Source organism: Plectropomus leopardus, chromosome 17 (assembly GCF_008729295.1).
Source record: "Plectropomus leopardus isolate mb chromosome 17, YSFRI_Pleo_2.0, whole genome shotgun sequence".
NCBI classification, from domain to species: Eukaryota; Metazoa; Chordata; class Actinopteri; order Perciformes; family Serranidae; genus Plectropomus; species Plectropomus leopardus.
In genome coordinates, this window is record NC_056479.1 from 16,680,385 (window position 1) to 16,751,160 (window position 70,776).

The 70,776-nt window shown below is 40.0% G+C and overlaps 6 protein-coding genes across 7 annotated transcripts; 4 read left to right on the forward strand and 2 right to left on the reverse strand.

Moving 5' to 3' along the window:
- The first annotated feature begins 1,193 nt into the window (after positions 1-1,193).
- On the forward strand, positions 1,194-11,566 carry ush1ga (Usher syndrome 1Ga (autosomal recessive)). Its single transcript, XM_042504653.1, has 3 exons — positions 1,194-1,455; positions 6,990-7,443; positions 9,317-11,566. Exons 1-3 carry the CDS (start codon positions 1,292-1,294, stop codon positions 10,115-10,117), a joined length of 1,419 nt encoding a protein of 472 aa, XP_042360587.1. The 5' UTR covers positions 1,194-1,291; the 3' UTR covers positions 10,118-11,566.
- A 492-nt stretch (positions 11,567-12,058) lies between these two features.
- LOC121956442 (tripartite motif-containing protein 16-like) lies at positions 12,059-15,264 on the forward strand. Its single transcript, XM_042504652.1, has 6 exons — positions 12,059-13,178; positions 13,331-13,426; positions 13,521-13,754; positions 14,018-14,189; positions 14,485-14,556; positions 14,645-15,264. The coding sequence occupies exons 1-6, from the start codon at positions 12,771-12,773 to the stop codon at positions 15,181-15,183; spliced, it is 1,521 nt and encodes a 506-aa protein (XP_042360586.1). The 5' UTR covers positions 12,059-12,770; the 3' UTR covers positions 15,184-15,264.
- Positions 15,265-15,569: 305 nt separating this feature from the next.
- Positions 15,570-17,331, reverse strand: amn (amnion associated transmembrane protein). Its single transcript, XM_042504654.1, has one exon. It carries the CDS (start codon positions 16,980-16,982, stop codon positions 15,570-15,572), a length of 1,413 nt encoding a protein of 470 aa, XP_042360588.1. The 5' UTR covers positions 16,983-17,331.
- Positions 17,332-18,533: 1,202 nt separating this feature from the next.
- Positions 18,534-22,178, forward strand: LOC121956441 (proton channel OTOP2-like). 2 transcript variants are annotated; one of them, XM_042504650.1, is made up of 7 exons: positions 18,534-18,739; positions 19,428-19,822; positions 19,904-20,040; positions 20,127-20,185; positions 20,260-20,384; positions 21,000-21,805; positions 21,907-22,178. In XM_042504650.1, exons 1-7 carry the CDS (start codon positions 18,684-18,686, stop codon positions 22,075-22,077), a joined length of 1,749 nt encoding a protein of 582 aa, XP_042360584.1. In that variant the 5' UTR covers positions 18,534-18,683; the 3' UTR covers positions 22,078-22,178. The 2 variants fall into 2 exon arrangements, with proteins under 2 accessions (XP_042360584.1, XP_042360585.1); XM_042504651.1 differs by having other exon boundaries at positions 18,675-18,735.
- Positions 22,179-23,861: 1,683 nt separating this feature from the next.
- Positions 23,862-34,757, reverse strand: hid1a (HID1 domain containing a). Its single transcript, XM_042505125.1, has 19 exons — positions 34,605-34,757; positions 33,806-33,955; positions 32,366-32,536; positions 31,809-31,925; positions 30,673-30,779; positions 30,426-30,542; positions 29,326-29,533; positions 29,181-29,237; positions 28,958-29,098; positions 28,782-28,872; positions 28,087-28,238; positions 27,918-27,996; positions 27,104-27,268; positions 26,745-26,972; positions 25,710-25,861; positions 25,069-25,155; positions 24,885-24,976; positions 24,632-24,790; positions 23,862-24,557 (listed from the first exon to the last, which is right to left on the reverse strand). Exons 1-19 carry the CDS (start codon positions 34,668-34,670, stop codon positions 24,494-24,496), a joined length of 2,403 nt encoding a protein of 800 aa, XP_042361059.1. The 5' UTR covers positions 34,671-34,757; the 3' UTR covers positions 23,862-24,493.
- A 1,655-nt stretch (positions 34,758-36,412) lies between these two features.
- On the forward strand, positions 36,413-41,762 carry LOC121957294 (protein FAM104A). Its single transcript, XM_042505855.1, has 3 exons — positions 36,413-36,955; positions 37,767-37,884; positions 39,242-41,762. Exons 1-3 carry the CDS (start codon positions 36,939-36,941, stop codon positions 39,461-39,463), a joined length of 357 nt encoding a protein of 118 aa, XP_042361789.1. The 5' UTR covers positions 36,413-36,938; the 3' UTR covers positions 39,464-41,762.
- The last annotated feature ends 29,014 nt before the right edge of the window (positions 41,763-70,776 follow it).

Here is a 70,776-nt window from a genome sequence, read left to right on the forward strand (position 1 = left end):
CAACAGCACCACAAACTACCTCCTCCAAAATGACCATACAGTTGAGTCGGTTCCTAGCTAAACAGTTAAAATTATAACCTTTGTGATGGTAGGACTTATTACAGGACTCTTCCATTGGATTACTCTAGCTTTAGTTATGTGCAGTGGCAGTGTTAGCCTTGGGCGTCCGAGGCTTCAGCCTCAAATGTTTTATAAGTAGCCCCAGATCTAAACATTTAGGCAATAATGATAATAATAATAATAATAAAGAAAGAATAAATAGATAATAACAGATAGGTAATTTGTCATTCCGTTCAAACTTGTCCTTCATTAATATACTTCGTTACATTTCCCCACTTGTAACATAAATTCATACATTGATTTAACTATTTTCCAACTCTAGCCAATTCATTTTTACAATGGTAAAATGATAGATAGATAGATAGATAGATAGATAGATAGATAGATAGATAGAAACTGAATTCATACCAAAGGGATAACTCCAAACAAAAAATAAAAGAGGTATAAAACATAAAAATGATGTAAAAGAATATATATAAAACCCCATGAATAAAATAGCCTTTGAATGGGTACTTAAGGATAAAAATCATGTTTGTGGTAAAATAAATTAATGATGAATACATATTACTGTTTAAAATACACAGTGCACACAGAGACCCTGTACTGGTTTAATAAATAAATAATAGTCTGTGTCCTGTCTACTCAATATTAATTACTAACTCATATTTTCAGTCTGGGAAGTTAAAAAGGGGGGTAAAAAACAAGGTGCTATGGTGTTTGAAAAAGCATCAAAGTAGAGCTTGATCAATGTCCTCAAATCCTAGAAACGTCCCTGGTTTAATGTACCTGATAAACTAGTAACTGTGTATATAAAAAATACCAGAGGATATAATGCAATTTGAAGTAGTAATTGCTAAGAGCCACAAATGCGCACAGGCTTGAGATCTTTGAGGCCAACATTAAATAATTTTACCGACATCTATTTCTCGAAGATAAACTTGCAATTTAGGAACTTGGTGTATTTTTAGGGGGGCTGTTGTTTGTCTGTTTTGGACCACCTCGGCCACCGGGAGCACTGTTCCCCGCACGGTGTTCATGTCAGCGTCCCTGGATACCACCGACGCGCTCCTCCGCTGATCTGGAGCCTCTGGCTGGCTGCGGGGTGACTGCGGGCAAAGTGGCACAGTATCCGGTCTGCTCCCACTCCATCGCCGCACAATGATGATGGTGGTGGCGGTGCAGGTGTTGATAAAACGGAATGGAGTCGAGCAGGGTGGATTAATTCTGCACCATGAATGACAGGTACCACAAGGCAGCCCGGGACGGCTACCTGGACTTATTGAAGGAGGCGACTCGGAAGGACCTGAACGCGCCTGATGAGGATGGAATGACGCCGACGCTATGGGCTGCTTATCACGGCAACCTGGAGGCTCTACGGCTGATTGTGGGGAGGGGGTGAGTCCTGAAGCTGTACTGGTGCTTTGACGATGTATGGGCGTGTGCGCACTACTGTGTCCATCTCATTCATTCCTAAAAACACGTTAGATCAATAGTTCAATAGTGAAGTTTTTCATAATTTTCCTTTCTTACAAACAATTTGCATTGTCAGATTGTGCAGAAAAAGGCAAATAATTATCAGAAATGACCTAATTTATTAGAAATAATCAGATAAAATACTACTTAACCCTCTGAAACCTGGATTAACATCATTTTTCTTGTTCTCCATTCAGGCACCTTTCATAACCTATTTGACTCTTTTAAACTTGAGAAAAATGGTTTTGAAACATGGAAGAAAAAGGCAATGACCAACTTAGTCAAGAATGTCCCACAAATTGCAAAAATATTAATAAGAGGTGGAAATTACCTTTTTTTTTTTTTTTTGAAAAGGAGAAGTATTAGAAAATAATAATCAAACAAGGGAAAATGTCCAGAAAACTTTATTTATAGTTTTAATAATTTTATGTTTTAAATTGTATTAAGGAAAAATGAAATATGAAAATACACTTTCTTTCATCTTCCTCATTTTTTAATTTCTTGTTTGTTTTTGACTTTTTTTATACTTTAAATACTTTTATACTTTTTTGTAAGTTTTTAACTTTTTTTCTTTTGCTACTTTTTGGGTCATGTCTTGTTAAGATGTTTGTTACCTACCCCCCATGTTTTTGAAAGAACTCAAAGTAACTTCCTCAGGTTTAAGGAAGGTTTAAAGGACGGTATTTTGCAGTTGAACCAGACAAAGTCCAGATACTAAAGTAACAATACACTGCTAAAAATGTAGGTCACCGTTGGTCCAGCAATTATCTGACTTGGACATACCAGAGGCCTTGACATACTAACACCACAGAAGCCTCGGACTTTGCTCCTGGCCAAGAGGAGCATTTTTTACCCTTAGGTAATGTTAGGGTCAGGCTTGACCCATCTTGACATTTGACAGTAAAACACCCTAAATGCCATTTTTTCAGCCTGAAATTTGCTGACTTTTCCCCTAAAGTGACCACACAAAAATGAAAATATTTAAAAAATGTCAGCTTATAATAAATGTTATACTATAGGCCTCCTTGTTCACTGACGCTGTTCTGAGTTAAATTCTAAACCGTATCTACTGAAATTAGCTTTAGTACCATCAGTGTGAGTCAAATCAGAGAAAATGTTGGTATGGGGGAAAATGTTTGAGTATATTTTTTATGGCGCAGTAGTAACAGACTTCAAGGGGGATGTTGACACTGGCACAAGAAGCATCTTTAGACTATAAACAATTGCAGTAGGCGGGTTTCCATTAACCCTCAAATTGCACAAATTGAAATTGCAAATATAAAATATGCCTGATAGAAACGTTTTAAAAATGCAAAAAAGTTTTTACACTCCCATGAGGTGGTATTTCAGGCGATTCGAAAAAGCCCTTGTCAGTAGGAAATGGTGATGCAGCAGGCGCTACAGGAGGTTTTATTGCATCCCATAACTCTCCAATTGTAAGCGGATCAGCTGGGAGTTTTAAATCCACAATTCTTGTGTTAAATTGTGGACTATCATCTCCCAGCAATTATGACCACTCCCACATATAAGGGGGGCTTGCCTCTCCATTATCGCTCGCTTACCACCGCTATGTTGCCTTTGGTTGGAAATAATGACGGCTAGTGCAATGGCTGCAATAATGTAATGGGAATCTGCCTAGTGACTGAAGTTATGGTGTCAAAACTTACTGTCTACGAGGTCATCAACTGGTGTTTTGGCTTAACCAACCCAGCGAGGACTGTGTTTGATGATTACAATGGCTATAAATGGTTTTATGATAAACCCCACAGTTCCTGAATGTTCTTGCCATTCTTAGTTTAAATATGGCTGTCATGTTTTCATGTCTTAGGTAAAAGAAAACATGATAGTGTGCAAAAGTAGATATTTTTCCACCATAAACATGTTGTGTAAAACCTAAAAAAAATACCATCTCCCTGCTCTATGAAACATTAATTTAGGATTAATCACCCATTTATTAATGTCAGATTGACTATTGATACATTCTAAATAGATATGTGGTTCAATATGGGTTTAGAAATTAGTCCATACTGTGAAGGTATGGATTATGAACAGTAAGGGTTAACCAAACAATCTGTTTGTTAACAATTTAGCTCAGCTGTTTTGCCATGTCTAAAAAAATCTCCATGTTGGGCAAGACACTACAGACTATATTTCATAGATAAAAATATTCCTGCACATGATGTTTGCAGACCTAAATCTACCATTTCGGGGACAGGGTGTTATTTGTATCATACTTTCCACAGTTGAGAGTGACATCAAGCTTTGTAAGTGTTATAGTTAAAGCTCTTAAAATGATTAATTGGACATTCACGAGATATTTTCAGAATTTTGTAACTGTGATCATCTGACAGATCATTAGCAATATGTCATAGCAGGAGACATTTTCAAAGCCACATATGACCACTGACTGTGTAAAAATTTCACACCTCTGTGCCATTTAACAGGATGACAGCTCAAGGTCAACTGATAGCAGAGGCGCCTTTCATGAAGAAAGGGCCTACACATAAGATGAGTCATAAAGATATTATTTTACTGAAAATACAGTCCATCAAAGGCTCTGCTGTCAGTGAAAAGTATGACAACTACAGCAATAATGTTGGCTCATAAAACAAATAATAACTCATTCATCATGAACTGTTATGTAAAAGGAAGCCTTTCAGTGCTTTGTTTTAATAGTAGCATGATAACATATCATTACATAACTGCTAATTTCATGTCATCATAGGCAAAAGAAAATGCTTCATCAAATTAACAGCAGATATGATAATTTTAGGAGACTGTGTCACGGTATAAATGCAGGCCCTGCTTCACCAAAGTGTGCAAATGTGATTGGTCATCATGAACAGCCCATTCCTCATCATTTCTGGCTGACCTGGTTTGCTTGTCAGCCAGAAAAATGGATCCATTATGAATCTGCTTAATTGAGTAAAGTTGGTGAGAGACTTCCTGTAAAAGTGAGTTGACATCATTCATCAGTGTTTATTGCATTGAATGCAAAATATCACACTTGAGGACTTTTTTTTTTTTTTTTTTTTTTACAATTTTCTTAAAATACACAGGCAACAAAGCAAGGAAGGCCCTCCCGCTACATGATAATGCTGAATTCACTATTTCCCACGGAATAAGTATAAGCAAGACTCTGGGGGCATTCAGCTGCCAAGGACATACTGTGCCTCTATTGACAGCAGAACACATAAACTCCTGATTGACATGCGGCACTAAAATTAAACATTAATAGCCACCATAATGTTTCACAGAAGCACCAAACGTGTGAGACCCAGGGAAATAATGAAGATAAGTTTAATACTGCTTGACAAGTTCATGGGAAAGTTGCCATGTGGTGCTATATTTGGCAAGTATATTGCACTGGGCGGCCTGCAGTAACATCAAGCTGTCATAGGAAGTGAAGACGCACACAGCCCGTAATGTGATAAAGGACAGAGGAGAGATATGTAGGCAGACCTATCACTGCTGCGGTCAGCATTTTATCAGGACTGACATAAATTATGAGACATAAAGCTGTCATGTGAGGTCGTCTCTAACTATAAAAAGCATATTGTATAATCTGAGGGTGATAAATATTACTTCTCAAAATAAAAATTGACTAATTGCTGTTTATCTCATGACAGCAGTTTATAGCATTTTATGCTCCTTTATGTATTTCAGCACAGGGTTATCAGTGTAACTCCTTTGTTTGATCATTGTTTAACTGTCTCTTTCTGGGCTGTTTGCCACATACTGTCCATCTTGCACACCCAAGACAAATTTCTCTAAGTTTGTTAACTCGGATGCTGATCCTAAAATTGCTTTTTCTTTCTGAGTGTTTAAATCCAATCCTGTCCAGATTCAATAAAAAAGAGCAAGGGGGCTGAAATCAGAGTGGGACTTTGCTAATCGCTGTCCAGGTCGGGTCCGGCAGATCTGACACACATTCCCTGTGAAAACCTTACAACGCAATCCATCAATAATACATTTGCACTTCGAAGGTAGCATCACAGCCATCGTATCAAATATTCAGCAGCCTGTACGTGGTTGCATGGGAAGACGGGGACAAGACAAGACAGCTCAGTAAACATGTAATTTCAGGGGGTGGGATACAACCAGATGGCTCCAAACTGAAAAAGAAAATGCAAAATTCAAATCATTTTACGAATATTTAGTTGTAGTGGTCACAGACAAGCTTGAGAACATGAATATATCATTTGAATGTTATTATCCGAAAGATGTTTAATGAGATTCTAGTTTGAACAAATATTTCAATAAGAGCAATGGATGGATTTTTGAACGGGCCTGCTTTGGACCTCCTGGCCCTCACGGGCAAAATGTTACTTAAATGAAAATGTAGAAATCAGAAAGAGACTCAAAATGGCTCCAAAGGCACATTAAAATACCAAAAAGACATGCAAGGGAACTAATGAGAGACATAAATTGACTACAAAAGGACCAAAACAGGCACAAAGATACACAAAATGACTACAAAAAGGGAAGAAAATACTAAAAAAAAAAAGATTACAAAACATGCAAAATGACTAAAAAAGATGCAAGTGACCCCATCGATCTCAAAGCAACACAAAATAGACAAAAAGGGCACAAAATGACCCCAAAGAGACATAAAATGACCACAAATAAACACAAAATGACCTCAAAGAGACACAAAATGAACAAAAGAGACAGAAAACAACCACTAGAAGACAAAATGACAACTAAGAGACACAAAAAGACCTCACACAAATTAACATAAACTGGAGATGCAAAACAAAAAGAGCGAGAGAGAGACACAAAGAGAGAGAAAGTCTATGTATCTTGCTCCTATTTATCCGAATCCTCCAATCAGTTGCAACTCTGTATGTTCTGACTCGAGGAAATCAGCATGACATCACCATGCACAGTTGTGCTTTTTGAGTCAGGCGCAACCTATTCGGCCTCCCCTGAAACTGGATACAGGTAGTGTAGCAGTGGTGCTGGCAAGCCTGTGGTCATATTACAGACAAGGCAGCAACAGTGCAGCACACACAGAGGTAACCCTAAGGTCGTGAACAATCAGCCAAGGGTAAATGTTTATAATTTCACTTATGGCCCCTGCATTTCATATTAAGTCCCTTTTAACTGATCATTTAAACCAAACCATCCCATTTTCAAATTGTTCAGAGTGTTTAAAATATAATTAGCTGCATATAGAAGATCTATGGTTGGTGTTCAGAGAGCGCAATGTGGTGTTTAGACTATAAATTATTAAATAAGGCCTTATTAACAACACACGGATGGCAGGTCAGTGCTGAAAACATAATCAAAAAATCAAATGCTTACTCATGAGTGAGTCATCTAGACAGAAGACCAAAGAGGCAACCGGTATCCATAACCTTACAAACAGTCTAAACAAGAAATGAAAATATTTATTTAGTAAATCTGAAATAATGTCAAAATGCTGCATCTAACATCTTTCTTATGACCCACAGAGGAAACCCTGACAAGTGTGACATATGGGGGAACACGCCGCTCCACCTGGCAGCTGCCAATGGTCACCTCAATTGCCTTTTCTTCCTGGTGTCTTTCGGTGCCAACATATGGTGCCTGGACAACGACTACCACACGCCGTTGGACATGGCCGCTACAAAAAATCACATGGATTGCGTCCGCTACCTGGATGCCATCGCTACAAAGCAGACAGGCCTCAACACAAAGCTGGTCACAAAGATGAAGGATCGGGCATTTCGTGACGCTGAGCGGCGAATCAAAGAGTGCTTAAAGATGCAGAAGAAACATCACAAACGCATGGAGCGGAGGTTTCAAAAGGAGACTTCTGAGGCGTCTGCGTCAGATGTCATGAGCTTTTCCAGTTACACCAGCAGCTCTGTTAGCCACAAGCTGCACAACTTCAATGCAGCCACTGTCAGTGTGCCATATTCTCAGGTCAGGAGCTTTAATTTGTCTATGTTTAAAAGGACAGAGTTTGCTTGTTTTGCATTTTTGTGGGGTTCAGGTTGCCACCCATGGACTGTAGGCTTTATAAAGATGGACGACATTTTTCCCCTTCCTCCAACTGAATAGAAATGAAGCCAATATATCCCAGATACGCGCACAACAATTTTGAGCTGGTGACGTCATTTGTAAACATTCTGCGCAGTTGTGTTTAGGGAGTGGAGCCGTGGTATTGAGTTCCCGCCCATATACCCACCTGAGTCAATCGTGACATCATGCTCGCTTTATATAGCGTCAAATAGCTAATTACGGCCGAACTCAACAGAAAAATAAACATTTGAACATATGTCAGCTTGATAAGAACCACCTAAAATGACAGAAACCATAATATTTATTCTTTGTGCTTTGTACCATGTCCCATTCAATAACATTGAGAAGGCGGGCTTTAAAACTTATGCTGCAGGGGGCAATCAATCAAGGTGTTTTGGCTTCACTTTTTGTGAGCTGTCATGTCATCTATTTTTATATAAAGTCTTTGTTGCCAACTAAGAGTTTTCAAATCCATCTAGACTAAGCTAAACGCTAACATGGTCATAGTGACGAATGCAAAAAAAAAAATTATGTTTAACAAGTATATAATACTTAATATAATATAATACTGTAATTTCACTATACTATACTATACTATAATTTTTATGATGTTAACCATCTCAATTTAGCATGTTCCCATGCTAACATTTGATGCTTAGCACCGAAAACAAATGATAATAGAGGCTGGAACGTTTGTTGAAATGTTTAGTCATGAAGCAAATTATTTGACAAATGGGAATTTTAGCCTGATGATGTCAGGACTCTGACACACCAAGCCAACAGATGGCCGTCAGTCAATGTTGGGCTGTTGGTAAGTGTCTGTCATCATAGTTTTGAGGTGTGTCCTGCATTGTTGGCACTAGTCGGCCCTCGTTGGCATTGGACCTGGTGCAGCCGCTGCGTACTAAATCACTCTGACTGGCAGCTCAGCTCAGTGCTCAAAAAGAGAAATGGAAGTGAGAAAAGTAAACATGCAACTAAAGTCAAGAGGGCATGAGACTGAAACAAACTTGCTATATAAGGAAACATTTCTTTTTTTAGCCATTGAGCCCTTTACTAGGAATGGTTTGTATATGTTTTTGTTATTGTTTACTAGCGCACAGTAAATATGCTTTGTTCTTTCAACACTGGGTTGTGTTAATGTGACAACCGACTAACTAACGTCGTGATTCCATCCTGTTGGTCTCGGGGTTGCCTTTTTTAAGTGAGGAAGAAAGACTACTGCTATCTCCTGGTATGAAGTTATTTCCTCTTGCGCAGGACCATATTTGCTAGCTGACCACTGGCTAGAGTCTTTGCAGTGGGTTCAACTGTAAATTTTTGGCTAAGACACAGGCAATGTGAGGTAACACAACCGTTCACCTTGGCTGCCACTAGTTCTCTGATGTTAGTTTAGTGTCTTGGGGCCTTAAGTGATGGGATTACCGGATTATTACAATTCATCATTTTGGAATCATGAACGACAAGAGTGAATGAAGGCAGTCGAGTTAATAGTTGTGCAACAGTTGAAGCATAATCAAAAATAGAGAAAAAGTCATTGATCACCAAAGTCCGAAGGATTCATCCTTTGCTATACATGTGCAGGTCCATATACCATGAACGTCTGTAGAAAATTTAATGAAGATCCATCCTGTAGGTGTTGAGATATTTCAATGTTGGGCCTAATTAATTGATCTATCTCAAAGGGTTTAAAAATGGTCATAGTAATGTTTTGAAAATTGAACCCTGTCACTGTGATTGTGCTTAATTGCTGTATTCATTCATGTCCTGTTAGGCTACTCTCCATGCCACAAACCGAGGGAAGACCAAGATCCAGAGGAAACTGGAGAAGAGGAAACAAGGAGATGGGACCTTTAAAATCTACGAGGACGGGAGAAAGAGTGTTCGCTCCCTCTCTGGACTTCAGCTGGGTAATGATGTCATGTTTGTCAAACAAGGGACGTACGTCAACCCAAAGGATCGTGGCCGCCGCAACGTCCGTGACATGTTCCCCAGAGACAATTTCGATGCCATTTCACGTGCCATAAGCGAGCCGGACCTCCACGGGCCCGATGTGGACTACTCTGAGATCAGCACTGACTCAGGACATGACTCCCTGTTCAACAGGCCTGGTCTTGGGACCATGGTCTTCAGGAGGAACTATGTGAGTGGGGGGATGTTTGACCTTGGTGGTCGGGATGAGGGCAGTGTGGACAGGTCGGGTAATAATGTGCGTTTACGCAGTCGGCTGCAGCAGTACCCGAGTGCAGACGAAGACAGCATCGGCAGTGCACGCAGTTTGCAGGAGAGGAACATTGAGGAGCTGCCCTGGGATGAAGTCGAATTAGGGCTGGACGATGATGATGAGGCAGACACAAGCCCTCTGGAGGTCTTCCTTGCTACGCAGAGCATGAGTGACTTTTTTTCCATCTTCAAAAGGGAGAAGATTGACCTTGAAGCTCTGTTGCTGTGCTCTGACCATGACCTTAAGAGTATCCACATCCCCTTAGGACCGAGGAAAAAGATCTTAGATGCTTGTAAGAGACGACTAGAGACCATAGAGGACCCAGACTGCATCGAGGACACAGAGCTGTGAGTGATAGGATTTTCAGTTATACAATGCCGTCTTTGTACTCCAGCCTTCTTCAGTCACAAACACAGTTCTTCTCTTGCCTTCATTTCATCCTGCAGATAATACAAGTTGTTGTAGATGGTCCCTCCTGCTGTTTGCTCATCCATGCTTAAAGGTCAGCGGAGCATTGTGGAGTGAATGTCATGTATGGACAGACAGGACATAGTGATTTACCTCTCCTGGTAGCTCAGTGGTAAAGACAAAGAAAAGAATACTGTCAAGATGAAAATGTCAAGCGAGAATAGATGAGTGTGAGACAAGTTCTTTACAGGATTCTTTTAGTATGTCTTGTTAGCCGCAGGAGGATCACTGTAAATATCTCTGTATGTCGGTTCAGTTGGAGTTCCCTGCAATGCATGGTTTAACAAACTGAAAGGCAATTACCAGAGTGCAGAGCCCTGTTCATTGTATGTATCAACAGAGAGTTGATTGTGGGGTCTGTGTCCCCTAAACGTATTTGCCCCTATGGGGTGAATCCTACCGCCTTATGTGCCTGCATTGCTCGTGCCTGTGCATTTGCTTAAAAGTGTCTTTAGTTATGAATAATTTTGCCCTTAGAGGGAGAGTTCATCCCAAAATCAAAAAGACATATTTTTCCTCTTAGCTGTAGTGCTATTTATCAGTCTAGATTGTTTTGGTGTCTGTTGCAGAGTGGAGATATCGGCAGTAGAGACACTTCCTTCTGCATGGTGATATGGATGCTGGGTGTAGTTAGGTAAGAAAGAAAGTGAGTCATACATGAAACTCCTCAAAACAAGGTCTGTGGATTATTTTGAGTAACTGGATCATGATTTATAGAAAGAGACATCGCTGTTGAGCTTTACAAATGTATTTTTTGGCACTTTTAGCACTGCTAGTCAAGTGCCATCCAGTTCCATTATATTCAAAAGAAGGCAGGCGTATCTACAGCGAGTATCTCTTACATTCAGCAACTCACAGCAAAACAATCTAGACTAATAAATAGCACTACAGGTAAAACAACAAATTATGTACTTTTGATTTGGGGGTGAACTGCCCCTTTAACTTCATTGTAATATTATTATTTGTATAAATCAAAAAATTTCAACCAACATTTTCACCACTCATCTTTTTCCTTACTCATATTTCATCTCTGAGCATGTTTACATACAGCAAGCCATGTCAGTCCAAGTGTGGCTCACTCGTAATGAAGGCCAATTGTGCATTGAGATTCCTGTAGTATTGTAAACTAATTGAAAACACAGTATCTTTTGATAATTTTATGATACACAATATAACATGTTGCAGTTCTATATTTTACATGTTTTGTTCAAACACTAGCAAATTTGTAAGCCTTTATATATGACTCACATCAGTCTTGACAGTATAGTAGTCTTCCATTTATTTGTATCTTGAGTCACTTTTTTTATTATCATTATTATTGTAATCTGCACAGGAGCACATGTTAATGTCTAATATGTCAACTTTTTAACATTTAGGTGGATTTTGAATAAAAAGAAACAGTTTTAAATCCTGTAACTTACTTAACTGACTCCATACATTTTACTATTCTTATTCTTTTACTGTACTTGCTATAGATTGGAGATATACAGAATATTCAATAAGATGTGCCCTTATAAAGCAGAACCATGGCTAACATTGAGGACTCTGCCGCTAAGATATGAATGAAAATGTTTTGTTTCTATTTTAGAATTTTTAAATACTCAATGTTTCCAAACCCCTGATATAAGTGAATGATGAATGCTCACTCATCAGTGTACAGCACACATAAATAAATCAAGTTCATACTTATGCATAGTGTAACTAATATGCTCTGTTTGCAGTCATAGTTTTTTCAGGTCAATGAACATCCTGTCTCCGTTGCTACCTGTTTACAAAGACATCATTTTACGCGTCTGCTAAGACTTTGGTGTGCGTGTGTCTGTGTGTGTGAGACGGAGACAAATGTGAGCAGAAAAATACTTATTTTGGCATCTTCAGCCTCAGTTATAATCCTCACATGCTGCTCACACACAGAAGACAGGCATCATTGTTGCCTCAGTACACCATGACACAAAGTCAGGAAGTAGATAAATGCTGTTGTCTGGAAGCTCCCTGCCTCTTACATAACATTGTTATCAGAAGGAAACACTGTCAGACTCTCCCACATAGAAGAACTAAAATATTCATGTTCTATACTCATGATACTATACTGATGTTTTCATTAATTAATTTGACTTATTGGAGACACAACAGGAAGTTTTTCTTCGCACTATTATTGTTGAAATAAACCCAACTTTGCCAGAGAATTTCGAATGGGTAAACAAGCCCGATCATTAACTGAAAAAGAGGATGTTAATTTCCCCTCCTGGCTTGGTCATAATACACTCATCATTTCCTCCACTCATCTGAGGAATCTGCTGTGTCTTAAGCTTAGCGTAAATGACAAAGAGTTAAACAAGGGAGGGGTTAAGAATGAGAAAGCTTCAGCTGGCTGAGTATGAAATACCCAGGGCGTGGTTTTTAAATTCTTTCCTCATGCACTCTGAGGGTCTTTGGATCTAAGAAAAGGCAGAAAAAAACAGTTGTATGTGCAGAGTAGGCCTTGTGACTAAAGCGAAACAAATCAGGTTTAAGGCGACTAAAGAAAGTCTTAAGAATGGCAACACTCAGCAATGAGGACAATTTGAAGAAGAGTCCAGACAACTCAGATGAAAAGGAGGAACTGAAAGATCCTGCCATCGAGACGCCTGGCACGCTGCTCCCACAGGATGTGTTATGTGACTCCTGCATGGACAGCCCCAGCAGGGCCCTAAAATCCTGCCTGACCTGTCTGGTTTCGTATTGCGAGGCCCATCTCAGACCCCATCTGGAAAACACCAAATTTCAAAACCACCGTCTGGTGGATCCCCTCCATGACATCGACTGTCGGACCTGTGAGGTTCATCAGCTTCCTCTGGAACGCTTCTGCCTGATGGATGGCTGCTGCGTGTGTCTGGACTGTGAGACACAGGAGCACGAGGGGCACATGACTGCATCTGTGGGGGAGGCACGCACACAGATTGAGGTCTTCACAACACAACAGAACACACAGAGCTTTTGTCCAGATTTGCTTTGGTTGTTTCAAACTGTTAAACATTAATTTAGGATATGTCAATAATGGTTGCATGTTTGCAGCATGTGTTGCAGTTGTGTTTTTGATGATTGTTTGTGCTGTAGACTGAGCTGCAGAGGAAACAAGAAGAGATCAGCCAGGGTGCTTCAGCAGCTAAGAAAGCAATTGAAAAGTTACAGAGCAACAATGACTTGATTAAGGTTTGTTACATAAGCAAATATTACACCATGTATATTAATTTAAAACAAAACGGTCTGATTTACATGTTTTTCTCTTTTCTCTCTCACCCTTTAGTCTTCAGTGCAGGAGGTTTGTGGTATCCTTGAACAACAGTTTGCCAGGCTGCAGACAACTGTCGAGGAGGCCAGAAAAGGGGCGATGAAGGTGCTGGAGGGAGAGCAGAAACAGGCGCTCAGACAGGCAGAGGGCATCCAGGCACATCTGGAGCAGAGGAGAACAGAGCTGATGAAAACTTTGGCTCAAATAAACAAACTGTCCAGGTGCAAGTCTGATGTTGACTTCCTGCAGGTACAAAAATCTGAAATATTTAAGGTAACAATAAATAAAGACTCATGTCTCATATAATCTGGGATTAGCACAGGATGTTCTCTGAGGCTAAGAGTTTATTTTGGAAGCTGGTGTGTTGACAGTGTACACAGAGCAGGCATTTCATCACTTCAGTTATATCACGGAGAAAAGTTCTGGATCAGAGAAAATAGGAGTTGCATGCTACCTAACACCCTTGTTTCGTCATCATCATGATATGTGTTACTTTTGTTTTGCTATTCCAGGAGTATTCAGAGTGGAAGAAAGGAGTGGCAGATGTGTGTCCACCTAGTCCGTACGTCAATCGCATGGATCATCTAGCCTCTTATGTCCAGGTAGTGACTGACGCTACACAGGAGCTGTGTGACCTGATCCTCTCCTCCTACGGGGAAAAACTGACCTTGATTTGTAAAAGTGGTGAGTATATGTCATATCAAATACTTTGATTTACCTCTTCTAGCTCCTTGTGGAGAAAAGACATGCTTTCTTCTGTATATGTACTTTGTTATGTGCTCTTTTTTAGCCATGCTAGCAACATGGCTGAAAAGTACAGCCTTGCAAAGCCACTAGCATAGCTGTATACTCTTATCATTGAGTTTTTCTTTGCCCACGCATTTTTTTGAAGCTCTCTATTCATCGAATATTCAGGACTGTAGAAATCTTTATGTCTTACAAAAACACTGAATAATCTCTCTGCAAAATGATTAACTAGGGAAATCCAAGATGCCAGAACCTCAACTCTCATCTCAGCCTGATCCTGAGACGCGAGAGGACTTCTTGAAATGTAAATACACTTTTCATATATTATTATATATATTATTCAATATATTATGTGTGAATTATTCACAAATGACATTCACCCTGCATTGTAGACACAAGGAGTTTGACCTTTGACCCCAACACCACCCATCATTTCCTACGTGTTAAAGACGACAACAGAAAGCTGACCAACACCAGCCCCTGGCAGCACAGCTACCCAGACCACCCCGATCGCTTTGAATATTGGCGTCAAGCGATGACTTCAGACAGCCTTTACCAGGGGAGACACTACATCGAAGCAGAGCTGAGTGGTGAAGGTGCGCATGTAGGAGTCACGTACAGGAGCATCGATCGTAAGGGAGAGCAAAGCACCAGCTGCATCACTGGGAACGACTTTTCCTGGTGCATGGGAAGAAACAGCCGGGGTTTCTTTGCCTGGCACGCTGGCGTAGAGACGCCCTTGGATGTCACTGACATTACAAGAGTTGGCTTATATGTGGACTTTTACAGAGGCTCTATGTCTTTCTATGATGTAACTGGTCCTTTGAGGCTGCTCCATAAGTACAAAGCTGATTTCATAGAGCCGTTATATGTAACTGCCTGGCTGTCAAAGAAAGACAATGTAGTTTCTCTGGTTAATCCAAAATTATGACCACTGTGAGATTACAGAGGAAAAATAAATGTTTATTTAGGTTACACAACAAAGTTGTGTAACATATGCAGGATTTTTTCACATACATGTCACTGAAGGTTAAATTTACCACCATCTCATATTGTGCAACATGAGCACAAGACCTGTGCAGCTGTAAGGTGTGTTAGGAATTTATTGCAACTTTATTGCAACTTTATTGCTCTTGAATGTGATATGAATGAGGGAAAAAGTACACAGTTGTATGCCAACAATTATTTTATTTGTCCTCCAAGTCCATTATAAAGCTATAAGGAGATTTATTGAGTATGAAGGGTCTCTAAATCATCAAGTTAATGCAAAAGTGCTTTGGAAATCATTAACATCCTGAAAGTTCAATGCAGTCAACTTCAGGCATTAAAATCTGTTTCATTCTCGTCATAAGCTGGATTTACAAAGTGCATTCCAGTTTGGGTCATGGAGATCGAAAGATTTGTTTCAGTCGCATTAGCCCCGGGAATATCAGGCAACATGTTGGGCTTATCAAAAATGGGATTATCAAAGCCATGGTCAAGAGGTCCACCAAGTTCTCCAACATCGCTTCTTCTCCTGCTGATCAGAGACTGCAGCGATAATGGCATGTGCAAAACTCCCCTTTGAACCAGGACGACCATGACGACAACGAGTGTGATCATGAGCAAAACTCCAAACACAACTCCGACCACCATCCCAACATTGTCTCCAGGCTGACCACTGCTGCCCCCAGAGGAGCTTTGAAATTCAGCCTCAGTGATTCCCAAGTTGGAGCTGTGAGAGTTTGCGTCTTTCACTATGTCCTTGGCCAGATCTTCTGCCTTTGTTCCCTTCTCTCCCTCCACGATAGCCACCTGGATCTCTGGTGAGGTACCAAAAGGGACAATCCCCATCAATCGTTGTGACTTGAAGACTTTAGACATGCCCAGCTGAATGGATGCATATTGTGGCAGCGTGAGAAACAGGTGATGGATTCTTTGCCTGTAAGTTTGCAGGTTGAAACCAGCGGCATAGCGGATGGTGACAATGGCACCACAAATATCACAGCAGTGTCCGACAGGGAGGATAGGCTTCTTACAGCTCACAGAGGCACATTTTACAGTGCTACAGATCTGCTGGTGGACTGCAGAATTCCCACAGTCGCAGCCGGTAGGATCCCCACACTCTTGGTTTCCAACAGTGACAGCGGAGGATCCATGAAACTGCAGCTGGCCTGAGCGTGAGCCGAGATATTGGGAGAACTCAGACTGGCTCACAAACTTCTTCCCCAGCACAGACACAGACTTGACAGCAATGCTAGACTGACTGGAGCTGGTGTCCACCCTGAAAGATGAATGCTGTTTAAAAACCACATCGTCATGCTGGCAAGGGACGCTCTCCTCGTGGACTGAGAACAGGAAGTTTCCACTCTGCAGATCATCCAAAGTTGCGGCAGCTTGCCACAAAGCGGGGTTAAACCACTGAAGAGACTCTGAATCCTTGAAATGGGTCACGACACCTTCTCCGCAGCCTGGATCTTGTCCATTCATGACATAAAATCCAGCTCCTGAATTCAGGATGAATTCTCCATCAACTGGCAGCCTCATCTCCCGCACAGCATGCGAGGTCTCCACAAACACTGACACTTTCCTCTGGGCTTTAAACTGAACCATGTCATTGCCACAAGGAACAGTATCTTTGTCCCAGTTAGTCTCGTTCTCATAGTTAGTGTCAGGAATCCACTGTTTGTGCAGGGCATTCGCTGCCCCGACGAGACAGAAGAGAAGAAGCATGTCTGGTGTTTTCAGCATCCTGAATGTTTGTGACCGACTAAGAGAACATTAGGTGACCTTTGTTTCCAACCTTGTGACTAACACATGAGAGCACACAGCTTAGCATTAATGCTGATGAGCTCTGAACCACATCCACCTGCTCGAGTAGGTGATCTGTAAAAGATTTACATTTTCTGCAACAACAGACCGGCCTCATGATCTTTTTCTTCCTTTTTTTCAGTTTGTCTACCATCAGAATATCTCAAACCAGCTGTTTTGCACCTCCGTGTTGAAATTCTGTGTCTCCTTGGGACCATTTTGTGTCTCTTTGAAATAATTTTGTGTCTTCTTTGTAGTTGTTTAGGCTGCATTTGTAGTAGTTTGTTGTTTTTGTCAGATCCCTTTCATTTTTTTAAAAATTTCTTTTGGCCCCTTTTATAGTACATTTGTGTCTCTTCATACTTTATTTTCATCTCTTTGTGGTCCTCTTGTATCACTTTAAGGTTATTTTGTGTCTTTTGAGGGTCATTTGGTGTGGTTGTGGGCTTTTTTGTAGTAAAGCACTTGGCAGTTTCCTTGCATCTCATTGCATCTTTTTGTTTCTCTGTCTTTCATGTCTTTTTGTGGTTGTTTTGGGCCTTTTTGTGGTGAATTTGTCTCTTGGAAGTTTCTTTGCATGTCTTTGTGTTTCTCTGTGGTCATTTGGAGCCTCTTCCTGGTTGGTACATCTCTTTTGGAGAAACTGCAGGATACTAAAAAGTACATACATAAATCATCATACATTCAGCAATTCTTGGGACTTGCAAGGACAAAACTTTCTAAAAGGACAACTTTTGAGCAGCCCTCTGAGCTTTTTTTTGCCACTCATTTACTTGTGAGTCATGCTTGGAAACTTTGCTGAAGTTTTACACTATAAACCATCAGGAATGCTATTAAACTAGTGATTAAACTCAAACTATTAACCTACTTAAGTTGTGTACGGGGCATGCAGAAGCCTTTAAAAAGCACATGTAATAATTTATCTCTAAACTTTAAAATGAATATGAAATCAAATGAAGTTACAGATACGAAAAATAAAAAATATTAATTTTTAAGAACCAAAATTTCTTATAGGGCCAATCTTATGCTGGCATTTTAGGAAACGTTTTGCTGTTATTGCTTTTGCAACAGCTTCTCAGAACTAAGGAGCATGCTGCTCTGCTGCATTTGTAGGTCATGTATTGGATTTTCAGATACGCAGTAATCCTGCTTTCTGATACAGGTACCAGGATTATGCATGACAAAATCAAAACAAACACCCTCATTGAACCTGACTGTGCCCTGGGGCTGTGTCTCACCTGTGCCACAGTTGCATGTTATTGGAGGATAAGTAAGTTGTTTCCCTTACCTGGAATAACAATAAAATACATAGTATGACTTGAATTGACATGGAAGTGACGATCGGAACTGCGCCTGAAGGTGTCGGAGGAGGAGCGCTGAGGATGCGGGGCCAGACATGGGAATAATTAATCAGCTGAAACTAATTACACCTGTTTTACTTCAATTACTGCACCATGCACGGTGCGCGAGCTTTCTGTGTCATCCAACCCGAGATAGAGGAACTCTGGTCCACGTTATGTTTTCCAGCTCTCAGTCTTTAATTTCCGTATGAATTTCATCTGAAGACAGGGCAAAGACAGGTCCAAGTGTCCTGAGACCCGTCTCTGAATTGTTTATGACGTGCAGTCTCCGTTTGGTCAGATGGACACCATGAAAACTGTAGCTCAACAGATGTTTTGGAAGAAACTTTTCTGTAGGTAAATATCTGGTACACTTTTTTACTCAACTTTCGAGAGCTAGAATTTACTGATAGAGTTTCATTACTTAAAATACACTGATAAAGAAGCAGGTATACCCAAAATCAAAAATATTTTTTTTCTTCTTTTCTGTGCTGTTTATCAATTTAGATTGTTTTGGTGTGAGTTGTAGAGTGCTGGAGATATCAGTATTAGAGATGCCTGCCTTCTCTCCAATATAATGGAGCTAGATGGCACTCGGCTTGTGGAGTTCAAAGTCCCAGAAAAATGCATTTGGAAGAAAATCAACAACGCCCATTTCCTGAAATCATGGCCCATTTACTCATGAATGAGTGGCGTGTGTAGCGTGACATGTACGCATCAATGACAACCATCTTGGCTGAGCTGTAATGTTAGTTAGCTCAGTGGTTCTAGATGTGCCAGCAGCTGATGTACGCTTCCTTTTGCACAGTGTTATGGTGGGCAGCTGTAGGTCAGTAGAAGGAAAATAGTTTCTACATAGAAACTGCTCAAAACAAAATCTGTGGATTATCTTGAGAGACCGTGTCATGATTTCTAGAAAGACAAACTGCTGTTGAGTTTTTAAATGTGTTCTTTAGGTGTCATCTCTAAGGCCAATATCTCAAGCACACCAAAACAACCAGTGATGTTACTCTGAGACAAACTTTATGATTTGCATCCTCTGTAGAAAAAAGCCAAATGATGCTGTGGAGGTACATCTGTCCAATATTGAGACAGCAGCTCAGATGGACAACATCCAGCATTTGTCCAGCCCTTTCTCCAATGTGGAGTCTGTCAGAGCGAGCGGTCACCACATGGAGGCAGTGATAGAAAGGGCCCACCATGGTGGTGGATGGCTCCTGTCTGGCATCATTTGCATCAACATCCTGATCCTGGGCTGTGCTCTGGTCAGCGGCAGTGCCTTCAACAGCGTAGCCATTACTGCTGTGCACAGGCAAATCTTCCTCATCATTCTCCTCCTCCTCACAATGCTGTGGATGCTGTTTTACACAGTCGACACCTCTCGAAGGGATCAAGCAGTTTTGTTCAAAGATAGCCATGCAAGGCCTGTGTGGTTGGCAGGTGAGTATGCTTGACTCACTAGGTGTCTGTTTCAGGTCATTGTAATTTCAAAGTTTAATGAGTTAAATGTTTATATTTCAGCTGGACTTTTGCTGTTTGGGATTCTCAGTCTCCTCATGGACATCTTTAAGATTGCTACTTATGTGGGATACCTTCACTGCGACTCTGCTGTTAAAGTTGCCTTCCCTGTCGTGCAAGCTGTTTTTCTGTTTGTCCAGGTTGTTGCAGTTAAGAACAAGAACATAAGCTTTCTCCTACTTTGTATATGAATGTGAAAAATTGATCAAAACCTGTCTGTTTTTAGACATACTTCCTGTGGGTTCATGCAAAAGACTGTGTGCAGCTACACACAAATTTTACACGGTAAATTATTTTCTTTACCCACTAGAAAATCAGTCTTTTGATCTTGCAAGACACTCACATTTTCTCTCTTCCAGGTGTGGGCTTACTCTTACACTTTCAACTAATCTTGTGGTTTGGATGGCTGCTGTCACTGAAGAATCTATTCACCAAACGGAGATTCCTGAACTGAATGTCAATGTCTCGCACAAGATGTACAGAGGTATTTGGGCATGTTTCTTTTCTTTTTTTCTTCTTCCTTTTTTTTTAAACTCCAATCCATGGGCAGACTATAAGGAAGTGGGCCTTTGGGTACAAATACCCAGAAGACCCTGTCAACTCCTAAATAGGAACAATACACGCTGATTCGAGATCATTTAGCATCTCTTTGTGGTTGTTTTTCTACTTGTGTTCATTTCATGTCTCTTGTCATCATTTTGTGACTCTTTGAGTCATTTTGTGGGTTTTTTTCGGTCCTTTTGTGTCTTTTTTGGTTATATTTTGTCTTGTGATGGTCTTTGGTTTTTATGTAGTCATTTTTTTTGCCTTGTAGTTGTTGTTTGTCTCCATGTAGTTGTTTTGTGTCTCTTTGTGGTCATTTTGTGTATACATTTTGTCCTATGTAGTTGTTTTGTGTATTTTTGTGGTTGTTTTGGTCCTTTTGTAGTAAATTTGTGTCTATTGGCAGTTCCTGGCATCTCCTTAGGGTCATTTTGAGTATCGTGATCATTATGTATGAATGTAAATGACATTCTGTAGGTGAATCAGGTCAATAATCCATTCATGCGCCACCCCGATTCATTGATGGATTCATAAAATTCAAGACTTTCCCTTTCAGCCAGCTACAGTGAAAAGAAGTGTCAATGCAGTCATTCAGCATGCGACACCTTCAAAGAGGCCTTCTACTACCTGTACCCCTTCAACATTGAATACAGCCTCTTTGCTTCAGCTATGGCCTACATCATGTGGAAGAATGTTGGTCGACTTGTGGAGGATCCCAAGCACCACAGCGTTAAGTTAAGTCCAAAGGATGTGTGTTTGGGCCCCGCAATGGGAATACTTCTGGTGGTTGGAGGACTTGTAACATTCATATTGTATGAGGTGGACATACTAAAAGAGGACGAGAATAATAGAAACAAGGCCCTGCTGATTCATTTCATCACGAATATAGTGATTGTGAGCCTAATGTGCCTCTCTACCGTGATCGGCTGCATCGTCTACAGGCTGGACCACAGGGAGCATGTCTCTGAGAAAAACCCCTCTCGCAGTCTAGATGTGGGGCTGCTGGTGGGAGCATCCATGGGACAGTTCATCATCAGCTATTTCACCATTGTGGCCGTTGTGGCGACGGGAGCCAGAGGGTACCTGAATACCCTTAATTTGTCGTGGGCTGTGCTGACAGTACTCCAGCTTGGCCTGCAGAACTATTTCATCATAGAAGGCCTGAACAGGGAGCCCTTCCATGTGATGCAGGAGGCGGCTTTGCACACAAACGCTCACGCCTTCCAGGAACATACAGAGATGAGCGCTGTTGTAGAGTGCAACAAGTCCAGCTACTCTCTGACTTCTAGCCTTGATAAGCCTAGTTGGAAAAGACGAGTGCTGAAGGAAGTCTGTGCCTTTCTTCTGTTTGCTAACATCATAGTAAGTTGTATTTACACTTAATTTCTTAACTAACTTCAACAAATCAATAATCAGTGGGTTTTCCTGTTGAAATGCTCATTCTTTCACCCTGTATTTGACAGCTGTGGATCATGCCTGCTTTTGGTGCTCGTCCCCAGTTTGATCATCCCATCGAGATTAAATTCTACAAATTCACAATGTGGGCGGCCATCGTGAATATTGGACTTCCTTTTGGAATCTTCTACCGCATGCACTCCGTCGCCAGTCTGTTTGAGGTGTATTTGATGTCTTAGATGGACTTGTTTTTTAACGTGGAGAGTAACTTTATAATGGTCTGTTTTATTATGTTTAAATTTAACTTGCTATAAATAATAAATTTTAATTTAAAAGAAAACAAAATGCCATGTATTACTTTGAATTCCCATATATGAATTTATATTTACTGAGGAGAGTTGTGTGTTATGATATGCTGCACATTACAAGTAATTGCATTTACTTGTGTGGTTATTTATGGGTATGAAATTACAATGGCCATAAAACTACTTGATCAAGTAAGAAACAGATTTTAAGATATAATTTTTTAAAACGGTATGAAGGAAAATGGCAGGTGTTTGAACATCACAAATATTGCCAAGCTTTTTGGCTTGCTGCTTGTAAACCCTTATTGCATATTGCACATTAATTCAGGTATGTTTTAATTGATTTATTATTCCTTACATTGTGAAACTTTTGTAGAGGCCTCAAGGGGTACCCAGTACTCTACCAACAAAAGCAAAAATTTTAACCAAGAAAAACCAAGAAAAACTTGGTTTGATTCAGCGGTTTATTTGATTGTATCATTTGCTGTTTATCGTCTTATGACTCTTTGGGGTTTGTCTTGCAAGCCATTCAGGCATTTTACATTGTTCAACCAACACATAAAATAATTATAATCAAAAAATAATGAAATAAGCTATTTAGATGCTCAGGAAAACACTCCAAATATAGGTTATATGATGGAGTTGACAGATTTCTGGGGGGAAAAGGACCGTCTGCTGCTTTTAACAGTCAGTATAACTGCTGAAACATGTAACAGATTGTTTGCTGGAGAGGGACGCAGTGCCATCTAGTGATCATGATGTAAAGGGACACTTCTGATTTTACACGTTCTGACCAAGCTACATACAAAGGGGTGTAGAAAGTAAAATACTTTACAAGAAAATGTGCAGTTGATATGGATGATAAGTGTTGATTTATCTTAACTTGACTTATAGTTTTAGTGAAGATCTAGTTTCGTTTCAGTTAGTATCCAGAGTGAGTTTGCTCCTTTTTTGTTTGTGTTAATATAGTTTTGTTTCAGTAATTCTTTTGTTTTATCAATAATATGTGGGGCCCAGTATTTGTCAAGGACAAGATTAAAGAAGCTCAGAACAAGTACTGCAATACAAATACAACACTTGTAAAGGTAACTGATTCACAGTCATGTAGATGTCCCAGTCTCAAACATCTGCACTAATGCCTCATCATGCTTGATGAGTTGACAGATTTGACCACATTAAAGACTAAAACTAAAGACGTGTCCTGTAGATTTTAGTATTTAGATATAGTTTTGTAAACACATGATATCCTTTCAGTTCTTTTTTTCTAAAGTCTAGTTTTTATTTTTATTTCAATTAGTTTTTTATTCACACCTAGTTTAAATTTTTAGTTTAGTTGTAGTTACCCTGAACAAGAAATTAAACATGACATTTGGTTTGGCCCTTGATATTAAAGATAAAACTGCATATGATAGATAGGCTTTTTATTGTGATCATCCCAAGGCACACCTGTGTAAAAGATGCTGGATTATCAGCTTCTTGTTATGCCACACCTGTCAGGGGGATGGATTGTCTTAGAAAATTGAGAAATGCTCACTAACATGCATATCAACAAATTTGTGGCCAACATTTAGGAGGAAAACAACTATCATACCATAAACAAAAGTTTGCATTTTTTTTCCAGTGTATAATAAATTAGTCCACATGGTGCACAAAGAGTAAATGGTGGCTCTTTGAGATTCTCCTTTAAAGCATAGAGTTCAGTGAGGCAACCCACACAATATTCACAGATGCATATCAATATATATTTTCAGGATAATTTACGTAAAATACAATTTTCAACATCAAGCATTGTAAGCATAGCCAGCCAGATCCAAACTTTAACCTGGTCATGTACATAAAAACATACAATCTGTAGTATTGTCTCCAAATTCCCGTAGAGTTACACTGTCACGAAAACTACAACCATAATAACAGACAACTCATAAAGAGTGCACTTTAAAGCATCGGCAAGTACAACAAATAACGTGAAACACCAATGTTGTGCCGTCCAGGATATTTTACAAGCCTCTGTTGGAGAGCACCACATCTTCTAGAACAAATCTTGCTGCAAAGTTTAATAATATTTCCTCTTTTACTTCTAAGGAAAGAGCCTCGGAAACTTCTCCAGGAAACGCTCCAGACATTCTCTGGTCTTGAGGTCTTAAGAAATGTAGAAACACAATATTGATAATTCAGCCATCTCCCAGCTTTATCTGAGAGTTATGTATCTACCTTGCTCGTCTGAGTGACTCTCCTACATGAGTCGGTGGTGTACGTATTGTGATGATTACAGGGGCAAGTAAAACACAGTGAGGTTTACCGGGAAACCAGTGGATACTGAAAGGAAGGTAGAACAGTTCCATTTTCCTGCCTACATCCTCTGAATCTCAAAAAGGCGAACATCAGTGTCGTACCAGATGGGAGGGTCCACATTGCTAGAAAAAAGAGTAAGATGTTAGTGCGGAAAGGCGACTGTTTACGTAATACCATGCGCTTGTGTCTGACTTACCGCAAATAGACGACACCCCACATGTAGGTGCGAAACCACATGGCGGTGCCTGCGTTGGCCTGATACTTTCGGATGAGGATGGGATGAGGAACTGGCAACAGGCCCACTAATGTGCCGTGCTGGAGAAACTTCAGGATTTCTGATTCATCTGTCAGACCCCTGCAGTGAAACAATTATTAATATTTCACAGGAATCTCAGCCAGTGTTGGACTTTAACATGCTGAAAAACAGGGAAGAGAAGCGTTTGTTGTACTTGTCGATGCAGATCTTCTCCACCTGAGGAACTAGAACTTGTAGAAGTCGCATGATAGTCTGAAGGGGTAGTTTACACTTCCAGGAGAGGACCTGGGACAAAAATAGCAAAATCCTCATTAAATCAATTACAAACTGCAAGATATCCAACATAAAAGAGGCTGGGTGCAAAAGAAGTTACTGACCCATTCTGGTGTGGGAGCCCAAAACGATGTTGAAGACGCACTTGACAAACGTCTTCTCTCCATCTCTGCTTCGGTGTAGAAAACATCCTGATAATGTCAAGAAATAGATTAAATAACATGCATGCATTTTTAAACACACACTTTTTGATTCTAAAAAGTAGAAATATAATTGCTGCAACTAGCAAAAAGTTATACAATATTCTTAATTTTGCTGCAAGAACAGGTAAACTACTACAGTGGAGTAGTGATAAGGACCACTCTGTTAAGGGTTCGTGTAAAGTTATATTTAAGCTGTTTCCTTTGGAAAATCTTCCAAATGCTCTACATACCAAAGCAGATCAGATCTACAAAGTCTGGCAGCCTTTTCCAAATTATCTTGGATCTGATTCTTCTGCCATTATTATATAACAAGTTTCCTGAACGTGAACTGTTGTAATCTGTGATTTACCTGCAACGTGGACTACTCCCTGCAACCCTCTGTATGTTTGTTGATCTGAACTGTTTTGGGTTTTTTTTAAATACTAATTGTTATATGTTTGTCTTATATTGTTTTTGTGGAAAAAAAGGTAATTAAATAAATGTATTAGTTAAAAACACACACACACACACACACACACACACACACACACACATACACTTACTTCATTGTCTCGGCCTGAGTTTGATTCTGTGTCGCTCGTCCCGGCAACTGTGCTTTGGTCTGACATGGCTGCATGTGAGGGGTCTGTCTTTGGAACCGAAACCATGGTGCCGTCCTCTGACACCTGGGACTTCTCAGTCAGTTTATCAATGCCTGCAGGACACCGTGAATCACAGGAAACCAATCATGACTTGAAGGTCAAGTCTGGTTATAGTTTACATTTTCGTGTTTTCCCATAAACAAATCAAAAACATGAATAAAATGTAGATTAAAATAAAGTGTAATTATCTGAGCCATAGAGCTCTAACTATTTAAAGCACATCACTGTTGCACTAGATGATATGTTTCTTCTTCACCATGAACATGGGTTCTGTAGTTTATTTTGTTAATTTTACATTAGGGCTGGCCAATATATTGATGTAATATCTAGACTAAATAATCTCTTAGAATTTGGATGTAATTTTCTAATTGTTAACTTTTTTCCTGGTTTCAAAGGCTGTGCTACAGTTAATTATGTGATTTTCCGAGCTTAGTAACATTTACTAAAAATGAAGTTATTATTTTTGTTTTTACATCCTGGACGTATTTGTGAACTGTTTTTAAAAGATGCCTTTGATAGAAAACAATAGGTTTGGGGTCAAGAGCTCTGGGCAACATAGAGAGTCAGTCAGAGAGTCAGTAATTTAATGGAGTAATACACTGTTAGTTTTGCTTTGAAATGTAAAATATTACAAGCTTTATCTTTTAAAATTGCTTTTTACAAATTGGCATTTTTATCAGACATTTTTGAGAAACTGCGCCCATGGTTCACTTCACCCTTGTCAACTAATCCTTTACTCCAAAATTATTTATAAAAGACTTCTGCTCACTCTGAATAATTTAAGTCGTTCCTCTTGTGATTCTCTTCAGATGCTCAATGAGCTGTATGCTAACATGTAGGCTTGTGCACAGGACAGACATCCACTGCACAGTCAAGAAATGGTAGTCATTTTAGAAAATATGAAAAAAAAACAAAAAAACAAAACAGAATTTGTACCTGGAATAGCGACCAGACTGGTCTTCAGTGTACCAGGCTCTGCTGGCACAGCAGGGTGCGAGCCCTCCATGGATACAGTCTCCTGCGAGCTGGTGCGGGAAATAACATCTGGAGACTTCCTCTTTCTCTGCAGAGCCTTCTGGATGGAAGCAGGGTCAGAGGGCAGGTTAGCCAACTGGTGAAACACGTTACGTTTGCGGATGATGGCGTACACCAAGTTGCAGTTTCCTGGAGGAAGAAAGCAGGACAGATGTATGAGCCAATCTGCTCCTTTTAATGTCTCAATCTTAACACCAACTAAAAAAATGTTTTAAATACATGTAAGCCCAGTATTTGGTTACAAGTCAGCTTTTTCTTACCATCAAATTGATACTGTATAATATTGTTGAAAGCCTCGAGAAGGAAGAACACGAGGTGATGGTTCTGGGCGACAGAGAACAGGAACCAGCTGGTGGAGAAGGCCTCCAGTAGGTGGAGCAGTTTATTGGCTGCCACCATGGACAGGCTCTTCAAATAGGGAGACACTACAGAAAAATAAATCAGTTTTAAGAAAATGATTATGTGTCAGGCATGTTAACCCTTTGAAAGCTTGGTTGACATCAGTTTTCTTGTTCTGCGTTTGTTCAGATGACTCTCACAAGCATGTAAACCTCTAAAACCTGAGAAAATTTGTTTGATTTCTTTGAAAAACATAGGGAATCAATTACCAGCTTAGCAAGAAATGTTCCATAAATTGAAAGAAAAGAAATAAGTATATTTAGAAAATTATTTTTTTTTAAAAAGCTACGGAAAAACATCCTGAAAACTGTACTTCTGATTATCATAATTAAATACTTAAAATTATTATGATTCTTAAACATGTTTTAGGCCATTGATTTTGTTTTGTTTGTTTGTTTTGATTTTCTGGGGGGGGGTTTCTGGGTTTTTTGTGTGCTGATTTTCAAGCAATTTTCTTGTACTTTTTACAAATTTCTTGACAATATTTTGGGTTATCTCTTGTGAAGTTGCTCATTGCCTGTTTCGCATGTTTTTGAAAGAAATCAAGTCATACTGCTCAGGTTACAAAGGGGTTAATATGACAACGTAGCATCTATTTCTTCAGTGAGGTTAAGATTTTTAAGTCGTTGATGTTGTAAATAAAACATGCCAGACAAATAGGCCAAAGAAACTCACCATTTACAACAATCGTGAGTAGGCAGTCGAACAGAGGCTGGAGACGCTGGTGGCCGGTGGTGATAATCTTGTGAAACACCTACAAAACAAACACAGTGGCAGCTATGAGCATTAACTGTGTCTTAATTTAGATGCAATAAAGAACATTTCTGCTGATGTAACATGTTACCACAATGAGCAGGTCAGCGTGAGTCCCCGTGAACACTGGGATGTCCATGGGCACATGGACAGAGTAGGGCTTATTCAAGCGCACGCCAAAGTTCCTCTCCCCGCTCAGCAGCAGCAAAATAAACACACCGATGTGCATGAGTCCAACACGGGCTGCAGCCATAAAAACATATCAGAAGTTAACCCTTTGAAACCTGGATGGACATCAGTTTTTTTCTTGTGCTGCATTCAAACGTCTCTTGCAGGTTTTTAAACCTTTGAAACCTAAGCAAAAATGTTTAATTATTTTAAAAAGACATGGGAAAAGACAATAAGCAAATTGCAAGAAAATTGGTGAAAGGTGACAGGAACACAACCTTGAACATTAATGTTTTGTTTTTTTTTTTTTTTTTTTAAAAAAAGGAGGGACAGAGAGAATTATTAGAAAATTACCAAAAAATTTGTGGAAAATGCCCAGAAACTATGTTTGATTATTACAAGTATAAATTTTGGAGGGTTTTTTTTTCACGTCATTTGTTTGTTTTTGTTTTTTTACTTTCCTTTTTTGTTCATTTTCAGGTAATTTTTTTGTAAGTTTTGCAAATTTGTTAATAATTTTTGGGTCATTTCTTGTCACACTGCTAGGCTCAGGTTTCAAAGGGCTAATATCAAGTACAGCCCTGTTGTGTGCCAGAAAAACACTGGGGTGAGACTCACACTGGTCCGCCCGCGCATCATTCAGATAGAAGAGTATTGGAACCAGAATATCCAGCACATCACTACTCTTCAGGACAAAAAACAGGAACTTCTGCATGGGAGCACAACAGGAACTTTGTTGAATAAAAGCACAGACTCTTAATCAAAGACATTCCTTATTTTAGCTTTGTTCCGACCTTATTGAAATCACAAAGCTTCCAAAAAAGCACCAACAGCTCTTGGTGGAACTGGATCTTCTTGGTAGAGTTAGGCAGATAAGTCTGCGTCAAAGGGTTGGTTAGCAGACGAGCGAGGCCCTTCAGCACAAAATCAAAGTCCTGCCGATGGAGAGACAGAAAACATGCTTTGGACAACTTCACAGGGAAAGTCTTTATGTGTTTCATAGAAATGACAGCATACCTCCTCTCTGTGAATCCTCGACAAATAATTCACGAACAAATTTTCGGGGCCTGCAGACTGCACAAAGATGGGGAGATTTATTTGAGTAACACTAAACAAATACAGTCATCTGAATTATTTCTTTGCGGTTGCCTTGGCATCGCACCTCTTGTTCCTCCATACTGGACGGGGAGGGGGGCCGGTGGGGAACCCCTCCGTCATGTTCCAGTGTCACAATGAGGATCTGTACGGCCTGCTCTACCAGCTGCTCCCGGTAGTCGGAGAAGAGCAGGTGGTTGTACGGGATGCCATAGCCCACTGGGTCATAGGCGCACACCACGTTCAGAAGAGAGGTGAACAGAGGCAGAGCATGTCTGCAGAAAAAAGATGCAAAGACCATGTTAAAGAATCTTTTTTTTTTTTTTTTTTTAGAATAATATGCTTTAATTTTGGTGACTTCTCCTATTACAGTCAATACAAAACGTATGGAAAGTTGAAAGTTGAAAAAAAAAAAGACTAATTTAAGGTCCACTTTTAACTGTTTGAAATGGCCTTGATTTCAACATGGAAAGAAGATGTGACCCAAAAAACAGCAAGCTACAAGAAAAAAAAAGTGTACAATTAAAATAATAAATATGAATGCATAATAATATATATTTTCTGTAACCTAATTTTCAATATATGATTATAACAAATACAAATAAAGTCTTCTTGATATTTTCCCTTATTATTTGATAATTCTTTAATCCTAATTTTCAGGTCATTTTATTGTCACCCTACTATTCTATTAAGTTTTTTGCTCACGTTTCAAAGGTTTAAATGCTTGTGAAAGACGTATGAATGAAACACAGGATAACTGATGTCTGTTCAGGTGGTAAAGGGTTAAATGAGCTCTCCATAATATTAGAACTAGCATCATTAGCTAGCATGTGGATACCTAACATGCACGAGTGACTAAACCGTCTACCAAAACAACTAATGGAGCAAATTCAACTGATGAAAATCAAAAAATATGGTAGAAAGGTCTGAAAAAAAAAACACAAAAAAAACTAGTGTGTGGGTGGAAGTTGGACCAGATTTTTTCATATTTGTTTGTTTTTTGGGGGTCAAACAACAACTCTTGCATTCTCTGGTATGGATGAATGCTGTTTCTATTTATTAACAATAACTTAAACTCTCCTAATCAAGGTTTTACTACTTGTGGCATTTAAAAAGTCATGTTTTCTCCATATATTTGAAGATGTGCCTATGTGATCTGCCGCTTACCTGTTTTCTGTGGAGCAGAAGAACGTCACCCAGGGGTTGAGCACATTGTTGTCTGATGAAGGAGGCAGGTACATGGCCTCAGAGAAGCAGGTGAGCAGCAGTCTCAGCAACTCTGTCCTAAAGAGGATCAGTGAGAAAAAAAAAGCAAAGAGATGCACCGAAAAAAGAGTCACCAATCTAAAAATGAGAGCGTTAAAGCCTGTTTATGCTGCTGATGCTGCCAGGTGCATGCAGCTGGCTGACTCACCTATTGAGATCATGGATGTAGTTGAGAGGGGGAGACTGTGCAAAGCCCACCCCTGCCTCCCAGATGTACTCACAGCTGTCTATAGACTGCATATTCTCTACCGAGTCCTGGTGGTCACAAAAAACATTATAAATCAAATCATTTTATTGACAGTGCAGGATTACAGTTTCTTCAGATAGCAGTGACTGCTACTTGAAGGGTATTTTTAGGGTATGGTTAAGGTTTGGGAACTAAAAAAACAGGTTATGGAAAGTTTTCTGTCTCATGTTAAATGGAAACTGTTAGTAAGATATGAAATGTGCACCCTACTCCACCATGGGCGGATTATAAGACAATGGGCCCCTGGTCCACAGATATGCAATAGGCTAGTTGTTTTGAATTTCTTTGTAATCATTTCATATGTCATGTTAGTTGTTTTGGGCTTTTTTGTAATAAATGTGTGTTTCTTGGCAGTTCCCGTGCGTTTCTTTGTGTTGTTTTTGAGTCTCTTTTGAGGCTCTTCCTGGTCAGTATGTTAATTTGAGTGACATTTTGCTGGGCCTGTGCCCTGTAGTTCTGCTCAGTTATCTCACCATGGTCTCCATAGCCTGTCTTATTTTTCTCACTTCTCTTCCTGCTTTGACGCTATCAGACACCACAGTTTGTCTCAAGAAACAAATGACCACTGCTATCTGAAAAGGACTATGTCACTTTACCTGATCTCCTTTTGGAATTGTATCATAACACATTTTCCACAATGCAGTTTAGGTAGGACATATACTAGAAATGATGGCGAAATAATGTGCATAGTATACTACAGAGAAGTTTAAACCCATGAAGAATTATATGTAAACAAAGTCGGACATGCAACATTCCTCTCTTGCTTGCGACGGACAAAGAATTCTTCCTGGTGAGACCGTCAGTGTTTCATCATATCATAATCTCTTACTACATTAGTCCTCACAGAAACTCGAGCAACAGGTTAGTTCAGCAAGGTTAGACCAGGAAGACAGAAACGTTGCTCAGAAAAGTATATTTAACAATCAAAATAGATTATGTAAGCCATTTTTTAGCAAGCATCAAAATGTGTCAGCATTATTCATCTTGCTGGTGCTGAGATGACATCTTGCTGGTGCTTGCACAGTGACAGTACTCACTGGGCCTCTCCTGTGGCTGTGCACAGTGAAGTCAGGGCAGAAGAGCAGGTCAGCAATAGCTAAGAGCAGCGACTCGGCCAGTGGTCGAGCTCCATCGTCATCATCCAGCTCATCTGTCTGCAAAGGATAGACATGATGATCGTTAGTCTCGAACATTGATTGAAAGATATATTGTAAATGGTGAAATGGAGACAGAGTTTATGACTTGGAAGAAATGGCTCAGTGCAGCTGATATTTCCTGCTCCACACTTCCTTACAGCTGGAATGAGGAAACCGATTTAGCTCATCAACTGAGTCAAAGATATGTGCTCATGAAAAGGACACACTGATACTCAGTGGTTTCATTACACTGTATTGTATCACTGGGGTGAGTAAGCATCTGAGAAGCCCCACGAGGACATTGAATTCTTTTGTAACTGATTATATTTTTAGTAACAAACAATCTTGTGCTCAAAGTTAGGTTGTGCAAATAACAGCGACACCCTCTGACAAAAAAGTGCTCAGAGAGATGACTTGTTTGGATGTTTTTAGCAAGTTCCTTTCCTGTGCCAACTCACCCCCGCACGCCCAGCACCAGGCACTGTTGACCAGAAGAATCCTCTCCAGTCCTGGTCCTCGAAGATGTAGGGAAGGATGCGGCTCAGGATGCGGGTGCAGTTCAGGATCACCTGCTTCTCCCTCTCTGTGGGGCAACCAGACTCTGCACCCTGCACCAACTTCTCCACAGCCTGAGGAGACAAAACACGTGATCAGGAGGTGTGAGGGACAGTGTTTTAGTACTCGGGATCGGTCTTGGTCTTGAGACCAGTTCCAAGACCACTTTTTGAAGGTCTCAGACTAATCACAAAGAGAACTCTGGATTTTAATTCAACACTGATCAAGACCACAACTGCCGCATTATCACTAAATTGCTTGTGCAAAAAAAGAGTGATAAGGAGTGTTTGCTCATAGAAAACTAAGAAAAATACTCATGCATAAAATTCACCTCTGCAAAACATTTTCATTATTTTATCAAGATAATTTTAATGTTACACTTTCACATGCACACACACACACACACACACACACACACACACACACACATATATACAGTTTATGACAATAAAAGAGGCGATTGAAGATAAATTTCTATTTGTTTTCTGTTGTTGTTTCCAAGTTATTGTGGACCATTTCAGTAAATTTGAGTGGTGTGTTATGCAGTGTGGGCTTTGCACTGGTCTGGTCTTAGTCTTGACTCCGAACTGCTAAAGGTCTTGTCACGGTTTCAAAACGCTCAATATTTTGGTCATGACTTGGTCATGACACTTTAAAACTGGCATATTTATATAGTTTTTTAAATATTAATTTAAATCATCCAATTTGCTACATTTGTGCCAAATTTGATGAGGTGTTTGTGTACGTGCTGAATTAACAGCTTTCTAAATCAAACTATTTTCAAACTGCAGCATCGTCTAAATTGCTTATTAAGTCTGTGCATGTTAATATAATTTACACTGTGTGGTACACAGGATATATAAGGTATGTTTCATTTGATATGTTTGATATATTTTATTAATCTGAACAGAAATATTTTGCCAGAGAAACAGGGACATGTGTTGTTATTTTGGGCCTTTACTAGAAAAGATTTACTTTTGAAAATGAGTCATTATCTACATTTAATCATCAGCATGTTGCAGCCTGTGTCTAAAATAGGTAACAAGCCCCTTTGAATCAGCTCAGCTTCAAGGGCTTGTCTCCTCCTCTTTATTTAATTAGGCCTGTAAGTACAAAACATGTCTGTTTTGTTTCTGATTGGCGACTTCAAACGGAAGCTGGTACCAAGAGACAGGAAGCGAAGGGGAAAGGAAGGGGAGTTGACTCAGTTATTCCACATCTGAGAGCATGAAGCAGTGCTGACAGACTCGTGTGCTGGGCTCTGATAAATAACAATACTCCATGACGTAGTGCCCCTGTTCATAAATAAATTTGCACTACACGGATGCATTAACAGTGTGTACCTTGTAGCAGAGGGTTGCTAAATTGGAGGGGGACTCCTCTCGGACAGCTCTTATCTCTGCAGCTGGCACCAGTGCAAAAACATCCTGGACCGTGGTGGTGGTGTCTGCCCAGAACTGGTCCCAGAAGGCATCGTCTGTGGCTTCCACTGGCTGCAGAAAATATGATTAGTGTTCAGTTCCCATGTATTTGAGACAAATGGAGCATTTTATGTCAGTGACATTTAAAATACAGTGGCTTAACTGATCTTGCAGTACATCAGAATATCATGTTTGTCATCATAATGGTTGTTTGGTCTTCATTATATAGCGCATACATGGCTTACCTAATAGCAATGCAAACACAACCTTTATTGTAGCAGCCGTGAGGTAACATTATCTGGCACATTTGGTCTAAGCACAGTCCACCTGCCGCATCTGCAAACTGGTCATTGCTAGACCTACGTCATCACTTCTGATTTTGCTACGCCATCGTTTATTATATCAGCAAAACTAAACATGCACAGCTTAAATGAAGGTTTATGGTCATCTGCATGCCAGAATCGACCATCATTTAATCCATGACAAACACGACATATTACAGAGCATGCAGTCTTTCCACACCGACATTATAAACATTACAATCGTGCAAAATAAATGAATATGAGTTGAAAAGCGCGCACGCAACATGAGATGGTTGTTTTTTTTTTGCTACAACATTATAACGCGTTATCTCATCTCCTCGGTGATGCTCTCCGGCGCGCTCATTGCCACATTACCTCTACTTATTTCCTTTATTCAGCTGAATTGGAAGCGCATATACCTGTGTTTTGGTTGTTAGTTGGATCACTGCTTTCCTGAAGTTTAATTTCGAATCGGTGCTGCCCATTGCGATGATTTCCCTTTATTCTAGCAGGACCGATGCTGCCGACGATCCCTGTTAATCTCACCTCCGTCCTTCGCTTGAGTCATTGGAGGAGGCGTTTTTTTTACTCCATTGGCTGGCTGGACCTGCTGCACTACAGGGTGTAACTTCCGGGTTGTGGAGATGTCAACAATTCACTTGATGTTTTTGTTTCCAGCATTTTTAACTGCCGTATTAGAAAAATATGTCCTTTTATGAGTGTCATTAGGCTGGAGTTCGTACTATATATAAAAAATAGCCACAGTGGTTTTTAAGTAATGTGGGCTGTAGTTCACTTTGTAATATGAACAATCTGTTTTTATTGAAAATACAGTTCTGTACCAACAGCCCTTAGAGAAATCACTACATTTAGCGACAATGCGTTTAATAAAACCGTACACAGCGACATCTTTTGGGGACACTGTGTCAGGCAATATTTGTCTTATACTGTGTCTGATTATTTATTGTTTTATAGCAGAATTAAATTAATAAACTTATGGTGGTTGAATTTAAATAAATCAATCATGCTGATTAGGGACTGTTCGTTATTTATAAGTGGGGAGGGGTGGAGCAAAAAGGGGGAGACATGTCAAATAATCTTTTAAACTCTGGGGAGGGACTTATGGGGGTTTTTTTGGCTTAAGGGAGGGGCACAACTTTAGATGGCTGTATTTTGTATGTATTTTTATTTTTTTATTTTATTTTATTTTTTTTTTACATTTTTAAAGACAGCATGACATAGTTTTTGTTTTTTGTTTTTTAAAAGAAAACTTCCCATGTTATCTTTAAAAATCACCAAAATTACACCATTTATCACAGCCAGAAACTATTAAACTATATAGAAACTAACTACTAAACTATTCTAATCCTATTCTATCTGCATTACGTGTCACAGCATTTCAACCTGACAACGTGCAGCGTTCCATGCGCATGTGAAAGGTGTCTTTTGGCGTTTTGCTCTTACACCACAAGCACTGACAAAGCGTCACTATTTTACAAGCCTGGGCTGGGGAGAAAAAAACAAAAACAAATCTTAGCCAAAAATAATGACATTTCATCAAAATCACTTTAAATGTCTAATTTAAAATTCTGCCCAAAATAAACCAGGTGTGCACTAACAAACCACCATGCATGACAGCGGTGAAAAAACAAGTCTGTTTCCATCTCCACAATTTCATCTTCAACTTTTCACTTTTAAACATCAAAGGGTAATTTTAAAGTCTAAAAACTAGTTCGTGGTGAAGGGAGAGTCATGCATTCTCCCCAAATTACTCAGGAAGGTTCAAGGAAAATGTTTGTAGCTTTGGGGAGGGGAAAGAAATAAAATAATGGTAAATAATTAAAAAACAGCAACAAAACAGTCACACCCTCGCCCCGTCTCCTTTGATAAATAAAGAACAGTACCTTATCAGGACCGCACTGCAAAATGTGCGCCAGTGTAATTATCTGCTGCTTTTATGTGCTGCTTGTAAGTCCAAACTTTCTTTCAGAAATTGTCATACCAGTGTTACACAGGCCTACGCGTAAGCTATAAAAGAGAAGCCGAATTCATTACTTCATTTACCATAATTTTCATCATGTCTATCGTGCTCGCTACGCTCTGATGCCATAGGAAACTGATCTGATTCTCCAACTAGCACAACATACTTATATTTTTCCGACAGCACCCAAAAGCACCATGACTGTTCTTGGCGCATGCGCACTGGCATGTAAACACAACCGCCGCTGCTGGCTGTGGATTTAGCTATGGCTGTTGAAACGTTTGCTAGCTAGGTTGAACTAAAGCAGGTGTAATTTTACTCAGGCTCCGGTACTAAAATTGCTAGAATGCTGTCAACGAACCCAGGCTATTTTTCTGCAAATTGTACTGTTGTCCGCTGATTGAGAATATCAGCCAAGGAGGTTAGCTAGCCGTGACGTTAGCTTGTTACCAAGCGTTTGTGACTTGCTGTTTAACCAACAACCTAGCTAGCCTAACGTTAGCTCGGCAACACCCGGTCTTTATGCAATTTAATAGCACGCGTCGGTGTTGTTGATCATATCAGATTATTCTCAAGTGTCGCAAACATGTCTAACGGCATCAAATCGTTATTCAACATTATTAGCTAGCCAGGGAAGTTATTTTGTTAACTCAGGTGATAGGCCATCGACTGACAGGAAGCAAGCTAGCAATCGATAACAACAAGCGGTCGGGTCCTCCAGTCTGGTCAGAACAAATACGGATACTCGTCGAGATTGATTTAGTGTCATCATATGTTGACTGAAAACAGGTGAGTTGGACCTACTATACATTATGTGACGCTAACTGATGAGATATTGCTAGAAACTAATGTTTAAGGTTCCCAGGGTCAAGGAAAGCCTGGACATTTTCCAGGCCTGGAAAGTCATCGAACTAGTAAAAATCTATGAACGTTTTAGAAAAATCATGGAGATGTGTTGTGTGTAATAAGTTTTTTAATTAAACATGCAACAACAACACAATGCACAACGGGGAATTTGTCTCCTGATGCTGACGAGATAGTTTTGCTTTTTGTTTGTGTTCATGTACGTTTCTTCATCTTCTCTCCGCGCTCCTTCTTTCCCTTGATTTATGCCCACGAAATATGTCAAATACTTTTTATGCGACGTTGGCTTTAGGAGAGAGGCATACACATTAAGATGGTTGTATTTTGTATTTATTTTGATTTCTGCAGTTTTTACAGATTATTTTTTAACTTTGGACATTTTTTTCGTCAAAATATTTTGACCGCTTTATAATTGATGATTTGTTAAAAGGCATATTTTCTTTAAAAATCGCCAAAATTACACCACTTATTGCAGCTAGAAACAGAACAAACACAAATTATCATTGAATTTTCGAAAAAGGTTTGAAATTTTGTCCATCACAATGTGTGGGAACCCTGAATGTTGGCGTAACGCTACCGTGGCCTTTTCTCACCACCTGCAGCAGCCATTGAAAAGATATTGATTATGGGGGTTGACACATGCAGCAGCTGGTCATGCATAGGTTATAACAACAGTAGTTGTATGTCATGGCATATACTTAGTTTGTTTTAAATGCCTGTGCTTGCACCCAAACAGGAAACGGCAGCGCAGCGGTGGTGATGAGGAGAGTGGCCACCTGGTGCCTCAAGCCAAAAGACAGAGCAGGGCTCATCCTCTGTCTCCTGAGCCAGGCCGGGATGCCTGGGACTCTGAGGTACAAACATCTGTCAATATAAATAAAATCATACAAGTGCAGACACAATAACAAGCTTGACAAACAGCTGTTCTAATTCATTCTTCAGTTGACAGTTTTTTGGTAGATGTTGACACCTGTTCGGTTCAATTTGTCCAAACCAAAGGTTATGAGTTGAAATCTTGTTAGTTGGTGGTCACAGTGAGCTCACAAAGAAATGGAAGAGAGAGACAAATCTTGTTTTAGGTATCGAGCTTCGAAATTAAAACGTAGTATCTGCAGAACAATATTTTGGTATTAATCCGCCATCCTCACTACTATTACAAAATCCATTGGCTGGTCTTTTTTGCTCTTGCACCACATCTTTGATTAAAGGCAGACTGAGACCCCCCTTTCCAAGGCATCTTGGTCAAGTTTGACAGCTTGGGCTGCCCCTTGAAAGTCGCAAATTCGAATCATCATTCGGAAACCCTCAGTTGACTGAGATTGCTTCAAGTCAAGCAGTGGTTTTTTCTATGTAGTGTACTTCTGGGGACGTTTTTGTCCCCAGAATTTGCTACGGATTGATAGCTCTTGACTTTCATGCTACTTTTTGCACCTTGCAGACTTGGAGGCAGCGGTGTGGAGCGAGAGAGAGACCATACTGTAAAGTGAAAAAGTGGTGAATTTACAGCTCACAGCAAGTTAAAAGGATACAGTCTCTAACTTTTGTTTATGTAGTGTCGGCAAAAAATGTTGTTGCACGTTTGCAATCCATCATTAGCACCATTAGCTGGTTAACTATATGATGTCGATGCCACTGTTACACTGAATGTCCCATGGAGCCCATTCAAAATTTAGAACTTTATATGGAAAACACAACAAATTGTCAAACATTCGTATTGAACTCCCAAATCAGATTCAACTGCCGTAATTCTGAGTCAGGTACAGCCCTACTTTTTCGGTATCAAGCTTCAAAATGAAAATGTAGCTGTAGTATTTATTTGTTAGTATCAATCCACCCATCCCTATCACTCTTTCAAAATCCTTTGGCTGTTCTTTTTTCTCACACGACTTTGATTCAAAGCAGACATAGACGCCCCTTTCCAAGGCATCTTGGTCAACTTTCAGAGCTTTCACACCAGCACAACAAACACTGAACAAAATAGGCAAATGCACCAGAGTTTCTTTGAAATGCATCAAACTGGCAGGTGTGAAAGTACCCGTAGTTTATCTATGTCCATTGTGAGACATCATGGCTAATGAGGCCTTTTTGATGTCTAGTTTTGGCATAAATGATCCCAAAGCATGTCAGTTGTAAGGCTTTGAATTTTTCAGATGGATGTTGATGTTCATATCTAGCTATAGCACACAGCTAATGATGACATGTGCTTCTCAGTCATCCAACAGTGAGAGCAACAGCAGCATCAGCAGTCCGGAGCATGCGGCTGGGAGCTGTAGCAGCCAGTGCGTTGCGGGCCCTTGCAGTCCCCTCAGCTCCGGTGACTCCTCAGAGCTGGCGGGCCCTATGAACCTGGTATCCTACTTGCAGATCAACCGCATCCTGAAGCAGGCCCACTTCCAGAGCCTGCAGAGCCGATGTCAGCTCAGAGACACATGACGACCAAATGGCTCCCTCTGTCAGCCACCAGAGGACTGAGTCCCTGAGGCGTGCCAGAGCACCCCATGCTGATTCACTTCACTCAGCTCTTCCCACTCATCTCCAGTTACTGTGATGTCTCGCAGCTCGACATATCTGTGGATGGAGACCAGCTCCTGGTCAGGTATCTGGAGGGGGGTTCATCATTCAAATAAATCAAAAGTGATAATCATTTTAGCAATAATAACTGTGATAAACGTAAACATTTTTTGTGATCCACTTGATTTCTGACCAGTCTGGTTTACATGCTGCTCTGGGAGCCTTATTGTGACTGAGTGATGGTGACGAATCCCTGTGTTTTGTCTTAAATGTATTAAAACAGTGCTTCTGCGGCTGCAGAGATGGCACCAAACACAATTTTTAGGCCGGTCAGTGTGACTCGTTTAGTCTCCTATTAGGATACTTGGGTTGTATAATGCTGAATCTGATGTCTGTGTAAGTACATGGACCAGTCTCAGGGAAGATTTGCACTTGTCTCGGACTGCTCATTTGCTTTCATATTCAGATAGGGACTCCTTTACAGGGAACTGTAGAAGCCATGGGTGGTAACTTGACCAACAAGGTTTTGTTTTTTTGTTCCTGTTTTATTAGTTTATAGAGCACTTAGATTTTAGTTAAATTCAGTGGAGAGTCTGGAATAAATGATTTGGTTTTAGTATGGTTTGAAATTTTAAAAGGATTTCATAATACTGCAAGATGGGGAATTTTAAGAAGTTGTACTTATTTTACATCAACTACTGCACTTACTTGGATAAAAAATGTGGCAAATTTATCCCACATGTAACATGATTTTATAAACATCGTTGATTATTAAAATATTGCTCCACTTTGGCAGTGGTATGCACAGGTGTTGCTCTCCAGGTATATTACTTTTTATTTATCACTGAAGTTTGTGATCTCAAATTAACCCATCCTGTCTTCTCATGATCACTGAATAATAATGCTGTAGATGCAACATGGGAAAAATATCCATAATCAAATGCCACTGCTCACATTCGACATCAGAATTCAACACCTTTGTCATTAGAAACTGATGCAACTACAACCAAAGGAAGAATTCCCGTAATATTATGATACCCCAGTATAGAAGTCAGTTATTATAGTTTTATGCCCGTTTTTATTTTCATGCACAGCAACACAGAGTGCAGCCTCACTCAATGCTCAAACTCTGCACTGTCTCTTTCTCCACTCCACTGATCTCCTGCGTGTAAGAACGGGGGCTGAGCCCCGTCCATTGCGACGGACCACACACCAGCTCAGTGTGAGAGTCTCGCGTTTTGCTTCCAATTACAGCGCACAGTGTTTCTCAGCCCTACTTGGAGGAGAGACCAGCAGGAGTGCAGAGCTTACCACACTCACCACGCCTCTGCAGACAACTTAAGGTGATACTCAATATTGACTGACTCGGATTGGGGGCAAAATAATGTGATTGGGACATCCCTAATTCTCGATAACTATAACATGCGGCATATCTTTTCAAATTATCATTTGAATACAAATGTATTTATAACAAAATTGATCATGATAAAAAAGCTTACTATGTCAAGATCATGGCAGAAAAATGTAGGAATTTTCATTATTTTATAAGATAAGGGTTATTAGGGTTATTTTTGTTCTGTTTCTTGTGATCATGGAAAAATGTAGTGCTCACTACATCGCCAGCTTTGTTTTCCCATGACCACAAAAACAAAATAATGGTAACACCTATAAACTATACAACCTTTCTTACTCCTTTATAGTCCTCAATCCTTTTTTTGATTGTATGGAGCTGTTTGATGTGGCATTTAAGCAAGTAGGAAAATGTAGTTTGTTTTTTTTTGTCTAGTAGAGGTTATAGCACAGCATTTAGGAACAAAAAGACATTCCCAAGGCTTTTGTTTGCAATATTACTGGAGCCACTAAATGCTGTTTCAATTGCAGGCAAGCCTCTCTGCACTACCATGCGATGGTTGCTGTATGTGTGTCCCTGTGCACTGAACATCCAGGTACAAACACTGACCATAGGGCTGTGCGTCTCCCTTATTACTTAAAGCAGGATTGGTTTCACTGCTGAAGCCACATCCCAGGAGTAAGCTCAGCTGTTTAAGTTTTTATTTTTCTCAGACTGGTGTGTAAGAAATGAAAGCATTTTGAAGGTGTGCTTTTTTTTCCAATGATATATTTTTTTGTATTTAGTAATGTACATGACATTAGCCTGCCATTGACTTTTTGTCCTTGTAAATACCCATTCATTTAAAAAATAAAGATGTTTTTGAACAAAGGCATTATTTACTCTTTTCATTAAGCTGCATTTCGCCAGGTCAGGATCACCTTAACCATTTATCCCACTCATTCTCATGAATGTGATATCACAAGAGAATATTGGGGAAATTTCTCATGGGCTGGAATCACTAGAGGCTCCACAATTTGATACTATCATGATACTGAATTCACAATACACTATTATTGCAATTGATGTTGAGGCAGAAATAATCTTTCAGTAACAACATAACAGTTGCAATCACTTTTTGGCAAGTTGAAAATTGCATTTTATTGGTTGCATTGGTTCTTTTAAAGGTATTTACACAGGTGAAGAGGGACTGAATGAGCTATGTCTGTCAAATATAATCACTATGAATGAAATGAAGTCATTTTGGGGCAGAAACAGCCTTTCAGTGGCAAGACAGCTGCAGTCACTTTTTGGCAAGTAAGAAATAGAAATTTCTGCATTGCATTGACCCTTTAAAGGTATTTACACAGTTGAAAAAGGACTGGGTGAGCTACAATCTGTTGGATATACCAATATGAATAAAAGTCAAGAAGCAGAAACAACCTTTTAATGACAAGATAGGAGGCAATCACTTTTTGGCAGGTTTGTATTTGTTGCATTGGCTCTTCAAAGGTATTTCAACAGGTAAAAGGAGGTAAAAAAGACTGGAGTGGTTATAATCTCAGGCACAGAGCAGGTAATATAATGCAGGCTCATAGGGATAATAGCAGATAATACCTTTATTTTTACATTACCCATCCGTAAAGAATGATAGACTACTTTCCAAATGTAAACAAGACTTTGGGCATATTAAACACATAGGCTACAAACAAGGGGAACAAAAATATTGTCTATATTAGCATAAAAGTCATGCCTGATCAAACTATAAATCGCAAACACGTGAAAACTGTGTTTCAAGAAACATTCAAGTTTCACAAATACATACCTATGCTCTTACCACGGACATAAAGTTACGTGTATTTACATGCTAGGACTGTCTGATCCATGTGAGACTAGCTGAAGACGTGAATAATGGGCGATACAGCTTTAACAGGCAGCGCGCGCTCCCGCGGCCGGCAAGCAGTGTCTGGCAGACCATCACTTTTGGGCACAACACCCGATCATATGTAGATTAAACGATCAATGATACATTTTTATCCATGCATAGTGAAAACATAAATATCCATATCATTCTCTTTAGCATAAGCCTTTAATTTGAAAGTTTGTGTCACTGTCACACAGCAGCAGGCAGGTAATGGCAAACAGCCAGGAAGAAGACGATGAGGATTTATTTGGGAATAAATGAGCAGCGTGGAAGTATTTTGGATTTCTTAGAAAATACGGATCAACAGAGCACGTGTCATATGCAAACAATGACGTTATCGGATCTGACGACATTTCTTACCTGGAGGGACTTTCCAGGAAGCTAACTTCAGACAGCAACTTAGCACGATTAGCGGCTCTGTTTCAACAATGTTAGACTGAAAACATGCAGACTGAAACTCAACCGTGCTGTTCTGTCGGGAGATGCAGAAACTTAAACCAATGGTGAGTAAGAGAAAGTATGAATTATACATGTTAATTGTTATAGCAATGAGGAGAGTCAAAGTCCGTTAGCCGCTAGGCTAATTTATACAACGTAAAAGTGCTTAAGCTAATACCACGTGACTAGAAAAAAAACACAATAGCGTTTTCTATGACTCTTGGCAGTTGATAATGAGTTCATTTTAATACTTATGTTTAATGGCCTTGCTGTTAATCCATGTTTTATGACTGTGGAGAGAAGTTTGCTGTCAGGGTTTTGCAGATAGAAGTTTTAGTAAAAATATCATGGTTTGGGTTTTTTTCTTCCAGAGGGGGGGCTACCTGTCCCACGTGATGTTTGTGTGTATTAGTGTCGTCAGTTTAAAGTAGACTTTACTGAGCTTAACCAGTTATTAAAATTATTTATATAATGTTTTTATCTTTGATAAGCAAAAGCAAAAAAGAAAGGGGTGGCAGCTTCTTCTGTTACAGATTGTGTTAAACTGGCATATAATGTCATCACATATTGATCGCAGGAATCTGAATCGAATCGAAATCGCATCATGGCAAACTTTGTGATTTCGGCAAGTGTTGTATTATTGTTCAAAGAATAGATAGATAATATTGTGTTGTGATGAATGTTGATTTACAACCGTAAGGATGAACTGATGAGAACTTGGTGATCAAAGGTCAGGTCACTGTCACCTCACAAAACACAGTTTAGACCATAATTCAGGAATTCATGCCTTAATTACAACAGAATTTCACACAAATGTCTAATGGGATACGATGATGAAGTGATGTCTTTTTATATCTAAAAAGGTAACAGTCAGCTTCACTGCGACATCATAATATTCTGAAAAAAACCAAACACTTTTTTGCCATTACTTTTTAATTTTGGGTGTTCACCTCGAAACTTTGCTGATTTTATAGATCTTCTGTGCTGCCGAAGACGTGTGAGAAGCATCCATGTTTTCACAGACATGGATCTAAATTGTAATTGCAACTTAACAGAGAGGCAAACAACTGCAAAGCTGTAATTCTGGTGTATGAAATATATAATAAATCTCTAAAATGGCGATGCTGGGAGGATCTGGGTCTAGTCACACTGCCCCTCTATTAGGAAATACCTAATGCTTTGCATGCACTGTATGTGCAAACAGGAATTCCCTCCATCCCCATGTCCTCCCCTTTTGCTCCAATTGGCCAGTAATGAATGACTCCCCATGCATTGAGACCATCATTAATGAGATATGACCTGTGTCTAAGCGAGGAGCAGTGAAAGGTTTCTTTAATTAGCACACTACATGTCCTTGTCTTGTCACAGACACAGTAACAGATTACATACATTAATGCACCACACGTAACCACGGTTACCTTGCCGGGGCAACTGTGGGTCCTCATTACTCGCCTCCTTTGATTCCCTTTCTCCACCTCTACTAAGTTAGAGATGACAAATGGGCCAATGATAATTCAGGATTAGCGACCTCCCTGCTATCTAACAGTGTAGCTATTTTCTTAGATGCATGCCTCCTCCTTATCTCGAAACATGTAATGCAGCGACGTATAGAGAGGGACAATTAGTGAGTCGTAAGTGAACCTTTCATCCTAGCTTCATCTTTTTTTGAGCAGCTTTTTTTATGTTGAAGTAAACATCACGTTAGAGCCAGGCGCGCGCTGTGTAATTAAGGTGGTAAGGATGCAATTAGCAGCAGCTTGGATAATATTTTCCTAGTTATAATCCAATTTCTTGTTTGAGTTAAACATTATCACATATTAAAGAAGTTATTTCCGTCCAAAATAGAAATTCAGTGAAGCCTACAAAGTGCCCTGTGAGGCACTTTTTTAACGTATTGATCTGTTATGCTCAGTGTTTACAGCAATGAACCTGTTTGATTTTTAGGAATGAAAAAGCACAGTGACTCATAGGAGACATATCATGATACAAAAATCCAACAGGACAGAGTTTAATGTAACAGTGTATTAGATTTAGGGTAAGTGACGTTTAGCTATGAGGGCTGCAGATTGCAACCAGCTGAAACTTCAGAATTTCTTCAGTGCTCATTGTTCAGGAGGTTTTCAGTGGGAGACAAATTAATTGCAGAGGTCTCTTCCTCTCCAAAACAGCACACCAGGCGATAAGAACTGTTAAATGCCACCGAATAAAGCAGTTTCATGTTACAAATTAGTGTAACGCAGTTCGACTTGTCGATTACCGGCCGCTAGCTCAGCACCTGCTAATTTCAGGAGGCTCTTACTGGGAGCCAAATTGTCCGCAGAGGTGTCTTCCCCTCAAAAACAAACAGACACATCCATATAAGCCAGTTAAAACACTGAATAAAGCAGTTTCACATTTTAAAAATAGTTTTTCCAACGCTCTTGTCACAGCAGCTGGGCTCTTATGGTGGCTGACGCGAAAATGTGAATGGTCCTATCTAGAGCCAGTGTTTGGTTTGTCTGTCCTGGGCTTCTGTAGAAACATTGCAATGCAACATTACAAGCTGTAGACGAGGACCTGCTCCCTATGTAGATATAAACAACTCATTCTAAGGTAACGAAAACACAGTGATATGTATTTTCCGCTGATTATACACTTAACAAAACATACGTTTCCCTAAATTCTACACACTGGGCCTTTAAAGCATTACTAAACAACATTTATTCCCAAAGTGATCCTCAAGGGAAACAACAAACAATACATATAAACATACAAATCATTGCAAACAAACAAATTACATTTTTAACCTACTTGTCCCCCTTGCAACTCCATGTCCATGGTTAGCTTTTTTTTAATAATCAGGGGCCAGCTGTTCCATGAGGAGATCCCAATATCGAAAATGAGCTTCTTGCTGTTTTACCATTAACAAATAAAAGTGCATGACATACTGGATAGACTTAGCAAAGTTATTATGTCTAAAATCTGGTTTGTAATGTTTTGAAAAAGTTTTTAATACACATTAATTTGGCTATTAGTTAAAATATGTTCATTGATATACCAAAATGTGTCTAATCTAAAGTGAAATATGTTCCTTGTATTGCTAATTTAAAATCCAGTGCTTTACTGCGTGACCATTGAAACAATTGAAAGGACATGACAGCGATCAACCTTTATTTATTAAGTTATCATGAAAGCTCAGGTTTAGGCAAGGTGGCAAAACAATTATTAGAAATGTCCATAAAACAAATGTTTGTTTAGCAAGAAACAAATGCAGAGAAATTTGACAAAATTATAATCTAAACAAACATCAAAATGCATTGATATCAATATCATTTTCAGTTTTCTGTCCCACGAAAAGAACCAATATGTGCTGGTCTAATGGCACATGCAGATAGTTGTCTAACAGGCGAGTAAAGGTAGCATAACCGCTTTCACTTTGCTCATCTGCAAATGCCTGGGAAGTGTTTGTTTAATTAAGTATGGCTTAATGGCTTTATAGGCCTACCTATTTAAACTACCCAAATAAAGTCATGGAAATGGGTAAAAATATCAGGAAAAGTAAATGAAAAGTTTGGCAAATTTGGATTAAGATCCATATGGATGCATGTTTTACCACTGTGAGTAGAATCACAAAATAGCTAAAAGGTTTTTATTTGTATAGGACCAAGAGTAAAAAGTTCGTGACAGAAGCACAGTGTTGCCAAGCATACATATTTAATGTGCATTTTCTTAGCAGCAGATGTTCTGAGTCCAGATGTTCATGAAAGGAGCAGTAGAGGGCAGCACACTCTGAGTGTTAGCTGGACACAAACTGTACTCCTCGCAGTCTGCATCTCATAAAAGCTGGAGGAATTCTACAACAGGGTCAAAACGTGTGGGCTACGTTAAGATATTTATCTTTAATTTTTTTTTCACACACGCACACACAGACAAACACTCACAAACACACTGTCCTTTCCCGAGTAGCACACAGATATGAAGGTGGGCGGTGATGAATGGCTCATATCAGTAGAGTGGAGAGGCAGGAGAGAGTTAAATGAACTGTCCTTGTTCTGGGGTCTATGTATGCGCATACATTGTTATATTTTTACCGTGGCCAGCGAAAAAATCTGGGTTAGTCTTTGGTTCCTTTTCTTTGTGTCCTCTCTGTGAAGATTCCCATATTTCCTCAAAGGCAAAAGCGCAGTGAACTTCAGCTACACACAAAAAATACAGACAAGCAGCAGACAAACTGCTGTATGTTTTAGATTTATCAGTGTCTGGTTCACCTTCAGCTCCAAGACTTGAGGATATTTCCAAAAACAAAACGACAAATTGGTCACAGGACACTCAAAATGAGTGGCTTTGGTATTTTCAAAATATGAGTTAAGTCAGGGTTAAATGGACATGAGAAAAGAAAGCAAAAGTGAGCTGATGCTGACCTGGTCACCCTTGCCTCTCTTTGCCAGACTTTGGCTGAAATGTATTTGGGCAGCTGTTGCCTAGCATGAGATGGTGATTGGGTTGGCATCAAGTATACAGCCTTCCCTCGCCAGCCAACACAAACATCTGCTTTGCCTCCCCACCACCATTTCGCCCAACATCAAACAACAAAGCTCGCCTGCTCTGCTGCCCCCATGGCCGTCCCAAGAATTAATGACCCACCAAGCACATTAGCGGTGCCCTATTGCCCCATCCTGGCTGGAGCAGGGACTAGGGAAAGCCGTAGCAGGCGAACAAGGAGAGGGAAGGGTTAGTGGGTCAGGATGATGAATACTTCACAGGTCTGGTACTGGGATGGATAGATATCCAGGTGATATTGAGATGTTTACTGCATTTATGCATGGATGGATTTCTGAATGGGCACAGGCCCAGGGACCCCAAGTGTCAGGGGCTCCCCTAGCCTCCACCTGCAAAACGTCCTTCAAATTAACACCGGCAACCAGGAGGAGAATCAAAATGACCACACAAAAACACAAAGACATGCAAGGGAACTGCTAAGAGACACAAATTTACTACAAAAGGCCACAATAACCCCAAAGAGACACAGAAAGACCATGGCAATGACCAAAAAACACACAAAATAAATTAAACACAAAATGACCTCAAGAGACAACTACAGAGTGGCACAAAATGACCAAAAATAAGCAAAATTACTTGAAAGAGACACAAAATGACCTTAAAGAGACACAAATTGGCTACAAAGAAACCTGAAACAACCAAAAAGATTCAAGATGACGTCAAAGAGACAAAAATGAATTTCAGAGAAACAGAAAATAACCACAAGAAGACACTAAATGACACCAAAGGGAAACAAAATGACCAAAAATGACCCAAATGACTTCAAAGAGACACACAATGACTACATAGAAACACAGAATGACCAAAAAAAAAAGACATAAAATGACTGAAGTGCATCCTGCAGTCAACGACACAGATGAAAAGACTTCATTTAGTTCAGTGTTATTGTAAGAAATTCTGAATTTTGTGAAATGTTTTGTGTTTTCTGTGAAAGTACGATATCACTGTCTATGTTTGCCACTTAAACTAGTATCAGAGCAAGCTAGTTGACTGGAATTGAAGACAGAGGCTGTTAAAAAACAAAATGTATGGCTATGAAGGCACAGCACTCAGACTGAAACGACCTGCCCTTGAGTGAACACAAAAACAGAGGAGGATCGTCTTCCTTATCCTCTATGAGCCAGCCTACATTGCTCCTGTAAGTGCTCACTCTTTCCTCAACTGTTGCTGTCAGGGTGTGGAGAGGAGGACTGGGTTATCTCACTGACTGTAGCCTAAACACGCAGCCCCGATGCAGCTGAGAAACCGTCGTCATTTTCCTCAGAAAAAGAAAGCAAACAGTGCAGCCACTCTCTATAGAGCTGTCTGCAGTTTTAAAGCCCTGAGCGGACTGAACAGAAAAGTAAGATAGCCGACAGGCTCGGCATGCTTGGGTCAGTGTCTCCGGTTCCACTTTATGGCCTCCCTATTCAATTTCGCACAATGCGCTCCTGAGACAATGTACAGTAGACTGTTTTCATTGCTCTGCAAAGTTACAGTCAAGGCCTCAATCAATCATAATAAATGTTCACACAGAACACAAAAAGAAAGGCTGTGAGCAGTTTCTCGTCCCACATGCAGGCCACAACCGGTCCTCCTTTTATGGTCGCCTGTGAGAATATTTACACACCCCGTCTTGTATTTGTAAAACGTGATGTTTACGTGCAGTTTTGCCTTGTTCAGCCATCAACTCTCAATGGCTGTCAACCCCTGAGAGAAGAAGTGCAATAGTTTAGAGAGAGTTGTGCTAAGTGGGACTGTTTAGGGTTGGCTGGGTAGAGCATGCACTCAGCGCACCGCCATACAGACCGCTGTTTTCTAAATGGCCCCTATTAACTGAATGGGAGTAGGCTGCACTCAGGCCTGCGCGGTAAGCTCAGAGAGGACAGGCTTCATGGCTCACACAGCCCGGTGTCGTCTCCACATGGCTGACCTGCCACACAGGCATGTTTCATCACCAGAGAACTGATATGGCGCCGCTCACAGCCACCAAGGTGCAATTTGTTGCATTTGGACTATAACTGTCAGGAAGAGATATACCCTCACTTAAATAGCCGCCCATAATCTGCCCCTCTCCTTGTATTATCCTAATTGAACCCATGGGCGGCCAGCGCCATCAATAGCTGAGCTCATCTGCAAATTAATAAAACATGGGCCCCCACCAAATCTATGCTTGTGATAAAGCTCGAAGCTACTTAGACACACTAAAGGAAGGACTGAGTGTTTGTGATTGTTATTTTCAAGAGAAATGGAAGCACAATAAAATCTAATTTTGTTTTTCAGCGGTGATGAGTTCTTATGGCTCCTGCGGTCCTACGTGTATTCCCGAGGAGCTTCCTCCTCCTTCTTTCTTTTCGTAAATGCTTATTAAAACCATCAAACGCCATTTACCTAAACATGTTTTTGCAATTTATACTGTTACATCAGTGGCTGCAGGGCGTCGAGGTGCAGATTCCAACTGATTCAACAGGTGATCATCAAGCTGGATGTTTTATTTTCTCCTCACTGCTGACTATTGTGAAGCCACGTATTCCTTGGTCAGAGCTGAGACATGTTGGCACCATCAGCAAGTGCCAGATCAGCATTTATACAGGGGGGCTTTTGACTTTGTGTTTATTTTGACTGTGTAGACTGACGCCCAGTGTGATGTGGGAGTCGATGAAGGAGGTGGTCATCATAATAAGACCTAGATCTTAATAACAACAAATCCTGGAGGACACTAAAAAAGCAGCCAGAGGTTATTAAAGACATCTATCATGTCTGTTGGGCAAGTAGTCACTCAGTTACCATCCCTTCCTCCTCCTCCTCACCTCGCCATTGATGATCACTCCTCTGTTAAACATGAAACCAAGGCCGTGGTGACCAAACTTTCTCATGCTTTCTTCTTCTCTTTTTTGCTCCCACACGGCTTTCTTTCGTGTAGTCCCTTTGTTTTGATACAAAACCCAAGTCAGACTTTCAAAGACTGCAACCCCCAACTGTTCCTCCAAAAGAAAGCCCATAGTGGTATCACGCTCTGAGGGAAGGCGGGACTACTCCAATAGCAACATAACGTACCTGGCCTTGAGTGCACCTCAGAGCTTTTGGTCTGCTCGTGCGCTTATTTTACAGCGCCGTCAGCGTGCACTGATGAAAAAAAAAGCTCGGGACATAAAGAAAGGAATGCTATAAAAGCTGGAAGGCCATGACAACTTGATGAGCCATCAAGATCGACTGTGAACAACCTAGAAACATGGGGAGAAAAGGCTGACATCACAGAGCTTGGGTATATGGAGACATGGATATATGGACAAAATAGAAAAGCAAAGCGACTCTCCAAAGAAAACAGTGAGTAATCCTTGGACAGAGAATTGTTTGGGCATGCTTTGTTGAAACACCTCGATGCCACAGTGAATGACGTTGCATGCTTGTCTATGCTGGACCAGTTACAAAGTGGGGGGTGTAAAAACATGAGTAATCATCAAACCAGAAGGGAAACAAGTTCCCATGAACAATATACAAGGAGACAAGCCTTTTCATCCACAGCGCCTTAAAAGTTGAGCTTTAGTAACGCACACAAAAAAGTGAAAAAATCGTGAAAAAACATTTTGAGAATGATTCTCATCTCTTCGAAAGACACAGGGTACTTAAGGCACTATATACAGGACATGTGACAGAAAAAGGCTAATACTGTTCTAGATTTGTAAGTGATGAGTTGGGATAACTGCATTTACCGTAAATACTTCGCTTGTGTTTAATTTTACTAACACTGTGAATATTTTTGTTCTTTTTGCTCTGTTTTGCCGTCTTCTGACTCTGCTCATGTTCTCTTTCCCTTTAGGAGCCAAACCAACGTTATTATCATGCCATCGTACACATTGAGACAATCCACCACCCGATGGAAACAGGTGAGCATTAAGTGGTTCCCGATTGGTACCATATGTAGTGCCCCCACTGCCCCCTGGGTAATGCAGTTTATTTAGGGCCATTATGAATCATCCTAAGAACCTGATATGGAGAGGGCAGAAAAGAAAACTAGCTGGAAAATGTAGTACAGGTATTGTTTACCAGTGAGAACCGGCCCACTTTGAGCCCTGCTGGAGGTGGACTTTGTTACTATAAACCGAATCACAGTGACGCCGTACCAATTCTTCCAGGTAGACAACTGGCGATTGTTTTTTATAGCTGAGATATGTGAAACTGGCAAACTTGTTTTATTTCCGTTGTCATTTTCAGCCGGGACTGTGCGTTAAATGATATACAGTTAGAAATGGTGGTCCGACCTATCTGACATTCCTGCTGTGCTTATTTAAGGTACTATGTTGCTAACTTTTTTTAATAAACAAATTCTACTGGCACGGAAGCTAAGCACTATACTGCTGTGGACGGGGGGCCACAGCAAAACCAATTGTAAACCCCACCCCCGAAGAAATCAATATAAATTTAAGAGTATGCTAAATTTGGAATATTTTCATTGTGTAATCTTTAAGTAATTTAAAATGACTGTTTTTGTCAAAAGAGTTTTTCAGGTGGCTAAAAACGAAACAATAGTGGCAGCGTTTGCTCCGCCTAGTTTCATCTCATGAAACGTTTTGATTCTATTGGCCCTTCTGGACAGAGCCAGGCTAGATATTTCCAGCCTTTATGCTAAGCTAAGCTAAACAACTGCAACACTTATGAAAATGGTGCTGGTCTTCTCATCTTACTCTCCAGCACTGAGCAAAAAATGTCAGCTTTTTCCTTTACGAGAACAGCTTTTATCAACAACCATGTAGTTACTTTGCCTGAAAAGATATGTTTAAAGGATGTATTGTTGGAGTTGAGACTATTCAAGGCTAGATGAATTAGTTTGACCAACTAAGTTAAAATACTCCCTGCAGCTTTGTGCATTAATATTTTACCGCTCTGAAAGGGGCCATTCTTCACAAAGAGTGCTTTTACTTTTGATACTGGAGAATTATATTTTACTGCCAATACAAACTTGTTCTGTCATGCTATATCTGCATTGTCACTGCAAGTGTCATTTTTAGGGCCAAATCGGAGCTAAAAAGAGAAAAGAAACCCAACGCAAATTTATTTCACCAAGTGTGGCCTTCTTAACAGCACAGTATCATGTATTGGACTGTCTGTATTCTCTTTAATGATTTACTCCCACCAAACTTCAGTGGAAACATAATATTTTACATCCCTTTGAATGCCTTGTGTAGTGCAACAGAGCGTACTGTCGACTTTCATTACTGGAACGGGAGTTTTGGAAAGAGTAAACCTTGGAGTTTACCCAGACAGACTTGTTGAAATTTTCTGTGTTGATTAACATTTTTTTTAAAAAAGAAGTCACTCACTGTCATTGTCACTACCCATAAAAAGTGGAGCCCAGCGGACATTAAGTGGAGGATTTATGGCCACCGTATATTTGAGTGGAGGGCTGCTAAACCTTATGATGTCTCTCTTGGCGCTGTAAGGTTTTGCTTTCTCTGTCTCGCTCTGTTGGTTTTTTCCCTGTTGCTTCAGAGTGCCTACAATTTCCCTCTCTTTATTTTCATTGGCATTTAAAGAGCTCGGTGCTCTGTTGAATGTACTCATTCAATAGGGAGCTTTTCAACGCACACACATGCACACAAACACATTAGGACACACGCTCATGCACACACACAAAGAAAGCAGCCGCGAACATGCAGAGAGTATAGACCCTGACTCTCCTGCTCAATGCCAAAGGATGTCGAAACCCAGCAAGTTTCAAACATACACCAGGTCTGAAAGCATTTCTCCCTGTCTGTGTTTGTCATTGTTGGGGGGCATTAATTGATTGGTTTGGTTTCTATTCCCTTTTGTGAGGTGGCTTTAGTCCTGAAGGTTGCTGAAAACCATTCAGACCATTCTCTTTGCCTGGTGGAGCAGAGCGCAGCGGTGGAGCAGCCGCTGTCTCCACCTTTATTGGTGGAAATCGCACATTTTAATCTGCCATCTCCCTGGGTCTCATAACACTTTATGGCTTTATATGTCTCATCAGGTTTTATATTCTGGGATCATACAAAAAAAAAGACTCCTTTTTCTATTCTTTTGGTCTACTTTTTTTTAGTCGCCATTGTGATTTTTTTTTTTTTTTTTGGTAGATATTTCCAGCCAAATGATTGAACATATGATTGCTGTTTGTGTGTGTGCGTGTGTCTCAGTCCTCAGCATATAATTGACCACACATGAGATCAAAGTGTGTGTTGTGCAGCAACAGCGGCTTTTTTTAAATGCAGAAGTGTGACAAGATGCTGAAGTCTATGTACACACTCCAAAATATGTTCCAGTAATTAAACGTTTAGCTGTTTTCGCTCTTGTAAAACACCTTGAGGCTATCAGCATCTACAATCATCGTGACGGGGGGGTAATTGGAGAGGAAGGTGTAAGAATCAAATCATCTAAAATAGTGACATTACTCAATTTGACTGTAAGCTGCAACTTTCAGTGCCTGCTTCTTTTAAAAACACACACAGTCACACGTACACACACACAGTAACAGCTCATGCAGATGGCCCTACATCCACATCTGGCGACAGCTGGAGTTGTGAGCACATCTGTTACGTCCTAGGTGGAAACAGAGAGCATTGCTTCTGCTTTAATACTGACCTCCTCTTCAATATTTTCACTTTTTCAAAGCACTGTAGTGCCACAGCGGCCAAAATCCAACAGCAGTGGGGTTCTCTAACGTTCCCCCGATTCAGACAGAATGGCCTATCAAGCTCGCTCGAGGGGAACAAATGTCTGCCCCAATCACATCGTTTACACTCTCACACACGCCGTTTACCCTCCCTCTTTGTGTTCTTGCCTCTATGACTTGACTGACTTTCCCCCTTTGTTCTTTTGGTTCTTTATTCGCTCTAGACTTTTCTGTCTCCCTCTTTCTTATGTCCACATATTATCAAGGCAGCTGGTGAACTGCTTTGTTCTGCAGACCACAGGCAGCTAAAATCAGCATCTGTGTGTGTGGGAGACACATGCCAGGTCATCATTTCTACAGCTGCAAGGGTTTGTGGTCATTTTGTTGATTCTTTTTTTGATGACATTTTGCCTTCTGAAACCACCTCTGCATCTCAGTATAAGAGACATATCTGTGTGATCTTTATAGAGCTGTGCGGGGATGATGTTTTTTTTAGGCCAACCTTAAAGTTAGCATCACCCTGGCTCCCTCTACAAAAAAAACAATGGGATCTTTTAATTATTTAATACTGTAGAAAATAAGCACTGTGGAAAACAATAGTTTTAATAATATAGTAATTATATTTACAGGTTTTGTTCGGTAAGATAATTGTCACAAATGAACACCAGTTTTATGATTTTTGAGGCGAAAATGCAATCGTAGAAGAAAAAAAGCTAACATTAGGCTATAAACGAACTACCTCATGGTCGCATGCAGTGAAGTGGAGGGAATAAAGGTATACCCACCACTTAATAAATAAACCAAGTAGTGAATTTACATATGAAAAACGTGAAAATCTCTTATGCTTGTGTTAACCACGGACCTCATTTCAGGCATTTATTCAGAAACCCATTCAAAAAAATGATTGACTTCAAGATGCAAAAGTGCTTACTATTTTTTTTAAATTTTGGGACTAATTCTTGGAGCACGCAATAGGACTAATCGAGTCCACAATACGGTGCATAGTGGCCTGCTGACCATTTTCTAATTCATAGTAAAAATAAATTGTTTGCCAGTGGTAAAATTTTTCGTACTTTGAATATACATACTGTGCCAGAGTGTGCAAAAAGCATTGAAATAGAGCTTGTTTATATAACAAGAAAAAAAAGAGCTAGTAAAGGATCCCTCAGACCTCCTGACTGAGGTCCAGACTGAGCCCTGAATATCCTCAAATCCTAGAAATGTCCCTGTCTACACCTGACCTGCATGTTCTAGGCTGCTGCCTCCGGCTGCCTTATTTATTCATTTTATCTGATAAATATTATTAAGGTTTGTTTATCAAGTGGCTCCTGGCCTGCTGTCTTTGTGCAAAAATGGCCCCTGGGCACGGTGAGTTGCCTGCTGTAGGGGGGAGTGCAGGTGGCAAAATAGATTGACAAGATGCCCAAAATTTGAATTTGAAATTTGAAATACAGCCCAAGACACATGGCCTGTCTCGTACTCATTTAATTCCACTCTCCCATTCTTCTTTCTGGAGATCCATGAGACCTATTTCCTTTCTCCTCCATCACCTTCTACTTCTCTACATCTTACTTTTTACTTGCCCCATTTTGCAATCAATCTGCTGTTCATCTTATCTAATGAGCTCATTAGGATGTCTTAAGCAATGGTGATTGATAATAATGGCTTAGAAATGTCCCATTGATTCACTTCTATATCAGGCCAGTAGAGTAAAGGCTCTCTGCATTAAAATCATAGGTCAACCGAACCCTCTCTCAGTCTATTGCAGTTGTATTTACTCCTTTGTTTTCAACTCTGCTGCTTCTCCACTCTGACACATGATAAGAAAAACTGGTTTGCAGTTTACACATCTTTTTGGCCCAGTAATAAAGATTTCTGCAAAGCTTCCTCAACAAAAGTGTGAAAAAGCGTCACAGATTAGAGGAAACATCAATGACTACTTTGCAGTGTTTTTCCTTCAACAGGTTTAAATTCCACCATATTTTTTACATGTTTAGAGAGACCGGTGAGTGAAACCGAATGTTAACAGTAGACATCATATTATCCCAGCCAATCAAAACAAAGGAGACGTGTTACAGTTGGTCAGTTTGCTGGAAGTCTTTAATTTTTATGGCTGGGTTTCTTAACAGCCATGACTGATGGAGCCGTTTGACTTTAAAGCTGTAAGAGCTACTGTTTGTAATGCAGGCGAGTTTTTGCGAGGCCACTGGCAATATGTCTGAGGATATACTACAGCTTTTATGTCTTGTGTGTTTGCATTCGTATGTGTGTGTGATGGAAGGAGGGAGAGAGAGATGGAAAAAGAAAGAAAGAAGGGAGGAGGGTGAGGGGTGCTAATGATAATTTGGGAGGGTGTGTGTGCGACAGGATTTGCACCCACATGAATAAGCGCACAGTCAGCATGCAAGCTCAAATCACTTCAATAGTTTCACATCAACCAATTTAATGGCACAATCCTGGGCCAGTGAAGTTTTTATTCCAAATCCTGTCCATAATCTAATGGCCTTTGAAAGTCTGCCACTTCCCCCTGGCTGACAGGTTGTGCATTTGGATCTAATTGAATCCATTTACATCCTGCACAAATGGAAAGCACATGGAGGCCTACCCACCTGGTTCTGATCAGCTACTGAGTTGGGAGAACCACACTCTTCGGAGTACGCCTTATGCCAGCAGGGGATACGCTACACAGTGAAGTGAGAGGGAGAGGAGGGAGAGGGAACACCTTTTGATATTACTCTTGGCTGTAATTTAATTCAGTTTGAGTTCAGTTACCTCTTCACATTTCCGTTTATTCTTATCTGTCTGGCAGACTGAGGTCTTTTTTTTTTTGCTTTCCAGTTGTGTAATATTTTACCACAAGGGGGAGTCCAGCAATACCCATTCATGTATCACTGTGTCCTGCTAATGTGGACCTGCCAGCGTTCATCGACTGTACAGCAGAGAGGAGGCGAGTCGAGCTTTAAAATGCAGAATTACCACAAGATCTCAGGGTTCAGTGTGACATCTGGGCTGGGTCACAAAATCACAGGGAGTTAGCAAATTATTGTAACAATATCGATAAGTTACCAAAGCAAATAAATTCTTTCAACAACTTTCACATTCCCCCTGCGAAGTTGAGTGAAATATTAGTTTGAAGACTAATTAACAGCAAATTTCTGAACACTTTTGAATTTTCAAAGCAATAATAGACAACTGACAACTAACCGAGCTCCAAAGAGGTGCCATGATTTGGACTCAAATTGCCAGTGTGTTAGTGAGAAAACACAGAATATTGAAACAATTGCAGTACCAAGCACCGCCCAATAAACACTAAAATATGTTTCTGGAAACATTTGAGGCAAGAAACAGACAATGCAGTAACAGAATCTTGATTCATATTTGATCAGTGCTGCTGATCGACACGATTGTCAGCTGCGTTAGACTTTACGGCTCTGATTTTCCACAGATTATCTGTCTCATTTAGTTCTCTGTGAATGACAGTTTCAGCAAATCAGACTGTTCTCATGCACTTTGTAACCATAGAGGTCTCTTCCTTTCCAAAACAAACTGACCAACAAGTGATGTCAACTGATAAAAAAAAAAAAACAGCTTCAGAATAAAAATCCATGTATTCCCGACGCACTTTGGCATGTCCCTGCGGGAGGCAAGTCCAGCACATGCTGATGATGTGATGCTGATGCTGATTTTTTTCTCCAATAACTTGAGATCCAGACAATCTATAGGTGTCCACTGGGTGCTAAACTATCCACAAAGGTCACTTCCTCTCCAGAACAAACAGATTTGGTCATTTAAACCACTAGAAACACTGAATAAAACACTTTCACATTACAAACACTGTAACTCCAGCTCTGATCATTGTAGTTGAGCGTCTTACTGTGGTGGCCAATGCAAAAAAGCAAATAGCCAAATCTACAGCCAGTGTTTGATTTGACTGTTCTGGGCTACTGTAGAAACATTGTAGTGCAACATGTCAATCTCCAAAAACTAGGACCGGCTCCCCATGTAGATATAAACAGCTCATTCTAACATTAGGAGAACCCAACAATTCTTCAGTTCAGGTGATCGTACGTTAAAGAATACATACTTGTTATATCATATTTCACCTCTGCCAGTATATCCTCCTTAATCCTACACACTGGTCCTTTAAGCCACCACACTAATTTATACGTTACAGACTACTGTGGAAAGACAGAATGCATTTTTATTATTACACACAGTAATTGTTATTCCTTTTATCAGTAAAAGCACTTGATCTATCATTTTATTTATATATTTTAAGTTAGTATATTTGGCCCCTTTAGATCCAGTCAAAGAGTTACAAGAATTTCTACCTGTTGTTGTTTATGGGGGAAAGGTGTTAGTTAACAGACTCAGGTTAACATGTGCTACAGTTGAGTAAACAGAGTAAAAAACATTAACCAAGAGAAATTGGCAGAGGATAAATGACCAACACAGGAGCCAGGATACTGGTTTTTAGAACCTTGTTAACTTTTAGTCATTATATGGTACGTCTTCACCATGTTTCTTTCCCTAAACCTAACCACAATAACTTTACTTGCCTAAATGTAACCTACATGTGCCATTATTTGTGGGGCAGTTGTACATTTCGGGATGTGATTATTTGTTTTCTTGCTGAGAACAAATGCCACTGTCGTGTCTGTAAAATAAATATGAGGCCAGCAGCCTGGTAGCTTAGCACAAAGAATAAAAACTGTAAAACCACAATATGTAACTATTATGATTCTGTATTTGTACGAATTAAACTAGCAAGATATAGTGTGTTTCGCTTTAGAGGAGCTGGTATGCTTAGTTTGTTATTGGACAGAGCCAGGCTAGCTTATCCCCCTGTTTCCAGTGTTTGTGCTAAGCTAAGCTAACCAGCTGCAGGCTGAAGCTACATATTTACGGACATAAGAGAGACATCAATGTTCTCAAGTATTTCCCAGCAAAAGCATGAATAAGTGCTTTTTCTGGTGCTTTTCCTAATTTTAATTTTTACATTATGTGAATACTTTATGACTTTGTGAAACAACTGATGTGTCATGAATTCTTGCAGGTGGTGTTCACATCGTGAGTAAACTGTTCATGTATTCCGGTGAGTAATAACGTGGAAAGTTGTGTTTTTGAATATTTTTTTTATTATACACCAGTATTGACAATCCAATCTCTGCATGTGGCCTACATTTATGTGCGCCTGAAAATAAGGTTAATGGGGGCAGTGGGTTACTTCATGACCTTCATCAGGTCCCCCCTCATGGTCCATCCCAGCCCCACCTCACAACACATCTGGTTTGACCATCTCCACCCCAAACCCCTGCCAGCCACCCCCGCCTGCACCTCATCAATCCTCTGTGTCATCATTGCCACACTTCTGGCTATTGCCAAAGAAAGCCATGACACGAAGACGTGAAAATGATGAATGGACTTTTCCGGACAGGAAGCGGCGATGGTTGGGGAGACACCCCACCCTCACTCATCTTTCCGATCCATTTTTCACTTTCTTCCCTCTGCCACGTCTGTCCCTCTTGAGTCAATAGGAACCAAGCGATCATGTTCCACAAATACCGCCCTCCAAAATACGTGGTTGCATTTTTTCGAGAAAGTTGAGTCCCCACATTGGCTGCAAATTACCAGCTTTTTTTCTGAAATAAGTCCTGTTGCGTTGGTTTTAGGAACTGCAGAGGAACTAAAGAAACTGAAGAAACTTAAGTGGATAAAAGATAGATTTTAAAACACTTAAAGGTCCAGTATGAGGGATTAAAGGGGGAGAAATTTTCAAAAATGGAATGTTGGGTTTTTTTTGTGTTATTTAGTGTAGAATTAGCCAAAAATAGGAATGGTTGCACTTTTGTTACCTTTGAATGAGCTGACTGTATCTACATAGGGAGCAGGTCCTTGTCCACAGAGTTTGAGGTGTTGCACCGCCATGTTTCTACAGTACTCTAGATAGGGCCATTCAAGTTTCATGTCAGCCACCATAATAAGCAAGCCCCATTACAAGAGTGTTGGAAATACACTGATTTTTTGAAGGAAAACTGCTTTATCCTGTGTTTTTTAAAGGTTAATATCAGAAAACAAATGTACCTGGAAAGGAAAAGACCTCTGCAGATAATTCGGCTTTTAAATCCTAATTTATCAAAGAAAAAAGTTGCACATATATTAGGAGTTGTTGGGCTATCAGCCTATCTGCGACATACTAAACAGTGTTGAAGAAACACTGATTTGTAACATGAAACTGCCTTGTTCCGTGCTTTTACTGGTTTAAATCACCTGTATCATTTGCTTTGAAGAGGAAGAGTCCTCTGCAGATAATCTGACTCCCAGTTAAACCTCCTGAGCAATGAACACTGAATTCTAACCAGAAGTTTCAGCTGGTTGCAATTTATAATCCTCGTCACTAGATGCCACTAAATCCCCCTAAATCTTAAGAAACTGCTCCTTTAATTTGCATGGTAATATTAGATATTATTCATCTGCGTCCCACTTTCCTTTTTCAATTTTGACAAAAACATCGTAGTTCTCCCTATGTTTACACGAATCAGTCTGCGACTACTTTAGCCCTCGCATCCGTAACCACAAGAGTTACAGTGGACCCTGGGACGTCTGTATGCTGTCCATTGTTGTGTCTGCCTACCCATAACATGTCCATTCACTGCTGGACAATACTGTCCATTAACTATTATATGAGTTGCTGTGGTTTTATTGGTTGTTGATGTGAACAGAAGTCCCACTGTGTTCCAGTAGAGACATAATCAATCTGGATTGCCGTAACTATCGGTTACAGCTCTCACTCTGAGGCTTGTGCCCTATACATATGTACAGTGTAGAACCCTGAATGCTGTAGAAGCTCTCATAATGGCTCATGACTGAGATATTCATCTTAAACTTGGTCAGACATGGTTATTATCCTTATAAATTGTAGTAATTTTCTCTGTCATATGCCATATGATTTTACTGTTTTTCAGGGTGTGTGTTAAGGTTTGAGGCGCATGTTTTTGAGCAGAGCCAGCTCTTAAAATCCTTCCATAGTCATTGCTTGCATTTTGCCTTTATGAACTCTAGGCTTCCAGTATCAGACCAAAGAAACACTCCCTTGTTTCTATGCTCCCTCAGGGCAAAGTGGCACTGGTAGATATTTAAGGGATTTAAGCCTCCTTTGTTTAGGGAGGCTGAAGCCACTCCTCCTCTAGCTCCTCTTATGCACAGTATAGCAGCAAGATCGCTAAAATATCTTCATCATCTATATATCTGATTTAAGACACGGAAAGAGTTTTGTTCCTATCAAAGAGGTGATGAATAAAACATCCACTCCATGCAAGTTTTCTTGAGACCATTTTTTTTCAAGCCTTTCAAAATGATTCTCCACGGAGTTGCACAGTTTGCCTGACATCAGTTATTTCAAATAAGACAAACTGCCTCCATTAAACCCACAGCACACAGCAGGACAGATGTGAATATTCAATAAAAGACCTAAAACTGCAGGTTAAACACTCCCAAATGTAAAAGTTTTTGGCACTTATATTTAATTGAAAAGACATATATATAAACATATTCCTCCATATTCAGAGATTCTCTTTCATGTAATTTGATTAGTGGACCAGGATTACAGCCAGCCCTCCCTCATTTACTATTACTGAGAAGAAAAACAATTAAGCTATACATGGTAGCTATCAAGGAGACAAGGCACCCATGCACAGGCACACCAATGGAAACACACACACAGACACACACACACAAGTCTCATTTAATCCTTTATGATGCGCCTGGAATTTGTAATGATTTTAATTAGGAAAGGTGCAATAGGAGTCTACTCTGTGGCAATGCTGACACTCCAGGGTGCCCGGAGCCAATTAAAAATATGTGCTGATCAAACAGCCTGCCCTCGCCATGCACGACTATCCCCGGAGCCTCTGCTGCTGCAGAGGGACGGCCAAGCTCAGGGCCTCTTGCTCCCACAGAACAGGCTGCAGAGGAGCGGCAGAGCTCCACCCGACACTCTCCACCCTGAGATCTGGTTCAAGGCTCAGCTTCTCCCATTAGCCGCATGCTACGGTGGGCAATCAGCGGCCACGCAGCCCAATAAAAGGAAGCCTTCAGTTCACAATCAAACGTCTGTGAGAAAATGTCACACACCCATTTGATCCCCACAGAGATGCTTTTTTTTATTTCCACAAGGGAACTGGCTCAGCCCAATTTTCGCTCACACTGAGTGAGAACACCACATTAAATTAGAATTCTAAGACAATTTAGAGTGACAATTAAGCCTGGTATTAATTACACTGTTCCTTTTGTTTCGAGCAATCCCTGCGATGTTGTCAGACCCAGGGGCGCCCAAAATAGATAAATTTAAATGAATCTGAACGCGACTTATATTTTCCAAATGTTAATATTCTTGAGGAATCCTTTATCTCTGTCATATCCTTTCCCTCCTCCCTCAGTGAAGTCCCTCCTCTCACTATCATTAGGCATCTCTGTCCCCGGTGATTAATGATACTAATGAGCATGTGCAGCCATTCACTCTGCCACACATTATTCTATCCTCTGGCCTCAACCATGTGTCATGTCCTCCTTGGAGGAACATGGCTCCCTGGTCATATCAGACAAACAATAATATTAACTTATATCTCTGGCAATATCTGTGTCAGAGGGGCAAGTGTTGCGCTGGCACACATGCACTGTATGTGTGAAGGCATATGCAGAAACATGCTTACCTTCATTTTCAACAAAGATATTAAATTCCTGAAGAAAAAAAATTAAACAATGAAAAAACAAAGTAGAAAAAGATGCTTGCATGCACTGGAGGCACAGATTAATAATAAAACAATAAATTACTCAATCTAGAATGCATCTTATGGTAGCGCTATCTTTGTTGGCAAATAATTCTTAGTACATATCTAGTGGTTTAATCAAATGTGACAACTACTACTATGGCTGCATTGGTGGATCTTCCTATAGGCGAAATAGGCAGCCACCAAGGGCGCCACTTAGGGAAAAAACGACAATATTGTTTTTGTTGTTGTTTTATTGTTTTTATTTTTAAAAAATGATACAAAGACAGTGGTGGCGTTTTCATCCCAACTTATCAAATACTGCTACTTAGACATTGGACCTATGCATCTAAATATGATGTGATAGGTACCCTATTGCATCAATTTTGGATGTTCAGGGCAGAATGTAAATTTATTCTTGCATTGCAAGCACTGCATCTTTTCAAAATACATTTCTGTTTTCAGAGGAAATGTACAGTTTCTGCTTGTTACATGCATAGTCTTTTAAAAAATAAACATACAGTGTGCAGTAAACACTTTTTAGCTTTATCTCCTTAACTTTAAGCAAAAAGGTCTGTGGTTAGGTTTTGTAAAACATGTCATGGCTTGGCTTAAAATAAGTACAGATGTTACTAATGTCATGCAATGTCATCTGACATACATCATGTAACATATGTCATCGCCATAAGATGCTACACGTCCTGGTACGTTGTAATTAAAATAACTCTATTGACTTTTGGTTTAACATGGGAAACAAACAGTGGGCTTCTGGGTGAAAGTCCGAAGTGTGTGTGTGTGTGTGTGTGTTTGTGTGGGGCTGCAAATCTGCTAGATCTGGCACTGTATGGCTGACCTGCGGAGCTTGTAGTGACATGCTCTCTTTATCTTATCTTTCAAACTTTGACACTTGCTTTGTGGGTTCTACTTGTTTGGCAAATCAGTTATGAACAAACTATGCTAAAAGAGACTTTTCATGCGGTGGAAAAATCAGCTGTGCATGGTCCTATCTTTTCTACCTGAAGGGTTAGACTGAGGTCTTTGGCTCATATGTTGCTGGATGAACTAACTGTGTCCCCTGCTGCCGTTTCCTCTTTTCCGCACTTAAGCATTGTTGCAATTATCTGACAATGTTAAACTTTTATCTTTTGCACACGTCGCAGGCCTGTCAGGTGGGCAGCCAGAGTGATAACTGCATATTTGAAGATCCATAAAAAGGCCCCCATATCTTTTGGAGTCGCTTCAGCCGGGGCCACTGAAATACAGCTCATCACTTTTATGTTGGAACCCCAATCGGCCATTGGGATGTGAAATTAATATGACAGAGGGGGGCTCTGCTATCGGGGAGCACACATCGAGCAGGAAAACTGGTTTAGGCCTCGCAGAGGACATTTTTAATTGGAAGCTTCATGTAAAAAGCATATACATGTCATATAAACTGATTCGTTGGTATGATGGCGGAGTTGGATTTATGGCAGCAAGCAAAGAGACATAGAGGAGAGAGAGAGACGCTTACGAGGGAAAGAAAAAGTAGTGCATGGAGGCAGACAGCTGTGTGCTTTAGTTATGACTTTCCAATCATGCATCACATCAGATAACAGCAAAGAAATATTCTGATTGTTCAAAAGTTGCTTGTTATCAGAAACCGTTTTAACATGCTCTGACTTTAGTGCATGCTTGTTGTTGTTGTTGTTGTTGTTGTTGTTATTGTTACTGTAGATAAGTATCAACATAAGGCTTTTAACCAAGCCACACATTCTTAGTTAGGGCTGTGGCCTGCTGTGCTGTAAGGTCTGAGTCCCTATTGATCATTTATCAGTCACTGGTGGCTCCCGTCTCAGTACCTTCTTGATTCAGTTTACAGAGAGGTGGATGATTGGAGGATGTTGACACTGTTACACTCTGCAGGGTTCATTTTCGGGACTCAGACATGTACTCTTGAGGGTCACATTAGTGACTGTTAGATTTCTCGGGGTGGGGGTGGCAAAGTTAGGTGGCAAAGTTAAAGTTTGTTCAAGTATGAACTAAGTTTGTAGCTGATTTACAATATGCCTCTATGTTATCCTAAAAGCAATATGGAAAATTATTATGCTTTGCAGTAATTAACTGTCATTGTATTTTTATTGAATGATATGACTCTGTAGCTGAAACGAATATACACTTAAGGGAGTGTAAACTGTGATTCACATACATTTCAGTCTCCATACTTCCTCAATATGACATTTCAGGGTCTGCAGAGGATTTTAGCACCAGTCAACTTGAAGCACGCTCTATTATACGAAATACTCTCTTGCATTACTGTGCAATCAGAACAAATACACATCCTTCATTTGTACCATTTCACTGCCAACAGAAACGCTGTTGTGTTATTCCTCTATTAAACTGGCAGGAGAAATCAGAATATCCTAATAAATCTGCCCTAAGAAGCATTTAGGGTGGTGATACTCAGCTTACAATCTGTGGGCCAAATCGGGCCCACAATAGCCTGCAAGGTGGCCTGCTGAAATTTTTTAATGCACAGTAAAAATAAGTGAATTCACAATGGGATTTTCTTTTTTTGTACTTTGAATATAAATAAGGTGCTAAAGTGCAAAGAAATATCAAATTAGAGTTTTCTTATAAAAAAGTGCCAGGGGGGATCTGGAATGTCCTGAAATCCTAGAAACACCCCTGATTGCACCAGGGCTGCATTCAGCCCCATCACATCGTACGTTACGTTTAATACGTTTATTTAAACAGAAATGTTGGTATGTTGACCACCCTGTTGCATTACGCAGGCGCACTGCTCTTAATTAAGGCAGGGTTTCATTCAATTCAATTCAGAGGGGCTTTATTGAAATGGGACAAAGCAAGTGTGAAATAAAAACAAAAAATGTAAGTGGGCTACAGTAAGTAACAATCTACCAAAATTTGGGTTATATACTGATGATTGGGTACACCTCTGACACACTGGTGAAACGAGAGAAAACATACCTCAAAACCTGTTGCACATCGTTTCACACTATTTAGAGGAAACATGTCGTTCAACCTGGAAACTGTAGGAAAACTGTGCACACTGTTCTGAGACTGAGCGTGCCCCTGACCTGCGCGGGCTGCTGTGACTGGATTTTCCTTTTGGTAAAGATGAGTGAGGACATAAAAAAGGCAATTTTTTTATTATAAACTGAGAAATATTACTGTTTGTTAATCAACACGCGCCCGGTCTCCTGACATGAGGCAAAAGTGGCCCCTGGGCAAAGCAAGTTGAGTATCCCTGATTTAGGGTGTCAGGAAACGAAGAGGATAAAGAGTGAATTGTGTAAAATGTACGCAAGGGGCTCTGTGAATGAAAATGGGAAGAAGACCTGGGCCCCGGGAGATACCAGGCTTGTGTCTGGGACCCTGAACCTATCTATGTGATCACTGCCCAGTTCAGCCATGTGATGCTTATGCAATGCTCCACTAAACCTGCAGCTGGGGGAGAAATCAATCGCACCACAAACCCCCTTTTCTTCTCTCAAACAAGAGCTTTTTAGAGACAATCTTGGTCACATGACCATGGGAGCATCATGCTAATCCCCCCCTCCAGTGTCCCCCAGAACCCCTCTCTGCAGATGTTGGGTAACAACATGGCTGATGAGTTTAATAATGGACGCACAATGTTCCTCTTGTGTGTTGTTAAGCCTTCAACGGCTGTGTTACACATCCACGATCACAAGACTTGGTCAAGGAGCATAATGACTTAATATGTAAGACAGTCTGAGGCAATGATCATATAGGGCTATTTGAACAGATATTCAACTAAAGCTGTTTCTCTTATCTTATCTAATCTTATCAGTGCAGAAGGAGAGTGGATTTGAATGCCACATTAAAAAAATGTCGATGCACACAACTGTATGCAAATACAAATGGGTTTGATTGGGATATATTTGCATCTGTGAGCATAGGTGAATCAGTAAAAATCAGCAGTTGCAATAGCTATGCTTCACTTTTGTAAACATTTTATCCTTTGCTGTTGGTGTGGAATTGCATTAGCTGCCTCCAACTAGTGATGAACTTTGCAAATGTTTTCATTTCCATTGTGGGCCAGCAGGACTGCATGCGGGGGGAAACAATCATCCTGCAGGCCTCCTGTCGTCCTTACTGAGGTAATGAGGGGGTTAAAACATAATGTCAGGTTCCCAGGGTTGGTGAAATTGAAGGTAAAGAAGGGCAAAGGTGTCTGAGGATGTCACAGGGTTGTGGGCGAGTGCAAATGGTTAGATCTTTCATTTATGCGCTGCATGCTTTAGCACCAAATCCCTAAAAACAAAATGTTCTTATTTATTATTTTTTATAAAAATAATATATTTTATTAATATTAAAATATACTTTTTCATCAAAATTGTATTTGGTGCTTCATTATACTGGATATTTCTGTGCATTTTCTGTGTCCACCATCTTCTGTAGGCACTCATGCTTCCAGTGATCTTTTGTTGCCAGTCAGAGGAAATATATATGATGTAAAATTATGAGACTTGGTTTAAAGCAGACTATCTTTGGCCTGTTACTAAAAGCGTGTTTGAGCTGCCCTTTAGCGAGAGTTACATCTCCGAGAGAATTATCTAAAAATAATATGAACACTTTTATTAGTGTAGTGAAGATCGGGGATCTGTCCTTGAAGTGAAGACAGATCCATGTAACAGAGCCCGCCTTCAGTAGGCTTCTGGTTATGCCATATGCCACTACAATTCAAGCAGTTTTTACATGGGAGACACACACACACACACACACACACACACACACACACACACACATATCTCCACCTGGATGATGCCAATTCATGCATGATAAACATTTTTTTTATGTAATGCAGGCTATATTTTCTAAATGAGAGCTGCTGCAAAATGTTATAATATATGCATAAAGATAAACCTGTCCATAAGAGATTCATCTCAGCCTAATTAATATATGGACTCATATCCAATCAAATCATGTACACACACACACACACACACATACACACACACACACACACACACACACACACAGGTCAAAAGGCTATCCGTTGTCGGCTCGCTCCACATGGTTTTGGAAACCAAACTAAACGCATAAAAACTGATTCCAAGTCATGCATTCACTCATTTTGGATGATTCTCTTAATTTTTAAATAGCAAGATCTGCAGTGAGATATTCAGCATTTAGGTAGCTAAATAATGAAGAAAAGCGATATTAAGATACCCATAATCTTTCATTCTGGGCAATTTAACGTGTTTTTGTCTCGCTATAAAATAAATATGTTCACAACATGAATTCTATATCACTGTCAGATGTTCCAGATGCTTATGGAGTATTTTTATGTGTGGAAATAAAAGCATATAGACAATCAGTTTGTCTATCCTTAATATCCAAGGGCCCATTCTCCGTCTGTAGTCGTGGGTGGGAGGCACACACTGTCAATCATTAACGCTTCATTGATCAAGGACAATCCTCGTCGTAAAACTGGTCTTTTTCTTAAGAAATCACTCACTCCGCATTAATTATCACTCTGCCTGTTGTGCATGTGTGTGCGCGCGTGCGTGCAGCGTATTAGCGTGCGTGCTCGTGCGTGTGCAGCTAACCACCTATTTGACTATTTCACATTGCATGCACTCACACGAGAAGGAGCCCTCGATGAGCTGAAATTCCAGCACCTTCTGCTGAAATACGAGTTAGTATTCAAGCAAAGCAGTCGACCTTTTGTAGCCTACAATCTCACACAGCAGGGCAGTGCACAAGGAAAATAGTGTCAGCTGTGGTTAAAAATAAATAAATAAATAAAAAAGATTAAAGTGAAATTACAATAAAATAAGAATAATCTAGTAAAATCACTTTGTCAGAAATATTGTTTTTTATTTTTATTTTTATTTTTATTTTTATTGATGTGGTTCTAAGGTGAATGTAAAATATGCCAGAATGAAAAAAAGAATGAAAGAATGAAAAGAATGAAAATGATGGTTGAGGTTTCATCTAACCCCAAAAATTAAAAAAAAATCAAAAGGAATAAAGACTATTTTGTATTTCTGTCATGCCATGTAAAGTGCTAAAAAATAAGAAATTCTTATGCGGGTCAGGGGTGACTAACACACACGAAAATGTGGAATTAATTTAACATAAATATTCCCTTTTTTCGTGAGTATTAATACCTCCTTGTGTATTTTATTTTCCTCTGACCTGACAATGAAATGTTTATGAGATTTTTTTAGTTTTGCAAAACAAAATAAAAAAAACAAACAAAAAATGATTAAAATATGAATGCACAGTTGTGTAGAGTAATAAATGAAATTGAAGTAAATGGTGATCATTATCTTTTTTATTATACTTAATGCAAACATGGGCTACATTTTTTTTAAAGAAAAAAAGTATCATGAGAAGGTGGTAGCTATTTATTCACCCAAATACCAGGGGGCCTTAGAAATATTTTCAGGACAAAAACGTGATAAAATAAATTGTAAATGGCTATGATAAAATATGTATATTTTGGCTGCATCTCATTCACGGTCGTCTCTGCGTCCTCTTCGTATATTCGCTCGTTCTCTCATTTTACACGCTAATCTGAAAAATCCGACTAAAACCAGACCACAGCGATTACAAACAGCATGCGACGCTATCATCCGATTTACTAAAAATATCATTTTAAACAAATCACTCAGTTTTCAATATATATTTTACCGCACTATCGCTTCTATGACAAACCTCATGCAGCCACACTTTAAAATGGTGAAAGTCTCCACGCAGATTTTCTCGCGGACTTCGGCAGGGCGATCCACAACCGGAGCTCTTTTTCCTCTCTCTCTTTCCTCTCAACCCTCACGTGCAGCCTATAACCTGAATTGTTTCGAGGCTCGTTTCACTTGTTTTCATAACTTTTCATAATGATTAGGCATTGCTGGTCCGCATTTATCCGAAAACTAACCTCGATTATTTTAAATATCCAACATATAATTTCCCTCTCTCTGCAGTATTCCCTTTGATTCACGCTTGACTCATATGGCTTCAGGGCCAATAGGGGTCCGCCTTTGGGGCGCCTTGAAACCGCCTCTTCTTATCCCCTTTCATCATCTAACCCGGGACGCCTTGAAACCGCAGGGCCAGTTATTGCCTTTTTTTTCAGACAGCCCAATGCGGACTGGCCAACAGCCAATCAGAGTCTTGTTTACACTCTGTGACTGACAATGCTCTGGCACCGCGCCAGCCAATCAAAAGCTTGCATACAGGGAGCGGATTCATTTGTAAACATTTAGCATAATGTAATAACCAAAGTCCATAGTAATAACAGCAGGGAATTATTGGAATTACTGTCTTGTCTGCATAATTCAGCGTAGAGTTTCAAGAAATTGACTTTAAAAGCACTTGTCATAAAGCCTCTTTATTGGCTTTAAAGAAATATATAGACAGTGTATGTCTGATGTTTATACATGCACTGAAATTGTTAGCAAAGTGTGATTAAAAAAGGGTGCTTTTAGTGACACATCGGTCTGTTACAGAGCTAGTTCAATTGTATAGCACCTTATACAAAAATGTTATTTAAAGTGCTTTCAAGTCAAAAGGTAAGGAAATAGATAGAAAATCAAAGAATTAAAAAAAAACAGGACTGGCAGGTTTAATACTAGTATAGACAGGTTTAAAAAATAA

What these genes read in the sequence shown, in the direction of transcription:
- ush1ga (XM_042504653.1), top strand. Translation starts at nt 1,292, where the DNA reads ATGAATGACAGGTACCACAAGGCAGCCCGGGACGGCTACCTGGACTTA. An exon ending in CGGCTGATTGTGGGGAGGGG is followed by an intron (nt 1,456 to 6,989) that starts GTGAGTCCTGAA and finishes TATGACCCACAG; the next exon opens with AGGAAACCCTGACAAGTGTG. An exon ending in TCAGTGTGCCATATTCTCAG is followed by an intron (nt 7,444 to 9,316) that starts GTCAGGAGCTTT and finishes ATGTCCTGTTAG; the next exon opens with GCTACTCTCCATGCCACAAA.
- LOC121956442 (XM_042504652.1), top strand. Translation starts at nt 12,771, where the DNA reads ATGGCAACACTCAGCAATGAGGACAATTTGAAGAAGAGTCCAGACAAC. An exon ending in AGGCACGCACACAGATTGAG is followed by an intron (nt 13,179 to 13,330) that starts GTCTTCACAACA and finishes TTTGTGCTGTAG; the next exon opens with ACTGAGCTGCAGAGGAAACA. An exon ending in GCGAGAGGACTTCTTGAAAT is followed by an intron (nt 14,557 to 14,644) that starts GTAAATACACTT and finishes CCTGCATTGTAG; the next exon opens with ACACAAGGAGTTTGACCTTT.
- amn (XM_042504654.1), bottom strand. Translation starts at nt 16,982, where the DNA reads ATGCTGAAAACACCAGACATGCTTCTTCTCTTCTGTCTCGTCGGGGCA.
- LOC121956441 (XM_042504650.1), top strand. Translation starts at nt 18,684, where the DNA reads ATGGACACCATGAAAACTGTAGCTCAACAGATGTTTTGGAAGAAACTT. An exon ending in TGGAAGAAACTTTTCTGTAG is followed by an intron (nt 18,740 to 19,427) that starts GTAAATATCTGG and finishes CATCCTCTGTAG; the next exon opens with AAAAAAGCCAAATGATGCTG. An exon ending in CTGTTTTTCTGTTTGTCCAG is followed by an intron (nt 20,041 to 20,126) that starts GTTGTTGCAGTT and finishes GTCTGTTTTTAG; the next exon opens with ACATACTTCCTGTGGGTTCA.
- hid1a (XM_042505125.1), bottom strand. Translation starts at nt 34,670, where the DNA reads ATGGGCAGCACCGATTCGAAATTAAACTTCAGGAAAGCAGTGATCCAA. An exon ending in CTGGTGCTGGGCGTGCGGGG is followed by an intron (nt 31,926 to 32,365) that starts GTGAGTTGGCAC and finishes TATCCTTTGCAG; the next exon opens with ACAGATGAGCTGGATGATGA. An exon ending in TTCTGCTCCACAGAAAACAG is followed by an intron (nt 29,534 to 30,425) that starts GTAAGCGGCAGA and finishes TTTTTTCTGCAG; the next exon opens with ACATGCTCTGCCTCTGTTCA.
- LOC121957294 (XM_042505855.1), top strand. An exon ending in GGGATGCCTGGGACTCTGAG is followed by an intron (nt 37,885 to 39,241) that starts GTACAAACATCT and finishes TGTGCTTCTCAG; the next exon opens with TCATCCAACAGTGAGAGCAA.